Genomic DNA, 60,948 nt, shown 5'->3' with positions numbered 1-60,948 from the left:
GTTCATTTATTGTATTTTGTGTATGAATTAATAATTAAATGTATTATTAATTATTTCTCATTTAGAAGATGAACATTTTGATTTCCTTACCTATCAAATTATTCATTAGTTATAATTAACACAATTAGTTGATAAGGTAAATAAATTATTCATTAGTTGCATTTTAGAAGTTGAAAAGACTTCGATTTTCCTTAAACTATTTGTTGTATGATAACTTTCAGCTTTCTTAAGTTATTATTAGTTACTCATAAATTACAAATAGCCTAATTAATTCATAAAATCATCTAATTTATTCTTCAATTAGCAAAATTAAAATAAAGGAGGAAAATGACAACATTCTCATCTACCTAATTACATAGACTACTTCTAAACAAAGGTAAAAAATGGAGAAAAAATTTCTACTCATCCAAGCATTTATATATACTATATATATATAACAAAATATTAAATAAAAATTTGGAGAGAAATTAAAAAAGAATTTTTTTAAAAGGTTTAGCACCATTTTTATTTGTTGCTAAAACTATTTAACTCTTAGTGACATTATTTGCTGTGTTATTAATTCTTTTAGTGACGCATATTAAAAATATGTTGTTAATAATAATATTTTGTGATTTTTTTTAAGTTGTTAAAAAAAGATCATTTAGTGACAAAACTTACTTTTCCCACTAAAACTTGAATAATAAATTTCTTGTAGTGTTAATTGGTTAGACTTAATTGATCATGTATTTATTTCACCAACGTTATTTCATTATGTATTTATTTCACCCTTCACAACGTGTATTATTTCACAACTATTTCATTACATGTATTTCTCATATTTCTTTATTTTCTTCTTCTTATTTTTTTTCATTAAACACCGTGATCAAAATATGAAAGTTTGATATTTTAATATTTTTGAGGTAAATAAAATCATCATTTGAATAAAAAAAATCATCTTTTGAAAAAAAAAAACGAATAATAAACTCTATTTTTCTAATGGCTCATATTCCATCATTTCATGCTTAGCGTTTTTCTTAGACGTGAATTGAGAACCATAAGACATTTAAAAAAATCAAATAAAAAACTTTGCTTCATGAACCGTTATAATTATTTAGTTTTAAAGATAAATTTTGGTAACCATTTTTATTGGTGTTGGATGATGCTAACATCTTCCATACATACAAGTGACTTCTGAAACTAAAACCTAAATTTAGGGATACTAACATCTTCCATACATACAAGTGACTTCTAAATTTAGGGATACTAACATCTTCCATACATATACAAGTGACTTCTGAAACTAAAACCTAAATTTAGGGATACTTTTTTTTTTTTTTTTAATGTTTAGGTGACCAATCACACCAACCATAAATATGGTTGGTGGTGACTTCAAACCTATTTATAAAAAAAGATTAAATAAATGAGGACGTTGGCCGCTCCGTATCCCAATCATGTCAAGACAACTTGGTGACTGGAGATTTGAAAAATGTGTAAGAGAGTCGACCAATTACATTTTTAACTTTTATTCTTATTCTATTATAATCTGTTGACTCACTTAATTATTTGCTTTTGACTTGATTTATATGGAATATTTGTACTATGTTATTAGTACATTTTGTTTAATATGTCATCATGCATTTTACACAGCTCAATTGTTTCCTTCTTCTGATCAATTGTTGCTACTAAAAATCTTCTCAATTGAGTTCACCTTGTCTTGAATGTGAGAATTCAATGCCTAGTTGTAGTTTCATGGCTCTTGAAAGTGTGATTGGTCCTAGAGGTAACACAAGGACATTCTTGTTCATATATATGTTTAGGTCATAATAGATAAGTGCCTTGGATCAAATGGTTTATTGGTTTTGTAGGATAATGAAACTAAATGTCAAAAAAATAAAATACTTTACTTATTAGATAAATAAAAGGTTTGTACGCAGAAAAATTACAAACTACAAGGACCACGAGATTACGAGATTATTTAGTGCATCAACCCCAATAGTATTTACATCCTCCAAAATTTAGCATCAACAAACATAAAATTAAAATTAATTTACATCGCCAGATATGTTAAAACAACCAAGAAGTATGAACTTAACCCATTGTGTCACAATACATGATATTTATTCTTTAGCCAATTATAAAGTAAGAAGTGTGTGTTCCCATGGATGTTGGCATTCCAACTTTATACCAAACTGTTTTATTTTGCCCGTAATAATTTCAAGCTGAATTACACATAAACTTGTGCAGAAAGACGTGGAGTTAAAACAATTTGAAGTGGGGTTGTTTTCATACTGGTTAATCCAACCTTCTCTTCCATATTGATTAGCTCCTCAGATGGCCTACGAATTTCAAACCCATGAAGTAGGTTTGCAAGCGTTAGATGCATTACTTGGCTGGCAAATGAAACTCCCGGGCACATCCTTCGACCACTCCCGAAAGGTATGAACTGCGGATGTTGTCCTCTGACATCGAAATCTTTATGCGTTGTAAGAAATCTCTCTGGTCGAAATTCATCGGGATCTTCCCATACAAGTGGATCTTTTTGAAGCTTTTTGAGATTCACTATTAGACGTGTCTTTGCAGGAATGTGATAACCAACAAGATTACAATCTTCCATGGCCTCATGCAGGGCTGCAAGTGGTGCAGCAGGGTATAAACGCATTGTCTCCTTTACAATAGCTTGAAGATACAACAAATTTTTCACATCCGACTCCAATACCAACCTCTCTCTACCTACTTGTTCGTCTAATTCAAGTTGGGCCTTCTTTAATGTATCTTCATTATTATTAAGGAGCAAACAAAGAGCCCATGTCAAAGTTACTTGTGTGCTCTCTGCTCCACCCAATATTAGAGTCTACACAATAAGTTCATAAGTATTAGTTGAAATAGTTAAAATAGTGCGTTTGGATTATCAGTTTGAAAAAGTTTTCTTCAAAATACACTTTATAAGAAACAATAACGACAACCATTTTGAAATACAACACTCACATAATTTGGATTGCATTTTTTAAAAACGTGTTCTTGTTTGTTTGATTTTGCCTCTAAAAATATTAAATACTACGAACAACTAAGGGTAGGTTCTGAGTGATGGTTGAATCATCCTAAGGCAACATATAGTATAACTAAAACTTTAAGAGATCAACAATCATTTCTTATTTGTTTGATTTTTTTTTTAAATCTTGGGATTGTCTTTGGAGTTTAAAGAATATCAATCATTCCACTAGGAAATCGTGAACCTGCTCTATGAATTCATTCTTTTGATCTGAGTGAAAATGGTGGATCTAGCTCAGAATTTTGACACATATTTTTGTCAATATTTGTCACTTTGTCCTATTTGTGTCATTTATTTATATTATCACCTTATCTTAAGAATAAATTTGCCATTGACATGTTTTTGTCATTTTTCTAAATAACTATTTTATTTGTAGAACTAATCTTTGTGAGTGGAATGATTGATATTCATTAAACTACAAAAACAAATCCAAGATTTGAAAAGTTTACCTTTTTTATTACTCAAAATTTGATTTGTTTTTCAAAAACAGGTAAATAATATTTATTTTTATAAATAAAAACAAAAAATAAAAGTTAAATAAGAATTCTTACCAAACATGTAGCTTTTGTGATGGTACCAACATCATAGCCGATAAGTTCTTCAACATTTTGAACCGTGGACAGCATCACATCCATAAAGTCCTCTTCCTTGTGGACTACATCATCACAATTGTTACAATTTCTCTTCTGTTGATGTTCTATTAGCCATTTATGAAGCGTCTTGTCTAGAATTTTGGCCGTCTTTTTCATTGCCTTTTCATATCCTCCCAAATCCAACCAACTCACAAATGGAAACGAATCTGACGGAACAAAAGCCATAAACAGTTGAAGAAAATCCCTCAAGGCCTGTCGGAACTGCTCGCCTTCGTCACTGCCCTCGTTGCTACTCCCTTCAACAGTTGTTGAAAATCGCTTTCCAAGCACCATCCTAAATATGGTGTTCAAAGTTAATTCTCCAAACCAATCCTTCATCTCCACCAACACTTTCTCGCTTCCATTGGTCACCCATAACTCATACAGTTTCTTTATGGAAACTTGAACCTCTGACTTGTAAATGTGTTGGAAAAGATCAAGGCGTTGGTTAGAGAGAATTTCATGATTGGCTATTTTTCGGATATGACGCCACAATGGGCCGTATTGGGTGAAAGCAAACATGGTATTATTATAGCCCATATGCTTTGCGGCTACAAGCTTGGGGCGAGAGGCAAATACTCTATCGTTTGTAGTAAAACACTCTTTCGCTATTTCCCAGTTGCTTACGACCACTGCTCTATGGCTTCCCATTTTCAGAGTAAAAATTGGTCCGAAAGCATCCGCCATTTTCCCTAAGGTTTTGTATGCTGGTTCAGAGCCACCTAAGAGATGAAGATGACCGATCACTGGCCAGGCGCCACTGGCTACCGGTGGCTGCAGTTTCTTATTCCGTTGTTGAGATCTGAATAATAATCTTCTAGATAAAACCCAGAAGAGGGAAAAGAGAAATAAGAGAAGAGGGATTACTATGGCGACTGCAGTTTTGGAGTATGATTCCATTTAATTTTGATCTGTTTTCCTTCTCCGGAAGCCTGAAATATTTCAGATTATTTGCTTAAAATTCAACTCCAATGGCAGATATATATATATAAAAGGTTCATTAAATCTATAAAATGGGATCTGATCCTTTATTTTTAATTCTCACGATCCGATCTTTTCATTAAAATAATCAAATTGTAATTTTTTAAAGATTACTTTATAATTGAAGGAAGTAAGAATGTACGTTTATTGGTTATTTGAAAGAATTCATTTTTATCTTTTCGATTGAAGCTTGAATTACTGGAGGACCAAAATTTCTTGATTGTGGGTTAACCTCAATGATTGCTAGCTGAGTTGGGAAATGCAATTAATTATATTTGTGCTGAATTTGTCAATATATATAGACCAAAAGGCTTACAATATTTGTTGGTTGATTGAGTTGACTAGGTCTGATAACATAACGTTTATTTGAATGATGAGACAGAAAATGAAGTAAAAGAGACCATCAAAACGTTTTAGATGCCATTTGGATCAAAAAGAGCACTCAACAGAAACTGTGAAGCGAAAATACGAGGATATGCCCTTGCCAGGCATTGCAGCACTGCACTGCGTAAAAGTGGTGTAACACACGTAGTGCCTCTGCATTTTTCTATAAATACAACTTTGTTTTTAGGTTTGGAGGAAATGGAGAATAGAGAGGAAGCAATCCAACTCATTTTTCTTCCTTCTTTTTCACCGTTTAGCTTGGGATTCTATTATCTTCTTTCTTTTTCGATCACCTCTTAGCTTAGGATTTTTTATTTCTAAAGAATTACCTAAAATGAATTATATCTGCGTTTTTTATTTAATATATGTCTGCTCTTTAAATCTTGATGAATTTATAGATGTATGTTTATGTAGGAATTGACTCTTCTTTTTATATTGGATAGACATTTTCGAAAGGACAAAAGCATGCAGTGTAATTAAGGTTTAGGTTTTGATTAATAATTAAGGTATTGCTTTGTTTAATTTAAAAGTTCAACTTCTTGTAGTCGGAGATAGGATCATTTTATGTAGGATCACAAATGGCAAATCCCCTAGATCAACAACTAAGATAGATTTTCTGTTTTCTTTTATGTTACACTGTACTGAGAATGATAAATACCGAAAATCTACCAATGTCATGCCCACAACAGGTTACACATCTGGATAAAGTCTCTCCTAAAGTTTAATTATTACAATAAACTATAAAATAAATCCATTGTCAGACTTCAGAAAAGCAAAATATATTTATAAAAATGTAGCGTGCAAAATACCTGCTTGATAAACATTATTATATATCTCAATCGAAGTCTGTTTTGAATTTTTTGATAAAATTTAAATGCATTTCCAGAGAAACATTTACAAAAATATCTTTCCATTTTGATACTTTATAAAATTTAAATGCATTTCCAGAAAAAGACCCACACAACATCTTATCAACGAACCATTGCTAAAATGGTTTACCATCAATTCTAAATCCTCCAGATCTACATATTTGAAGTAAAAGAAAAATAATTAAGTTCACTACTAGATTAATAGCAAAATCATTTATAATCTTGTGCTGATAGGCGTGGAGTTAAAACAACTTGTAGTGGAACTTTTCTAACACTAATAAGTTCAAAGTACTCCTCCATGTTGATTAGTTCCTTTGATGGCCTCCCAATTTCAAACCCATTAATCAAATTCGCAAGCGTTAGAGGCATAATTTCGAGAGCGAGCGACAGTCCAGGACACGCCCTTCTACCACTTCCAAATGGAATCAGTTGAGGATTATTTAGTCCTTTAAAGTCCAAGTCTTTTGTACCTGTTAGAAATCTTTCAGGTTTAAATTCATTAGGATCCTTCCAAACTAGTGGATCTCTTTGTAGCTTTTGAAGATTTACTATTAGGCGTGTCCCTGCAGAGATACTGTAGCCCAGAATGTTGCAATCTTCTGTAGATTCATGAGGGACTGACAATGGTCCTGCAGGATATAAACGCAACGTTTCCTTCACAATGGCTTGGAGATATATTAGATCATTTAAATCTGTTGCTTTTACTTTTCTTTGTCTCCCAACTTTTTCTTCTAATTCAAGTTGGACCTTCTTAAGTGCTTCTTCATTGTTAACAAGTAAGGAAAGAGCCCATATCATTGTTGCTGCTGTTGTATCCGATCCAGCCAATATCATGCTCTACTAAGTTTCAACCCAATTTATAGAGTTATTGATTCATAATCAAGTTAATTCATAAATCCTATATATATATATAATTAATAGCCGTTTCCAAAATTTCATTGAGTTTGTTGAAGTGAGAATATAAGCTCATTTTTAACCAACATGGTATAGAGTCTATCAAACCTAAATAAGTATTAAATCCAAAATTTAGACATAGTGTTAAACCCATGAATGCACAATATTGAGGGGATCATATATTAAACTGATCCCTCGAGATGACAATACCTCACAATCCTTATAAGACATGGGAACCACTCTTGCGAAATCAATTCATAATTTTACATATTCCACGTGTAAATAAATAATGAAAAAGGTTACTAAAATTATTTATAAATATAACAAAATATATCATAGTTTATTATGAACAATAAATTATTAGATATCTATCAATATCTATTATATCAATACTCTATACGTGATAAATGATAGTATCAATATTTATTAATGATATTTTGTTATATTGGTAAATATTTTGATTTATTTTCCTATATTTGAAAATAACGTTATGTTACATAAAAATATATTAAAAATATCTTTTTTCTTAAATAAAAAAAATAAATTGAGACAACTTGTTCTTGATATTTAAATAGAATATAATAATACGTAAATATTTTTTTAAAAAGAAATATATTATAATAGTAATAATAATAATAATATCAATATGATATATATTTGAAGAAATAATAGGGAAGGGGTGGTGTGGTTTGATTAATACATACCAAAGAATTAGCTTTTACGACCGAGTCTCCATCATAGTCGGAAAGTTCTTCATCCACTTCAACAGCTGAAAGCAGAATGTCCATGAAATCTTGTTGATGGTCACCTGAATTATTCTTCTTCTCTTTGATCCATTTATCCAACACCTCATCCAACGCCTCACTCGTCTTCTTCATAGCCTTTTCATATCCTCCCAAATCCAACCAACTCAAAAATGGAAACGAATCCGCCGGAACAAAATCCGCAAAGAATTTAACAAAATCCCGAAACACCTTTCGGTAATCTTGGTTTCCACTGCCTTCCATATCCGTTGAGAATCGCTTTCCAACCACCATCCTAAACATGGTGTTGAGAGTTATGTCTTGAAACCACGTATTCATTTCCACCAATAATAACGCTTGCTCGCTTCTTTCTGTCAAGAGCAAATAAAGCCTCACATTAGTTACGAGAAGTGTATGATAAATGAATATACAATATGAATACACCTTTTAGAAGGTTTAAAAAAATAGTCTTGACAGGTACGTTTATGTCAAAAAACAGACAGTATGATAATAGTATTGTAGAGATTTGTGGAGGTTTTATTGTCCTTATCATTTTTCTTACTTGTGTGATTCGCCCATAAATCATATAATTTTCCAACTGAACTCTGAATCTCCGATTCTAAGATGAGTTGAAGCTGCTGCTTCATGTAGTGGCTGGCGAGGAGACCATGCACAGCTATTTTGCGCATGTGGCGCCAGTATGGACCATACTCGCTGAACGCAAACATGGAATTATTATAGCCTAGAAGCTTTGAGGCAGTTAGTTTGGGGCGAGATGCAAATATTCTGTCATTTGTAGTAAAGCACTCTTTTGCTATTTCCCAATTGCTTACAACCACTGCTCTATGCATTCCCAATTTCAACGTAAAAATTGGTCCATGAGCATCTGCCATAGCCGCTAAGACTTTGTGTTGTGGTTCCGACCCACCTAGTAGATGAAGATGACCGATCACCGGCCAGGCACCACCGGCTTCAGGTGGTTGCAGTTTCTTCCCATGTTGGGAACTGGATAATATTCTGAAGAGAACAAAGGAAAACAGTATAAAGAGAAATACAGCCATCATTATTCCAACTCCAGTATGGGGAGAGGATACTAAAGCAAACAGCGGTTCCATTAGTGAGAGTTTTTTTTGTGGTGTCTACAGTGAGAATTAATATTCATACATATATATATATATCTCAATTTATATCACTACTGAAAATTAATTTTATCATATTTCGGATCACTTTTTATTCACTCAAAATCGGTTTAGGGTTTGATGCAACACTTTTAAATACAATCTTTATATAATTAAAATTAACTTTGAAAGCGAAAACCATAGGTCTTGTTAATTTTCAATATAAAAAAGTGATGTTAACCTTTTCATAATTACTAAAAACAAAATGATATTCAATGGTTTGGTTAGCCTCTCATATAAAATGTCTTGTTTGGGCTGTTTATAAACTGTTATACTAAAATTTAACCATGTTGTAAAAATTGGTCTATCACCGATAAATCATATGAGTTTATTAGTGATACAAGTCTATCAACGATAGTTTTGCTATATTTGCAATTTTTTAAATGTTGTTATATCCTTAATTATTATTCATGAAATGGTCATCCATTACAATTACCAAAAAAAAAATTATGATAATAAGATCTATGTTACTACATTTTCTAAATTATAAAAGTAGTAGATTTAAAAGCTGATAACTCTATGATTACTGTCTGATAGCCCTATGATTACGGTCTAATATCACTACTTTTGCGAATATGCAAAAAATAGGTGTTATGAGCTGTTTTTTCTTAATATTTTTGTCGCAATTTTCCATATAATAATTAAAACTATATTTCATAACCAGAATTTTCAAAGATACAAATTTGATTTTGAATTTTACTCTACTACTTGTCGGATATGTATTGACAATTCACTCCAAGTTGAGTTTTTTGGCCTAACTTTTTGATAAAGAACCAAAAAGTTTTTTTTGTCTTCTAATACTGATTAAATTTAACACAATTTTATCTATTGGAGAGTACATTTCAATCACATATAAAATATAACAATCAAAATATCACATATCCACACAAATATGATCCAAGTTTCGGCTGATTTCTATGTAATATGAAGACAAATATGATTACATCTAAACATTAATTTGCTTGAGAAAAATATAAAGAGTAAGACATAAAAAGAAAAAAAGTGAAAATAAACGCAAAACATAGAGGTTTGTGTAGGGAAAAGAAAACTAGGAAGAAGGATAACAATTGGGCATCTAGCAGTAGCAGTAGCAGTAGAGGTTTAAACCAAAACTAAATTTTTTTTTTAGTACAACCAGTGAAAATGAAGATAATATGGTATGAAAATGAATATAATAAATGTTTTGAGATAATATGAAAGTAATAAATTTTTTTGAGAGAATTTTAAGGTTGATTTAAACTTATTTTATAATGAATTTGTGGTAAATTAATTCAAACAAAGTTAATGAGTAAAAGCCTATTTAATTGAAATCAGTTGGTTAGCAGTTCTTAGAAAACATACCCACTTGGTAACGAATTGAGTTTTAAGTTCTTTCAAACTTAAATACGTTATTGAATTTATTAAGGAGTTTTGGAAACGAAAATATAATTTTTGCAAAAGTGCTTCTGTTTATGGACTAGAAATGCACGTTTACTCCCGCGTTCCGAGCTCGTCTTATAGTCTCGAATTTGATCATTAAACTTTGCAAAGTCGAATTTAATGACCATTTTGTTTTTAACAATTAAGTATATAGGTATCAGTTTTTTGGTTAAATTTTAATAGTATAGGGTTACATCTTGGGAGAAGTATAGCCCATCTATCCGTATGAGTTTCTTGGTTTTACCATATTAAATTTTGATAGTATGATGGTTTTATCTCAAAATCAATTGGAGAAGAGTAGTCCATCTATTTTATATGGAGTCTTCTCAGAAATTTTTAACGTGGAACTCTCAACTTCTCCAACACTTTTCACTTCTAACTTTCTATTTTTCTTTGATATTGTATACCTAAATCAGTGGACCTATTCTGTTGGCGACTTTTCATGATGTCATTGCTCAACACTTTTAATTTAGAGCTATTCTAAAATTTACATGTAATAGATTGATTTGTGGTCAATGGATTCCAATCAATTTGTTGCAGACGAGGATGATGGCACCTTTAGCTGTTGTGTTTCAGGTATGCTTATTTTTCCTTATGGTTCTTGATTTATTATTGTTAAGTGATTTGGTTGTTGAAATTTCCGGTACATAAAATTTGAATTTTATATAGTTCAAGAGAAAAGGATTTGAATTTTTATACAAGTTAAAGAATATTCAGATTACAAGTTGGATATGATCTAATAAAATATTGACCTTGAGAATAGCCTCAGTGGTGAAAGCCACTTTGGATTTCCCATCTAAGAATGCAATTTTTAATGATCTACTTTTCTTGGCTAAATAAAGCAAATCTTTAATCAAAATTGGTAGTTGGGTTAATTAACAGAACATAGGAGGGCACAAGTAAAACTAGAAGAATCTAGTGTGACTAGCTAATACTTCATTTTGTATTTTCTTGTGAGTTACTCTGACTTAAAAATTAATTTTTGGGACATCTCTCACTTTTTGTATGAACTTTACTTTGTAGGATCGAATGTGTCTAACCCTACGTTATAAACTTTAATCATTCAGTAGGATTATGTTACCCATTTGTAACTTTTTTCTTTGATGAGTTCTCACATGTTCTAAAAAGAATAATGTATGCCCTTTCTTCCAGGTGCACTGTTACTTGAAGAAATTGTTGGTAATTGTGGTCTAGGCGGAATCAATGCCATCAAAGTCGCTTCACTGAGTCAAAAAGAGAAAAGGCTTCTAGTTCTTCCGTATGGTGGGTAATTGTTCTTTCAAATAGTTTATATGTGTTTTTGTGTAATTACATGCTGCTTGTATTGTTTAGATGGCAGCAAAAGCTTTGAAAGGTTTTGTTGGGGAATAATTCACTCACATCAAATGGTTTTGTGATTCTCTTATACTTCTTTGGTTTTGTGCTAGTGCCACTTGTGGTAATACGATATGACAGATTGGACATGGGAAGATTAATGTGTACTTGTATGAAGAGAAGGCATTTGATGATATTGTTATACCTTCCAGATACAGAAAATGGATAATTTATTAACGGTCCGTGTAGCCATCTACTTTTATTTCGGTAAAAAATATTAGTAATATCATAATATCTTATAATATCTCATTTTTATCATTTTAAAAAATAAAAAACAAATCCATTTAAAGAAATTAATTTATTTTAAATAAAATGATCTAATATCACTTTTCACTTATTTATATCATTTTAGAAAAAAAAATCAATTTTAAATAAAAAAAAAAATCTGATAGAATAGGATGTTTTATTATTATCAAAACCACATGTCTATATATACAATAGTGAAGTTACATTTATAGTTTCTTTTCCGTCACTTGGCCAAATCAATGGGAACCTAGAGCAGGCAACCGTGGAGTTAAAACAACCTCGAGTGGAGATTTCTTAGTACTGGTCAGTCCAACACTCTCTTCCATATCAAGTAAATCCTTTGATGGTCTATCAATTTCAAATCCATGAAGTAGATTTGCAAGCGTAAGATGAATAATTTGGAAGGCAAAAGATGTACCAGGACACATCCTTCGACCATTTCCAAATGGAATCAATTGAGGATTTTGACCTCTAACATCGAAGTCTTTATGAGTTGTTAGAAATCTTTCTGGCCGAAATTCATTAGGTTCCTCCCAAACAAGAGGATCTCTTTGGAGCTTTTGAATATTTACTATTAGGCGTGTTCTTGAGGGGATATGGTAGCCAAAAATAGAACAATCTTCAGTAGATTCATGAGGGATTGAGATTGGTAAAGCAGGATAAAGACGTAAAGATTCCTTCACAATAGCTTGGAGATATATTAAATTTTTGACATCGGATTCTGTCACCTGTTTTTGTCTCCCAACTTGTTCTTCCAACTCAATCTGAGCTTTTTTAAGTGTTTCTTGATTGTTTAGAAGTAAAGAAAGAGTCCATGTCATTGTTGTTGTAGTAGTATCAGATCCAGCCAATATCATAGCCTACATAAGTTTTAATTTCAAGCAAATTTAGGATTACAAATTGACATTCAAATCATTTTTTTTTAAAAAAAAGAATTAGTTTAAACGATTTGTCAAATTGAAATTCAAAATTTCTATGACTACAATTCCTACCATCATCCTCACACAGTTATCATTTTTAATTTTTTTAAAAAGCTAAGTAACCTATAGTAAGTTTTCCAATTTCAAGTACATAATGAAATATGGTTAATATATGTATCAAATGAAGTCCATTTAAAACATGTATCATCTATGACCATACCATTTAAAACATGTAATTGTATCTGTAGTCGTAGTTGAAAAAAAGATGATTGGATATTTGAACAAGTAAACATGTACTTACCAAACAATTAGCCTTTATGACTGAATCGCCAACATAGCCAGAAAGTTGTTCATCATCATCTTTAATGATAGAAAGCATCACATCCATGAAGTCCTCTGCACCATTATCATTGTTTTCAATTTTCCTTTGACGATGTTCTTCAAGCCATTTATCAAACACCTCGTCTAAGACTTTTGATGTCGTTTTCATAGCCTTTTCATATCCTCCCAAATCCAACCAACTCAAAAACGGTAACGAATCAGATGGTACAAACACTCCAAATAACTCCATTAAATTCCTGAACGTCTTTCGATGATCTTGATCTCCTTTTAAATCGTCGGTGAATCGCTTTCCGAAGATGATTTTGAACATGATATTGAGTGTTATGTCTTCGAACCACGCCTTCATCTCCACCAACGGTTTCTCTTTGGTACATAACTGGTATAGCTTGTTGATGGAACTCTGGATTTCAGATATTCTGATGGGTTGAAATTGTTGGAGACGATGAGTGGAGAGGAGTTCAAGAGAGACTACTTTGCGCATGTGACGCCAGAAAGGGCCGTATTGCGCAAGGCCAAACATTGAATTATTATAGCCTAGTAGCTTTGCGGAAGTAAGTTTAGGGCGTGATGCAAATATTATGTCGTTTGTAGTTAAACACTCTTGTGCAATTTCCCAATTGCTCACGACTATTGCTCTATGGATACCCAATTTCAATGTGAAAATTGGTCCATTGGAATCTGCCATTTTGCCCAAGGTTTTGTGGCCTGGTTCAGACGAGCTTAGGAGATGAAGGTGGCCGATCACCGGCCAGGCGCCGCGGGCTACTGGGAGTGGCTGGAGGTTGTTTTTACGACGTTGAGACGTGAATAATGATGTAAGATTTAAAAGCCAGAAGAGAGTATAGAGAAAGAATATGAGAATAAATAGAGACATAGAGATCATTATTTTGGGAGAGGAGAATGAAGCTGAGAATTGTAATTCCATTTAGATTAGTGGGGTGGTAGGGTTTATTGTGTTGTGGCGTTTAAAAGTGTGGGATAATTCACATTGGTTTGCTTAAAGAAATAGAGTGTTCCAGAAATTTGCAGAGTTTCTGGGCAACATTAGAGGTGGTGAGGAAATGATAATAACAGAAAATGAAAGGGGACAGAGGGAATACCGTTGCTAAAGATGAATTGAAACTTAGAGATTATAATTCTGGGTATTATTTTCTTGACGATTTTACTTGCCTGATCTCAAGAGAATAAGACTAGGGTATAAATACAGAGATCGGAAGAAAGAGAGATTCGTATAAAACACTCCTAACCCAACCGATCCTTCTGATATTTTCATTTGCCCTTTGCTGATTGTTCTTGAAAATTACACTTACGCTGTGCTCACTGTTGCTTGGACTTTTCCTTGTGTTCAGTCTATTCACCACTGTCCTTGACAAGATGTGGCATAGGTTTGGTGTGATTTTCATATTGTTAAAATTATTCTTATTATAGCTTTAAGATTTAACTTTTATATTTTTAAATATAATGTTTTCATATTATTAAAATTTGTTTTTGAACAATTTAAATCATTCATACTCACTACAACAAAACTAGGTTTTAATGTCGGTTTAAAACAAATAATTATAGAGATATGATGTCGATTGGCAACTAACATCAATAAACTTGTTATTACAGCTGTCACGTCCCACTCCAAAAGTTCCTTTATGCAACCAAGTGAAGACGTGACTGCCTAGATATTCTACTTGAGTCTCTCGCGAGATAATCGACAGGATGCCTAGTAATTGAGCAGAATTAAATGCAACCAACAAGCTTAAACATGGAATTGAACTCAAATGAAACAAGAGAACTTCGTTGATAATTCAAACCTTGAATTAATTAATTCAAGATTTCTCTCAAAAAAACCATATACATTAGATGAAAGGTTAGACAAAAACGTCTAGTGAGTGTAATCTTTTATCAATACCTTTGACAAATCAAAGTTACCTTAACGCATTATGATCATTTCGTCAAATCAGGCAGTAAACAATATATAATTTAATCAATAAAGTATTGAATTTAAATGAAAACCATCTCAATTTTATAAAAAACTTTTCGCAAATGAAATCGTCTTTTTTCAATCCTTTAATCATATTTCATACAGCAAGTATGCATTTTGCATATATCATGAGCATCTCACAAAACCAATTTTCATGTTATATTACATCTTTGTACCCCCTTTTCTATGCTCAAGATACCACACTCTTTCGCCAAGTTGCGGTTATGCAGAGCAAACTCAACGCATTTATTAGCAAGTTACATCAGTTCTACTATGAAGAGATTAAAGCTTTTGGCAGTGGAAAATTTTCCAGAGAACTTTTCAATTTAATTGCAAACTTAAAATACCGTACATTGGCAAACAATTACATAAACAAATTTTCTTATAATTTAAACTAAGGTTAAGCATGCTTAAAAAAATTATAGATTAGCTAGAGAATTATAGAATAGAGTAACTCTCGTTGAAGTCTCTAAATCTACAAATCACCAAATTGAGAACACCATCGGTCAAAAACCTTCCTATTGTAAGACCTGAACCTAAATTAAAAGTTATAAGATAAAATTTTGACTTAGTATGTAACTTGGCGTTTTGGACAAGAAGATATTTTAGTTTTAGTACGTGACAAGGAGCTTATGGTAAGGCAGTCCACAAGAAGGCTTTGTGGTAAGACCTCTAAGTCTAAACACTCACAAGAGAAAAAGTCTTTGTGAGAAAAATTGGTATAGTTCGCGAGAAAGAAGTTATGCGATAAGACCTTGGGAAGCTGTTAAGTGGTTGAAGTTATTTGTAGAATGGTATTAGGCGAGAAGAAATGTTTAGCGAGAAGATGTCAAATCTAGTTTTACAAGGGTTAACATGTAAGATTAAGACTTTAAGCATGACTATTAAAAAGGATTTATCAAATAGCATTGCGAAAATGATTTCATAAAAGCTCACTAAGTCATTTAGACTCATATTTTGTTCAAAATCTATCTTCTAGAATCAGATGTTTATGCCAAGTATGTTGAAGGATTTGCGGGGAGATGAGAAAGCTACTAGACTTTTAAGAGTTTATTTAATGTAACTTTAAATCAAAGTGTTGTAACTTATGTTCATCTAAACGTCTGTTATTAATAAAGTGTAAATTTTTGCTAAATTGATCGCATTAAGGATGTCTTTGAATGTGTTTGGCGTTCGATACAACTTCTGTTGCATTATGTTTTCTATTGGTAGTTTAAAAGGAATTGAGGTTAAATTAGTCGATAAGAAATTTTAAGGTTGTAACTAAAGCACATCTTATTCCCATTAATTCTGCGTTTAGGTCGTATTGCGGTTTAGGATGTGACAAATTGGTATCAGAGGAATATGTTTTTATGCAAAACATAAGTAAATTCGAGTTAAGTTGAGCTAAAAGTTGAGTATTTGTTGGAAGAACTGAAACAACAATGAACTCAGAGGCTAATTCCGTAAACCCCGATGCGAGAAGAGAGCAAGAAGAAGTTATGTACAATAGAGTTGTGAAAAGGTTGATTGACGTTTTAACTCAACAACCTGAGGAGAAATTTGGATTTAAAAGACTGAAAGCATTGGGAGCCACTACTGAGTTTAGTGGAACCAATAGACCCAAAGAAGTTGAAAAATGGTTAAAAACATTGGAAAAATGCTTCCGCGTTATGCAGTGTCCAGGAAAAAGAAAATTTGAGTTAGCAATATTTTTATTACAAGGAGAAGCTAAAGATTGGTGGAATCTAGAGGAAGGAAGGCGATTAAGGGTGACTTGGGAGGAATTCAAAGAAATATTTTACAATAAATATTTCTCGTCGACCTATATAGAAGAATAAAGAGATGAGTTGGTACATCTAAAATAGGAAAAACTCTCGATTGCGGAATATGAAAAAGAAATAAAAGAAATTAGCAAAGTATGCTTTGATGTTAGTCCTAGATGAGACAGATAGGTGTAGGCGTTTTTTCAAAGGTTTGCGGTAAGAGATTAGAACCCCTATTGTTCTGATTTTGATAAGAAGCGACTACGCAGCTACTAGACGCAACCCTACAAATAGAAATGAGTTTGGGCTTAAAAAGATCAAGTTTTGACTTAACCGAAGGAGAAAAAGAAACTCTAGGCAAGAAAGCTAAAACCTACCTTAAGTGAAATGGTTAAGTGTAATGATCGCAGAAAAAACCACATGGCGATTTGTAGGAGAAAAAATGTTACTTGTTATAAGAGTGGCAAGAAAGGACATTATAGAAGTGAATGCCAAAATAAGAAAATGTAATAGTTATAACTTTTATTTTCGGTACTATAAAACTGTAACTCCAAAAGTTAATTAATAAAAGTAGTATTTTTTTTCTTCAAAGCACTATCTTTTGTCTAAATTTCGAGGACGCAATTTCTTAAGAGGGAAGAACTGTAAGACCCGAACCTAAATTAAAAGTTAAAAGGCAAAATTTTGACTAAGTATGTAACTTGGCGTTACGGACAAGAAGGCATTTTAGTTTTAGTACGTGACAAAGAACTTACGGTAAGGTAGTCCGTAAGAAGGATTTGTGGTAAGACCTCTAAGTCTAAACGCTCACAAGAGAAAAAGTCTTTGAGAGAAAAGTTGGCAGTTCGCGAGAAGGAAGTTATGTGATAAGACCTTGGGAAGCTGTTAAATGGTTGAAGTTATTTACGGAATGGTATTAGGCAAGAAGAAAGGGTTTGGCGAAAAGATGTCAAATTTGATTTCACAAGGGTTAACGTGTAAGATTAAGGTTTTAAGCATGACTAAAATAAATAAAAAACTTACAAGTGTAAAGTTGAAGTAGGAGCTGATAATTGGATAAAGAACTAGGGATGGCTAATCCATATTAAAAAAGAGAGAATTTGGGTAACTAAGTAGGGATAATGAGAGTTTTATTGAAATGCTAAAGTGTTGCCTCTTGGTCTCCCCGAGAAGACTTTGCGAGAAGAGGAAATTTAAAAAGTGAGTGCTTTTCTTTCAAAGTTTTGTGAATGAAAAATGATTTATTTTAAGTATTTCAAAACATGTTTAAAGCCATGATTTATGAATGATTCATGTTAAACGTTTAAAGCTATTTATGAATTGTTTTCAAGCATGTTTAAGCTACTCAATCTTAATCCACATTTATTAATTTAATAATATATAGTATATATAAAAGCTCCGATATGGAGAAATTTTTTTAGTCCATTTTATCCTTTTAACTATAAGTATATTTTCAATATTTGCATGAACCGTGGGTGAATTTTAACTCTTCCTCTTCATTTTTCTAACCATTCAATATTTGATTCAAAAATATTTATTACCCTAATTAACTTCATGGATAGTGGAAGAATAATTTTTATAGGCATGATAATAAATTCAAAGAAGCCTTTTAAAATTCTCTAACCTATACTTTCTATACCAATTTATTCAATATAAATTTATGATATTTATTCCTTCCTTGAACAACAAATCATTGTTAAGTAGAGATAGAAGTGCAAGGAGACAAAAAATATGTGAAGATAAAGATCAATAGTGAATCTAGAAAATCGCATCATCAATTAGGAGGAGAGAAATACAAGAAGACAAGATTTATTTCTTCGGTGTTAGAGATCTGTACAAATATTTTTTCTTTTTTTTTCATTTCTTTGTAAATATTATCTACTTTTCTATTTGGTTGGAACTATTTTTCTTTTTGTTATATAAATGAGTAGAATAAAAAAATTTCTTTCATATTCTTTTCTATTATATCTTTCTTTTATTTTTCTAGCTAAAATGAGAAAATAAAATGATACAAGACCTTACTTTTCATTATGTCTTTTATCTTAAATTAGTATATCTCTTTCTTATGCTTTTATAGATCAACACTCTAAAATTTCAAAAAAAAATTCTTTGAGAGTGTGTTTTTCAATTTTTTATAATTAGATACAAAAGCACAAAACCAAAAGAATTAGAAAACTAAAATATGGTGAAACTAAATTCAAATCAATGATTTTAGTTACACATTTTCAAATTTATAGCTTAGAAATATTATATGACCTTTATATTATTGTATCAATTATGAACGGCTTATGAATATTTGTTACAAACACTCAAATTCTTGAATAGTAAAAAAAGATAAATGAACTATTCAATCTCATAAAAACTTAACATTTTATATATACAGAAATTTTCCACATCAATTATCCAATAGTAATTGCTATCATGTTTCAATATATTACTTAAATCTATTTTTCTTCTTTCTTCTTTATACCTTACCCTTCTTTCAATAATCTTTCATAACATAATATAATTTAAAAATATTTTATAATTTAAAGATATAATATAATTTTTTTAAAAATAAATTATTTTGTTATCTAACTCAACTTGAAATAAGGTGACTAACTTAAAAAATATTAAAAATGAAATATTAGTTCCAAACATGAGTAAAAAAATAATAAGATATAACTCTACATTAGATAAATATGAAAATATAATTCTTAGTCAATGCTGCTATAACCTATATTATTAAGTTTATATTTTAAAAAATAACATGACATCCACATGAGGTATGTGAAAAAAACTAGTCTTATTAAATGGAGAGATCACATTTATTAAACTTGATCCGACGTCGTATTGATGTGTTATTAAAACTTTTTAATATCAGTTTCAGTTTGATGTCAGTTTTAAAGCTGACATTATAGATGTCCAACAATCTAATTTGAAAATTGATATTGTAAACCATTTCAATGTTTCTAGGTCGGTTTGTCACAAATTTTATTCAATAATTATCAAATTGTCCAATCCAATTTTAATAATGATCAAACACTTAAAAATCAACATCAAATAATGTATCAGTATATATTGCTTACGCATGTGCAAATCAAATAATATCTTTTTTTTTTCCAAAAAACAATAATATTTCTTCTATTGTATACAACACAATTCTCAACAAACACAAAAATTATTTCATTCACAACAAAGAAAGTGCCAAGATCGTTTAAGTAAGTAACCTGTTAACAAATTACATTGATCAATATATACCAAAAACTTTCAAAATCTAACAAACGAAGGAGTTGTTGTCTATTATGAAGGATCATGGAGTTATCCCAAAAATATTTGCACTTAAATATATAAAATAGATAATTAAAAATAAATGAATCATACCAAAAGAAAAATTAAACAAAGTATAAAACTTATACTTAATTTAAACAAACTACAAAAGCTGAAGACTTAGAATCATATAAGTTAGACAACCTAACACGTATTAAATTTCTAAATTAAAACAATCTAGCTTGAAGAATTATGAAAGGAATATTTCATGTACAAAACAATATCTAAAATTAAGTACCAATAATTCATCAAACGTCGAAAATTGATTAGTTGTTCAAAACATCACACAGAATTACCTCAGCCTAACTACAGAATTACCTCAACCTAAACAGTTAAGAACACTGCATGAAATTACATACTACAATAAACTCACAAAGAACTTCATAAGCACACATCACGTGTCTTATGAGTAGGATTTGCAATTACAGCAACATCACTACATCGACCACCAACAAGAGAACTACAGTGGCTGACATCCAATCTCCTACACTAGCCTTGTAAAGAACTTTAGATAGAGTAAGTTCACTTAAAGAATCAATACCAAAATCTACCTTCACTTTCTGATAAGCTACAAACTCTGTAAAAATAATTTTCTTGAGTTTCTTGTGGCTGACATATAAAAATAATGAAATAATTCAATCTCAAGCCACTCAAAATTATGTGCAAAAAGTAGCAAGGAATTAACATGATTCTCAAGCCAACAAGTTAAATTAAAATCAATCTATTAGTAGCATATATGAAAACAAATGTTAAAAATAAAAAAACAAGTAGACAAGCTAAAACCTAAATTTAAAACAATGGGGGTAGGAATAAACCGGAATGCAAGAAAATGAGAGTACAAATCCATCTCCAATAACAGCTCGGACCTTCAAGGGTTTGGAAGTCATTCTTCTTCTAATATCCTTTATTAATAATGCATCTTTTACATCCTCAGACATTGCAGGAACTATTTTAGCTTTGGATTTGGAAAAACCATATGTATCATTGAACAAACTCCATGCAATAAGGCCACAAGGCAATTGGGGCCCTTTTCCCTATGGTTGCTTCTAATGCAAATGTTTTTGTATGTGCCTCAGCCGCCTTGCTTCGTAATTGTTTATCACTTCTGCTTTTTACATAACTGATAATGTTTCATATGTCAAAAGAAATAGAAAAATATGTTAAAATGGAAAAGCAAGAATGAAAAAGATTGTTATAGACACCAGTATCAGTTAACGTGTGACACAATTTCCATAATTCAAATCCCATTAACATGAATAAAAAAAAGAATAATAAAAAGAACTCTCCAAATGATTTAAGAAGACGCACAATATCTTTTAGTGCCCATATTTTTATTGCTTACTTTCATAGTAAAAACTCAACTAATAAACATAAAGAAAACTACTTTTTTAGACCCTAATGTTTAGATAAACCATATGTTTGGTCCTTGAGGTATTAAGACCTTACACTTCCATTTCTATAGTTATCAAATACTCCATTTTACTATTCAACGTAGGATGAAAATGGCATGGCATATTTTAAAATAAAAACAGCTGACATTGCAAAGCTTTTGAATAAAATAATAACAAACTCTTTCTCTCTCACCTCCACCTCCTCCTCCTTCCCTTCTCCATCCTTAACATCACCACTACTACCACACCATCCACCTATCACCTTTGCCCACAGCCCCCTCTTTTCCTCCTCTTCTTTTTCTCGTTGAATCGTAGAACCTCTCTGGCATTTTGAGGCCCCTCTATCAAAGTAAGTCAACCAATTTAGTCCCATCAATGATGAAAAGTTTATCAAAAGCAGTCTCTAATTCTATTCTAGAGCTTTGTTGCAACCTTTTCCAATTAGATCTATAATTTAACCTTTTCTTAAACTATCAAAATATCAGGTGGGAACACATTCAAGAAAACCCAATAATTGATAGTGGCCCATATGTATCTATTTCAAGAAAAAAGAAAGTGGCAATTATTTTGATATCTGTTTAGACAGTGACGGTTTTGTTCGAATCAAATAATGTTAGTATGTTATTTTCTCGATTAAATAAATGATGCAAAAAATTTGGTGTGATTATTTTGTTTTGTAATGGCACAAAACCCTATATTTGGAGTTATTAGATGTTGAGTTTTTGTTTGGTTCCAAGGACTTCTTACACTACTCTACAACTAAAACCATCCAGACTTATTGTATTAACTATTGACATCAGTAAATCAAATTATATATTGACCAATTAAATCTATTATTTTGAAAGAATTATTGAATACACCGTTTTAGTTTTTGATAAGGTTTAAAGCTATATAAATTGAACCAATATCGACCAACTCTAGACTTTAACTATCTAAGCATTTAAACTCTACGAAACAATAATCAAAATTGTGTGTTTGTTAGCGTTAGTTCTTTTTATAGTTCAAAGTTACTGTGACATAAATTGATTAAAAATGAACACTGAAAGAAAACTAAACTTGATATAATTTAAAATAAGGGTGAATTATTACCCCACCCCACCATTTTCTTTTTATTACATCAAATTAAACTTAAAAAAAAGGACAAGAAAAAATATTAACCATAAAGATGTGAAGGTAGGCGTGGAGTTAAAACAACTTCGAGTGGGGTTTTTTTAAGGCTTGTCAATCCAATACTCTCTTCCATGTCAAGTAGTTCTTCTGATGGTCTATCAATTTCAAACCCATGAAGAAAGTTTGAGAGTGTAAGATAGATTATTTGAAGTGCAAATGAGATTGCAGGGCACATCCTTCGACCATTTCCAAACGGTATGAATTGGGGATTTTGTCCTCTAACATCAAAATTCTTTTGACTTGTTAAAAATCTTTCTGGTCGAAATTCAAATGGATCCTCCCAAACAAGTGGATCTCTTTGAAGTTTTTGAACATTAACTATGAGGCGTGTTCCTTTAGGTATGTGATAGCCAGCAACTGTGCAATCTTCTATAGATTCATGAGGGACTAACAGTGGTGCAGCAGGATACAATCGTAGAGTTTCCTTAACAATAGCTTGGAGATATGGTAGATTTTTCAAATCCGTCTCTTTCACTTGTCTTTCTCTCCCAACTTGTTCATCTAATTCAACTTGAGCCTTCTTGAGTGCTTCTTTATTGTTGAGAAGTAAACAAAGAGCCCATGTCATTGTAACTGTTGTTGTGTCAAATCCACCTAATATCATATTCTGCGTTAAAATGAATCATACCAAATTTATTAATATCATAACTAAATATGTCATTTTACAAATGAAATGTATACTTTTTTGAAAAACCAAATAATCTAGATCTCAACATTCAACATTGCAAACTAATACTCATAAATCTACGTTGAATTTCTTCATACTTTAAGCCCCTTTTGTTACAAAATCATAGATATAAAATTAACGTTAAAATTTCTAAGCTACTGTAATCACAAAAACTTCCTAAGTTTTAATTTTAAAAGTCTAAATCGAAAATAGTTGAAAATATTTACCTAATATAACTGAAAATAAAAAAATTAGCTATATTTTACAAATATTTCTGTTTATTTTACTATATTTACAAATGTTTTTAATTAAATCCATAATAACAATTTTCAAGCTAATTAAATCTAAAATGTGAAATATAGCACGATAATATAATTGTGTTGGTGGTAATGGTATAAAGTTGATAGAATTAAGACTATTGTTAATAGACTTCCATTATTAGCAAATAGCAATTATAATCTATAAGACAGACTTGCATACCCTAATATATTTTGCTTACCAAGCATGTAGCTTTAATAACAGTATCAACATGGCAATTGAAATGTTGTCCATCGTCTTCAACTGTAGAAATCATAACATCCATGAAGTCCTTTTCCGCCGCCGGTAGTTCACCAAAATTATTTATCCTCTCCCGATGCTCTTTGAGGAATTTATCAAACACCTCATCCATTATTTTGGCTGTCTTCTTCATGACTTTCTTATGTCCTCCCAAGTCTAACCAACTCAGAAATGGAAACGAATCCGATAGAATAAATATACCAAACAATCCAAAGAACTCTATCAACACCTTTTGAAACTTTTCATTACCATACTCCATAGAGGAAAATTTCTTCCCAATCACCATCTTGAACATTGTATTCAGCGTTACGTCTGCCAATCTCTTTTTCATTTCCACCACCACTTTTTCACCTTTGTTATTGAGCCTCCATAACTCATAAAGTTCCTCCATCCATGTCTCGACCTCAAATGCTCTTATGTATTGGAGCTGGTCCACACGGTGGTTCGTCAGGAGTTCGAGTGTGGCTATTTTTCGTACATAGCGCCAGTGTGGACTGTACGGGCTGAATCCCATCATGGCATAGTCATAGGCAAGGATTTTTGAGGCTACAAGCTTTGGACGAGACGCGAAGATTCTGTCGTTTGTCGTAAAGATCTCTTTTGCTAGATCCCAATTGCTTACAATCAACGCCCTTTTCATACCGAACCTAAATGTGAACATTGGTCCATATGCATCCGCCATTTTGGCTAATGTTATGTGAGTTGGCTCACTTGCATTTAGTAAATGGAGGTGGCCAATCACTGGCCAAGCGCCACCAGCCTTCGGTGGGAGCCTCTTCCGTTGAGCGACTGATCTCCGGGAACAAGTGAAGAGAAGATAGAAAAAGATGAGAAGAGGAAAGATTATTCCGAAGAGGGTGTTGAGATATTCCATCTCACGTGCTGCTCGTTCAAGAGTTTTTGAAGTGTTCAGCGCTATAAGAAGGCTCTTTGAACCCAAGACACAATTAAGTCGAAGATATTTTTGTTGGAAATACTGTCAAAAGTCTCATATGAATTGAGTAAATAAGAGAATCATGACAGTGCATATAACAAATTGGTATGGAACCATATCCTTAAAATCTTAAATGCTTGTGTCAAACGAGAGTCTCTACTCAAATGAGCGATGCGTTCATAGAGTATAATTTGGATGCATGTCGTAGTGGATAATTTCATTGGGAAGATATCATAAGGTCTACCGGTAATGGATTTAAAAATTTATTATTTCTATGGTGGAACGAAAATAATATATATATTAGATGTGGATGGGTAGGATTGCGATGTAGGGGTGGAGTACTTCAAATATTTTTTGGGTGAGAGGCTTGAGGGTTAAAATTTGCAATCATGGTGTTTGTCCGATACTTAGATGAGTGACACATTTTGTAAAGTTCTCATTTTGTTTATTTTCTTCTTCTTTGCTTTAGAATGGTGTAAGAATCCCACCGTCAACTTTGATATTCACATCTACCTTATCCTAACAATATTTAAATAATTTTAGTCTTATAATTGAATAAAAAAAGTTAATGTTTACGAAAAAAACAAGAATGGTTCGATTACAAATTTAAAACTTAACGAATAATTTTCTATTGCAAATTTATTATTATTAGGATTTTTAGGTTAAGCTTCCACTTTTTTTTTATTATTATTATTTTGTTTTGTTTAATATATTTTTTAATAACATATTTGGTTAATATATGTGTTTTTTGAAACAGAAAATCAGAAAAAGATATATAATTTTGGTTAAGAAATAATTAAATTAAATTAAAAAAGATGAATTAATAAGAAAAATTGAAAATTGAGATATTTAATATATATATATTAAATTTTTTTTATTCATTTAGTAATGTGCATTGATTTATTATTATTATTATTTTGAGTAACTTCAACTTCTTCTAATTATTATTATTACTATTTTCATTTGTTTACTATATTTTTTAATAACATATTTTGTTAATATTTAATTTTTTTAAAAAATATTGAAAATTGGAAAAAAGTGTATAATTTCAATTAAGTACTAATTAAATTAAATTAGAAAAAATGAATTTAATAAAAACAATTGATTGAGATATTTAAATATAAATAAAGAAAAAAATAAAAAAATAAATTAATTTAATAAAGAAATATATTTTTAAAATTTGAATGTTTAATATATATATATTATTATATGTGAGTACATATATAAATAATGAGAAAAAAATGAAATGTGTGGGACCCATATATATAAATAATTAGAAAATAAAAAAATGTGGGGTTAGTGTTGTATATATATAAAAATAAAAAAAAATAAAAGATGTGAGGTCCAATTCATGGAAGAGGTGTAAGAGTTACATGATTACACCTCAAATCACCTATTTCTAAAAATAGTTTTGCAACGACCTATTTTTGAAATATGTTTCAAATTTTACATTATTTTCAAAACAGATCTTTCATCTTCTAAAGAAGTTTGAAACTTCTAATATCAAACATACTCAGCAACTAATCGCATCATCAAAAGATAACTACACGCTTTTGGTTCTCCAAAATAACTTGATAAGCAGATCTTCAATGTCTTTTTTACCTTTATTTTCCAGGCTGATGATTGTTGCTTGAAAAAGTATTTTCTCTTCGCACGATATCAAAGCCAAAGGAGAGTAGATATTAAAGAACCAGTCCAACAACAAATCTTCACGAGCAAGGAGAGAATATTTTTTAAAATGGAAAGAAACAAAATCTTTATTCCAATAGAATACTCTTTAAAACTTTCTTTAAACACTCTGTTTTTCGTACGTCAACAAAAAAAAAAAAAAAACACAACTGAACAAACCAACATTTGCAAACCCTCACATCTTCTAACATAACCAAATTTAAACGATCGTGTATCAAATAATCTTGAAAAAAAAATCGTTTATATTTGTGTATGATCAAATCTAAACGATCGTGTAGGAAAAAAATAGCCAAATCAATCTTTCACCAAATATTTAACGCATGCTAGGTGCCAATTAATCAGACATTTTTTGTATTTTCCATTGAGTTTGTGAATTTTTTTCTCTTCGCACACTTCTTTAAACTATATACAGATCTATTATATATTTTAAAAGACTTCGTTATAAAACTTATATAGCACACTTCTTTAAACTATATAATCAAAATCGTTAATAACGTAAGCAACCTAAGTATGAAAACAAACATGGGTTCTGTGAGCTAGCAACAGTAGTACTGGAGCACAAGACCACGTCTTTGGTCACTGGAATAATCTCCACAAAAGTAGATTCAATAGCGTCCACTAGACTTTGTATGGTTGTATTTATTAGTCATAATTACACGACTTTATTCTGTGGTTTCCAAACCATTGACACAGTGGACACACGTTGGCCATATATAACTTGAACGTGACTATAAGCAATTAATTAAGATAGAGGAAACTGAACATTTCGTCGTGTCTCGGGAGTTCCATTATTTGTTTCCTTTCAAGTTCTTTTTTCCATGGTGATAAGGTTGAAACCTCCAACTCCATCCCCTCCCAAATAAATACAATAAATGGTAACCTAGATAAAAGGTGTCATTTTATAAACAAGATTGAATTGAAATTTGGTTGGATGAGAAAGTTTGTCCCTTTATTTCCAAGAATGTACAATTTAATACCTATACCTTTCTGAACTAAAATTTTGTCTCTAAAATTTTGATTAGGCCTATACAACCAACGATTATTAGTGGTTGTTGACTTTGTCTATGAGTATGAAGTTATATTAATGATATAAAAATATTTATTTATAGTCAAAAGTAAGATTGATTAGGCAGTGTTAACGTAACCTCCAGCTAGTGGTAGAGATTGGAGTAATAAAAAAATAATTATGGGTAGCAATTTTAAAAATATTAACTAGGGATCTCTTAAAAAATATAAAAAAACTTTAAATATTTACACGATATAGAACAATGTCAAAAACAGAAAAAGCTCACAAGCTTAGCTACAATGGAAAATATAAAAAATGTTTGTGATTAATTGACACCCAACACATAATATATTTGATATACAGTCGTTTAGATTTGACTATTCTTTACAATTTAATGTTTAAATTTGGGTAGCAAAATCTAAATGATTTTTTTTAATTATTTTTTGGTACGCGATGGTTTAGATTTGATCGTATAAGTTTGACTACCCAAATATAAACCATTTTTTTCAAAGTTTGTTAGTACACGATCGTTTATATTTGGGTATCCAAATCTAAATGATTTTTTCAACATTTTTTTTAATATACGATTGTTTAAATTTGGTACATGATCGATTATATTTAGTACACGATTGTTTAGATTTATATTTGACTATCCAAATCTAAATTATTTTTTAATTTTGTACACAATTGATTTCGCTTTTTTTGGTACACCATTGTTTAGGTTTGACTATTCAATATCTCAACCATATTTTTTTACGATATTTTATATTTGGCACACGAACTTAAACAACCAAATAATAGTTTGAAAAAATTTAAAAAATATATATTTTTTATATTTTGTATACGATCTTGAACTAAATAACAATTTTAAAAAATAAAGAAAAATGGTAGAAGAGAGAAAAACGGATGGAAAGAAAAAGAAATCATCAAAGAGGAGAAAAAGAAATACGATGAAAAGGAAAGACAAACGTGTAATATTTAAAAAAAAATGCTTAGATTTATGGGTTTTTATCTTTTTGTTGGACGAACTATAAATGTTTTTCTGGTTTGTTATATTTATGAAAAATAACATATTAATTAACTATATTGCAACATTTAAAAAAAAATTAAATTGTATATATTTCAAAGTCTGTCTATCATTCGGCCTTAACGTTTATTAATAATAAACCAATATTTGTAAAAGAATCTATCAGTGTGATAGACTCCTATCATTAATAGATTTTGACAAATTTTGTTATATTTGTAACTTTTTTTAAATGGTGCTATACACTTAATTATTTTGAATCTAATTGTTATATTTGTAATTATCCCTCAGTATTATTCATATTTATAATTAAATTAAAAAATTGTTTAAAATTGAGCAAAACGGTTGAAAAAGTTTACAAATATAGCAAAACTTTATAGTATATCAGTGATGGTTGATAGTAGTCTTTGTTCGTGTTTATCAACATCTATCATCGATATTTTGTTATATTTTTAAATATTTTTTTATTCATTTTCTATATTTAATAACATCCATTTATTTAAATTTCCTATGGATATGAATAATATGTATAATATAATTAAATATACTTTCATATTACAATAACAACTGTTATTTGACGAACAGCGAGAGAAAAACAATTAGAACAATTATTTAACAAAACATAGACCTCATAATAACTTGGCAAATAATTTTCCCATCCATCTTTCATACTTGATTCCAAACTTTCGATAATTGATTCAACATATCATTCATAAAGTTGAGGTTGGAGGCGTGGGCTTATAATAACTCGGAGTGGCTCCTTTTTAATGCTAACCATACCAGCACTTTCTTCCATATCAATTAGGTCTTGAGATGGCCTTTCAATTTCAAATCCGTGAAGCAAATTTGCAAGTGCTAAATGCATAATCTGAAGTGCAAATGAACTTGCTGGACACATCCTACGTCCAGTTCCAAATGGTATGAGCATGGGGCATTTTCCTCTAACGTCAAAATCTTTGTGACTTGTTAGAAATCTTTCTGGTCGAAATTCACAGGGATCTTCCCACACACATGGGTCTCTTTGAAGCTTTTGAATATTCACCATTAAACGTGTTCCTGCTGGAATATGATAGCCTGCAATTTTACAATCGTCTGTGGATTCATGAGGAACTCCAAGTGGTCCTGGTGGATATAAACGTAATGCTTCTTTCACTATTGCTTCGAGATACTTAAGCTTTTCTATATCTGATTCTTTAACTTGTTTGTGTCTCCCAATTTGCTCATCTAATTCAAGTTGAGCTCTTTTGAGTGCTTCTGGATTGTTGAGTAATAAAGAAAGTGTCCAAATCATTGTTACTGTTGTAGTATCAAAACCAGCCAATATAAGAGCCTACAAAAGGTTCAACAAATTTTAATTACTAAAAAGGAATTTGGATATCTTGGAGATGTAAGATTTAAAATGAGCATACAGAGACCTTGTAAATTTTATAGAGTATCGATCTTTGCTAACTAACTCTTGGGATAGTTTCAATTATATTCTCATATTTCGAGAGGCTGGATTTTTAACTCTCTAACTTTCAAATTGTTTTGTAGCATAACAGTTTGTGAGAATTTTGTTTATTAAAAATGATTAATATATAGATGTTGGCAGTGCCAAAAGGCCATAAACTCAATAAACATCCACGTCAATTTGAACTACAGAGTATTATCTATCATTTAACCATATTTATGCATAAACTTGGATAAATAATCTAAAATAAATTTTGAGAAAAATAAAATTTTCAAACACCATTTTTCTTGTCATCTTTTACATAAACTAATTACAGTTATTTAGACTAAAAAACTATTGAAATAATATTATAACTTCCAAACTAGTGAAAAATAAATATTAATGTTTATTATTTATAAAATCTAAAATTTTAATATATTTTATTTTCATTCGTAATGACATAAAAAATTGACTTCGTTTAGACTTAACTTTCAAATATGAAAATTAATAATTAAATTAAAAGGACTTAGACATCAACTCCTTACTGATCTTGGGATTTCAACTTCCTATTTCATTCCTTATCCCAAACACCCTTCAATTATTTATAATTCCAGAAAAGTTGTTTATAAATATATAAATATTGAAGTTAATCTAAACCGTTATCTATCATGGGAGACACAAGTTGTCAAAACTTAATCTTTAAAAAACCATACATACCAAACATGAAGACTTGATAACTGTATCTGCATCGTAGTTTGAAAATTGTTCTGCATCTTTAACATTAGAAAGAAGTACATCCATGAAGTCATTCTCACTCTCCTCAAATTTTCTCCTTAGTCGATGTTCTTGAAGCCATTTATCAAACACCTCGTCAAGAATTTTAGCTGTCTTCTTCATGGCTTTCTCATGTCCACCCAAATCAAACCACTTTAGAAATGGAAAACTATCTGAAGGCACAAACACTCCAAACCATTCAAAAAAATCCCTCAATGCCATACGATATACATCATTTCCATTAGCACTTCCATCCATTGCCATTGAGAATCTCTTTCCAACCACCATCCTAAAGATTGTGTTTAGAGTTATATCCCCAAACCACGTATTCATTTCCACCAACGATTTCTTGTTTCTGATACATAACTCATACAGCTTCTTAATTGAAGTTTGGACTTCAAATTCTCTGATATGTTGGAGCTGGTGGAGGCGGCGGTTGGTCAAGAGTTCAAGCGTGGCGAGTTTGCGGATATGACGCCAGTACGAACCATATGGGCTCAATCCAAACATGGTGTAGTTATATCCCAGCAACTTGGAGGCCACGAGCTTTGGACGAGAGGCAAAGATTCTGTCGTTTGTAGTGAAACACTCTTTCGCTATTTCCCAACTGCTCACGACCAAGGCTTTGTTCATACCCAATTTCAAAGTAAATATTGGTCCGTAAGTGTCTGCGAACTTTGCTAAGGTTATGTGCGCTGGTTCTGTTGCATTTAACAAATGGAGGTGACCAATCACTGGCCAACGACCAGGGAGTTCGGGTGGGAGTTTGTTTCGACGAGCACCGGCCACTCTTGTAGATATGTCGAAGAGGGCATAGAGAAAGAGGAGAAGGGAGAAGATTCCGGTAACGACGGTGGCTGATAAAGAGAGTTGAGAAAGATCCATGTGTGTGAAATGAATGTTATGGAGATTGGGTAATAAGTTGTGGTTATGTAGGAGATTAAAAGGATGTGGTGGAACTGAACTAAACGCAAAAGATAAATAGGAAAATTATGTGGTGTTTATAAAAATAGAATAAAAAATTGTTACATATAAGACTTAAATGTCTTTACTCCATTACAAATCACACCTTCTAAAATACACTATAATTAAGACTCACATCCGAAAAAAAAAAAAACATAAAATCAAAACATTTTTATTTTTTCCCAAAAACAAAACCCAACACTTCAAACAAATGCTAAAAACTCTAAATTCTTTCTCAAAGCATTGAGAATCAAATGTCAACCTCCCATGTACCCATAAATATACATCCTTTGAGTAGAAATGGTTGAAAACCAATGGCAACGACGTATACTACAAACCATCCAAAAATGTCCACAAAACTCCACCTCTCTAGCTAGAACTCCGCCTCTCTGTCATTCGTTGTTTTCTGTAAAATTACCCTATAAAAACCTTCTCTTCTCTTCTCTCTACAATCTAATGGAAACATTTTTCATCATTTTCTGCAAAATCATGTTTGAAAATTACCTTCTCTTCTCTTCTCTTCTCTTTTGTCTATAATCTAATGAAAGCGGTTTTTTGCCCTTTTCTGCAAAATCACAGTTTGAAAATCTTCTCTTTTCTTATATCTACAATCTTAAATTATTATAATCTAATGAAAGCGGTGTTAGAGATCTGTACAAGTATCATGATCGTTTAGAAGAATAATTGCACGTGTTCATGTGGACGATTAATTATGTGTTGACTGAGACATTTTTAGTATTTTTTATTATGGGCTTGTGGCCTTTTTCCGTTTTCAAAATTGTTATATAGAGTGTAAATATTTTATCGGTTTGTTATACATTTTAAAAATACATTGTGTTTCATTATAAGTACATTTAAAATTTAAAATACAGTGTACTTGAAAATCATAACATACCATATAAATATGATTTTCAAAACATTTAAATGGAATGAAAAAATTCTTTTCATATTTTAGATATAAATGGAACTAAATCTAGTATAATAACGAGATATTTACTGTTTTATAAAGTTTATTAATGAAATATTTTATATTTCTGAAAAACAATTAAATAAAAGTTTATTAATGAAAAAGAATAAGACATTTCTAAAAATTTATTAAACCTATATGTTTTCGAAATCTTAGAAAAATAGATATTATAGATGATTAAATATATATTTTTAAAATTTAGAAAATAAATAGACAAACATTTATCAAAGATGAAGGTTGAATTAGGATATAAATTTAGTAAATAAATCTACAAACATTTATTAGATAGAAAGCTTTCGTTAGGATAACTAATTGAAAATATTATGGATAGAGATTCATATAGAAAAAAGATTTGGTTAAATATTTTATAGCAAATAAATTCATATCAAGAATAATGGTTAAAAATAGGAATAAAAAAGGTGGGCGTCAAACAATTTGCTATAAAACTTATTAATTCAGTTTTTTTCTATAATTCCTACCAGCTTCTCAAATTTTGTCATTCCATCCAATTTTTATTTTTTTCTTTTTCAAATTTTAAGAAATGTTTTTTAAAAAATTGGATAAAACTTGAGAAATCAATTGAGCAAAATTTGAGAAATCATAGAAGTAATTTCTTGGTTCAATTTACAACTTTGATGATTTTGTTTAAGTACTTTCTTTATTTATATTATTTAATTTAATTTAATTTAATTTAAAACATCTCATAACGTGAAATAACAAAAATACCCTGCAGTAATCGACCACACGTGTGCGAAAAGCTTCTAATTATTATCAAATCTATTAATTAATTAACAATTAATCAATTAGTTAATAATTAATTAAATCATATTTAATTAATATTTCATTCAAATATTATTTAAATGAATATCTAGGGAATATCTTATTACTAAATATTACCAAATTCCAAAGCAAGTATGAGGCATCCCACTCGATATCAGAGAGTATAGATATAAGGCATTCTATTCCATAACACACATAAAAAATATAACATATTATCCTATACCACACAACAAGGATAAAACATCTCATCTTATAGGGTACAAAGTATCATCATTTCTCAATTACAAATTTATATCAAATCTTATGCATTTCTCAATTACAGCTCATCTTATCACATCATTTAAGTTCATATACAAGTCTAATTCATTTATAAATCATATGCATTTTAAGAATTGGAAAGTATAAGAGACATCATATCTTTCATAATTTCATTAGAAAGACAATACACATTTAAACACATTTAGAAATCCTTTTTATTTTGGAAAGCATTTTCTAGAAAAACTATTCACAATTACAAAGACACTCAACTAGCTTTTTAGTCTCGAGCTCTCTTGTAACTTCCTTGCAACTCTTGCCAGATTCAACCTCGTTTTAGATCTCTAAAACTTTGAAATTTCTCTCAATTCTTTCTCAAGTGAGCTTAAGGTAAAAACAACTTCAAATGATCAGATTTTCATCTATTTATAAGCCTTTCAGATGAAGTTTTTCATGTCTGAATGATTACTTCTACCGATAGTGAGAATTGGTCCAACTACAGAACTCCATGTGTCTCTGCCATTTTCTCATTCTGAATTTTGATTGGTTGACAAAGTCGAATCAATTGTCAACTTGCATACACAAGGATGACATCACACTTCCGGGTGCGAAAGAAGCTCAAAACGCATAAGAGTTCGTCCCGTAGCCTTCTCACCAAATAACAATTTTTGACACATAATTAGTTATTTGTTGCGATCATTCTTATCATGAAAGGGAGAACGCAATTAAAGCCTCACATATTTTCGAACACAAAGAGTGTTTTAAGTACAACAGACTTTCATCCGGTGCATCAAGTGTATCACTTGTGTGTTAGACTTTTTTTTTGTCATATTTGCAAAAATGAAAAAAAAAAAGTGTTCGATAAGTTGGCAAATCCATAAAATTAAATTACCACGTACTACAATTTTTCAAATAGTAATCGTATATGCATACGTATACACATATAATAATTGGATTGTACTAATTTTTCTCGGTGAGGTTGAAGGTTTGAAATAAATCTCAATAGGAATTCCTCAAAAAAACCTCATATATCTGTTTTGAATTCACAAGTGATTTCTCATGCTATTTTTGCAAACTCCATTGTTTTATTGGTGAGAGCGACGCGCGCTATAGTATCCTGTTAAATTTTTCTACCATTCTCTGTTGATTCAATTCGTTTTATATATAAAACTTATAATTCATAAACTTGAGGTGGAAGGCGTGGCGTTAAAACAACTTCAAGTGGATTCTTTCTAATACTTGTCATTCCAGCACTCTCCTCCATGTCCAGAAGCTCTTTAGTTGGCCTACTAATTTCAAACCCATGAAGCAAATTGGCAAGTGCTAAATGCATCACTTGTAGAGCAAACGAGATTCCAGGGCACATTCTTCGACCACTTCCAAATGGTATTAACTGGGGACTCTGTCCTCTAACATCAAAATCTTTTTCACTTGTTAAAAATCTTTCTGGATGAAACTCACAAGGATCCTCCCATATTTGTGGGTCTCTTTGAAGCTTTTGAACATTCACTATCAATCGTGTTCCTAACGGAATATGGTAACCAGCAACCACACAATCCTCAATTGATTCATGAGGGATTAGAATTGGCGCTGCAGGATATAAACGTAATGTTTCTTTCACAACAGCTTGAAGATACAGTAAGTTCTTTACATCGGATTCTTTCACTTGTCTTTGTCTCCCAACATGTTCGTCCAATTCAAGTTGAGCTCTCTTAAGTACTTCTTGATTATTAAGAAGTAAAGAAAGAGCCCATATCATTGTTACTGTTGTAGTGTCAGATCCAGCCAATATAAGAGCCTAACAAGAACATAAACCTAGTTAAGTAAAAGCAAATGTAGGTAAATAGATCATCAAAGTAAATATGCATGTAATATATATACCAAACATGTAGCTTTGGTGACAATATGAGCATCATATTTAGAAAGTTGTCCGTCATCTCTAACATTAGAAAGCATCACATCCATGAAGTCATGTTCTTCCATCTTCACTGCACCCAAATTATTTTTCTTTTGTTGATGCTCTTGAATCCATTTATCAAACACCTCATCGAGAACTTGGGCAGTCTTCTTCATGGCTTTCTCATGTCCACCCAAATCCAACCACTTTAGAAATGGAAACGAATCTGAAGGAACAAATACTCCAAACCATTCGAAAAAATCCCTCAACGCCTTCCGATACTCTTCATTTTCATTAGTATTACTCACATCCACGGCCGTTGAGAATTGCTTTCCAACCACTATCCTAGAAATGGTGTTTAGAGTTATATCTCCAAACCATGTCTTCATCTCCACCAATGCATTCTTCTCATTATTCTTCTTGTTTTTTAGACATAACTCATATAAATTCTTAATCGAAGTTTGGACCTCGGATACCCTTATGTGTTGGAGCTTCTGGAGGCGATGGCTCGTCAATAGTTCAAGCATGGTTAACTTGCGAACATGGCGCCAGTGTGGACCATATGGGCTCAACCCCAACATGGCATAGTCATACCCCAACAACTTTGAGGCCACGAGCTTTGGACGAGAGGCAAAGATTTTATCGTTTGTAGTAAAACACTCTCTCGCTATTTCCCAATTGCTCACAATCAAGTTTGTGTACAAACCCAATCTCAACGTAAATATTGGCCCATATGCATCAGCCATTTTGGCAAACGTTATGTGAGCTGGTTCATTTTTATCTAAAAGATGAAGATGGCCAATCAGCGGCAATGCGCCACCGACTTCCGGTGGCAGTCGCTTCCGATGATGAGCTCTGGCTCTTCCTCTATATATCTTGAATAGAGCATAGAGAAAGATGATGAGGGCGAAGATTCTAGCAACCACGTCCGGGGAAGAAAAGTGAAGGAGTTCCATATTGCGTATGACAATCATGTTGCCAAATTTGGAATATTTGAGGACTTAAAGGATAGAGTTTTAATAGGAAAGGTGAAGGAGTTCCATATTGCGTATGAAAATGTTGCCAAATTTGGAATACTTGAGGACTTAAAGGATAGAGTTTTAATAGGAAAGGTATTAACACACAAACCGGAAGGAGACAGGAAATTTCACATACAAAAGAACAATTTTGTTAGGTATTGAACGATCTCTTTTTTCAAATTAGGTGCAATAAATTCAACGATATGGACATTCTTTCCTTAGCATATAATTTGTATCTTTTGGTGCACAATACAAAATTTGTTACGCGATTGAAACAATGGACAAACAGAAATAAATAAAACAAGAAGAAACATGGCACACATTTACAATATTTTTGTATACCATTAATTACTTGTGGAGGATCCACTTGAAACATCAAAAGACTTCACAATATCTTTATCCATAAATTGGGTTACTTCTCTCATTGTTACTATCCATTGTTATCGTACAGATAAGTGAGCTCTTCGCAATTCTTTAATAATTTGAATTTTACACCCACATGCATCATATATTGGATGAGATGATCAGTATTCTTTAGCTGCTATGTGGTCATCCCTCAACTTGTCTTCGTTTTTATTAATGATTAGAGTGCTAATATATTGTACTAAACGGACAAACTTTCATTCAATTCATTTTTGTAGGATCCTCTAGCATATTAATGAAGTATATTTCCTCTTTATATTTGTTTGAGAAGGATATTTCCTTTTTATATTAGAAAATCTTTATTGTAATTGTCTGAAAATGTGAACCCGAATTATTTTATTCATTTTTTAAATACATATCAAGGATTTAAGTTTAATTTTTATTTAGTTTCGAGTTTGAAAATGTTTACACTTTTTAATTTGACGTTGTTATAAATTTTAGTCTTTACATTTTAATATGGATGACAAAAAAGGAAGAATTAAATGTAGTTGTTTGAAATTACATGATAGATATTAACCTTCATATAAATATACAAAATTGGAGTCTTACAAAGAAGTTTAGTGACATTTTACGACTATGTGTATTGTGTAATGTATTAGATTTTGTGAGGTAAGCGGTGATGGCAACCAAATGCCGCGTGGGGCTCGGGAAATGAGAATACATTTGTCTGTAGTTACCAAAAATTAAGAAAGAGAAACACAATTTATGTTTTGAATCTTGGGGATGAGATAGAGCTGTTGAATTCTACTTCTTGAGATGTGTGAACAATTACCACTTTCGGTGCTTCCTTTTCAACTCGACGCCATTAAACTATGATCATTTTGAGACTGAATTAATTCAACAAGAAAAAATAGTTAGAATTATATTAACAAATTTCTAGAACTTTAATAAAAAAATTAAGAGAAAATAACATTATTGTTACATGGTTAGGATGGAGGGTGAGCATGATAGACCAAAATATTAAAGAGGGACTAGTTGGTATAATTTTTCAAAATTATATCTAAATCAATAACATTTTTTAAAGAAGTATGAAAAGCTTAAACAAATCCAAATCGATCAATCGATAGTCGATTTGCACTCATTCATGGTCGAGGTGGATTTGAACATTTAATAGGTCCACCATAGTCGGTTAGGTGACAGTTTCGTCAAAAAAGTCGACTTCGTTCCATAGATACACACTCCCTAACAAAAACCTTTAATATTGTCGTATTTCTGTATTTAATTTCCATCTTTCTCTCCCCTTCCTTCTTCATTATTTTGTTACTCCCCTTTTAGTTAACTATTTGACACTTAGTTCATCTATAATAAAATAATATTGATATGAACATAATAAATAAGGCACCAAATGACTTTAGGACTTAAATGCTTTAACAAAATTATACATGAGTAGTGAAGTGTGTTTAATAGTCAAATATATTTTGTTTAGCCTATTTATGGTTTTGATATGTTTTAAAATGAGATTTTCATTTTAGAATTTGTGCAATTACATGGAATTTAATTTTATAATTTAACTTAAAATTTTGATTTGTATTTTTGTTGTTGTGAAAATTTGTATAAGCTAAAAATTGAAAAATTAAGAGTATATATATGAAGAAAAAAAATGAGGATATCAACCTATTTTTTTGAATAAAGAAAAGATTAAAATATAAAATATCAACAAAAATTAGAAAGTTGCTATATTTACAAATTTGAAAAGTTTAGTGCTAATATTACTAAATGATATTTGGAACTTTTTTCTCAAATAAGGTAAATGGAGAAAGTAATAACAAAAATAAGGTTGAGTTATACTATTCACACAAAATATGATAGTTTTGGATCTCACGTCTTATTTTTTTATTATTTATATATATATATTAGATGTGGGCCATACAATTTTTTTATTTTATTTACTATTTACATTAATCGTGGGTCCCATATCTTGTTTCTTCTTTTTCATAAATATGTGTGGGCTCCATACTTTCTTCCTTTCTTAATTACATATATATATATATTAAATATTTCAATTCTAAAAAAGAATTATTAAAATTAATATCAACTTTTCAATTTTAATTTTTTTCTTTATTTATATATATATATTTAATATTAAATATTGAATTTTGCTTATTAAATTCACTTTCTTTTATATTTTGTGTCAACTTGTTTTTATTAGATTCACTTTTCTTATTTTGAGTAGCTTTTAAAAAATGTAAAGATCATAATATGTGAGCAATTTATTCAACTATGTATATATATTTATTTATATTACCTAAAAATAATAATTTGCTAATTTTGAAATAAAACTAATTTCCTTAAAAAAAACTTTTATATAAACAAATTAATCATTTTGCTATATATCAAAATATCCAAAAAAAATGATCACAATATTAAGATTAAATTAATAAGATACTAATGACACAAAATAGTTTGCTAATTTGATTAGTGTAGGTTTTTTTAATTTAATTTGAAATTGAACCATAATTTTCTTTTAAATTGTTTCAAGTTTCTTGTTTTTTCTTTCTTTTTTTTTTTTGTCATGAACATTAAAAAAAATTTATTTAATTGCCCACATAACCAACCTGCATTTATAGCTTCATTTGTGGTTGGATAAGCTTGAATGTCCCTCCATTATTATTATTACTATTTTAATTTGTTTAATAACATATTCTATTAATAAATATGTTTTTTTCTTAAGAATTGAAAATTAGAAAAAAAATTATGTATAATTTTGATTAATAAATAATCAAATTAAATTAGGAAAAATAAATTTAATATGAAAATTTGAATATTGAATGTTGTGATATTTAATATATATAACATATAAATAAAGAAAAAAATTAATTAATTAAATTTAGAAAGTTGATATTAATTTTAATATAATTTTAGAATTTAAATATTTAATAAATTTATATAAATAAATAAAAAGATAAAAATGGAAAGTTGATATTAATTTTAAGAAAGGAAGATATTTTTAGATTGAAATATTTAATATATATATATATATATATATATATATAATTAAGAAAGGAAGAAAGTATGAGCCCATATATATATGAAAATTAAAAAAAAAAGGAATAAGATAAGGTACCCACAAATAATATAAATAAAGAATAAAATACGAAAACGTAGACTCGTGTAATATATATATAAATAATGAAAAAAATAAGGTGTGTGGTCCAAAACTACCATATTTTTGTTAATAGTTTGGTCACAACTTTATTTTTGTCATTACTTTCTTCATTTACATTATTTGAAAAAAAAGTTATGATATTTGTATTGAGCCACCCAATACAATTTTCCAAAAAAAAAACACTTAAATAAAATTGAATTTAAGTGATTTAATGGCTAGCCTAGATTTCTAAGTCGTTATTTCTTGAATTATCATCTGATCATGGATTCATTAAATTAATTCTATTTTATCTGAGCTTAGCCAACTCATTCGGAAAAGCTAAGTGAGAGTCCTAATCAATCAACTACTAATCATTTTAATTAGATGAAAGCATTAAGAATGTGGAAGTTGATCAGTGAATTTCATAGCCTAAATCCGTACCTAACGAGTTACCAAATTCACACCAAGAAACTAGACGTAGTGGCACGTCCGAGTTCATTGAACTCAAGGAGAACATTGATTCTTAAACAAAATCATTTTCAACCCAAGGTAAGTGAGGGGTTGAGTTAGAATTTGATTGCAAGAAAGTTGGATAGCATGAGACCAAAGAAAGAATCTAAAGAATCAATAATAAAAATAAAGAAAAAATGTCTATTTATTAAAATTTAAACTAACACCATGTCTCCATAAGTAAATTTTACCTAACCAATTTAATTATTTAAGAGAACTAAATTGTATCAGGGTTTTAATTATTCTAATCCAATATGATTAAGCATGTATAATTGAATTTCCGAATAGCATTAAGATCAAGAGATTCTTAAATGGAATGCCTAATTTCCATCAGTATAATTAACATTCAATGGATTCAATTCTAGACTGATCAGAACAATGCTCATCAAAATAGATTAACAAGCTAATCTAACCTATTTTTTCTAACTAAATTTAATCAAATTGACCCAAGTAAAAAATTCAATGCAAAGCATATAAGTTATACATTCTCCAAGCATCAGGACATATAACATATATCATAAATTCAAAGCGACAAGAAGAGATTTCTAAACACCTAAGCTAAGACAAGTATCTTAGCCTCTCATCCACTTGATGGATGACGAGGTCAGAAAATAGGTGCAAGTCGGCTAGAATTCGTAATAGCTAGGTCAAATCTAGTGGCATAACAACACTTAAATAATATTCTCATGACACTGCAACGTTAAGGGGGTCATCAACGTAGGGTGAAAACTTTGGACTGTCATGGCGTTCTAGGATTGACACGGTGGGCTTTTCGCGAGTAAGACCTATTCTATCTTACAAAGTCGTGGTGTTGCAAAATAGAAGCCAAAGACTTCTTTTCCATGCCAAGATGCCTTGATTGATGTCTTAGAACATCATAATTGCTCGAATATGGTGCTAGAATTAGGCACTAAAATGACTATAGCACCATATTCTACCTTCATATTTTTAAACATTCACAAAATAGCCAATCAAGAACGTAAAATTACAGAAGGAGTTTGAACTAAGCGAAAATAGATAGCATATTTCAAATGCTATCAATTACCATAAGATGAAGGTTAATTAACTAGGAACAATCTAAATTAACATTTATAATGGTTCTCCCCTCGGTTGATTAGAAAATACTAGCCAACCTAAGCTTTTGTCACTTGGGTCTTCAAATCACTATTATACATCACTTTACATGATTTGATACCTAGCTAATAACCATACATCTACCAACATTATATATAATTAGGAACATTATGTTAAACACATATAAAGAACCCAAAGACACAATTGGTAGAATACTATCAATCTGTAGAATGATTCATTAACATATTTAAATCTAAAAAGTTAAAATATCATAAAAATCTTCAACTCCTAAGCTAATAATGAGTACCTTTGCTCCTCATTGACATACCGATTGAGGAGTAATACATCAAATGCTCAAATATAGAAGAAAAGGAGGGAGGAAGCAAGGGAAGTCCGCTGGTATAAAAAAATTAACCAAAATTGACATTTGACAAATTTATATTTTCAATCTCAGTTTGGATGAGATGCCAAATATTTTAATTAATTTCATAAATTTAATTATTTATATTTTTCATGGTTAATTTAGTAAATAGTACGACAATTTGTGATTAGTCTAAAAATTTCCTTCCTTATTTTGATAACCTATAACCTCATAATCAACCAATAAAAACAATTCTACTCATCTCCCATCTAACCAAATTCAAATGGTTTGCTTAGTTAAAATGAAAATCAACTGACGTTGTGAGGGAGTTTTGGGCTCCATTTTCCCAAAAGCTTTTATTCATTTCATTTAATATTCTCTACATGACTTCCTGTCCCCACCGTTGAGATTGCTTTAAGTTTATTTTTTTGGAAAAATATTGTATCCACATGTCTTCCTGTCACCACCATTGAGTGTGGTTTAAGATAATTTTTATTTTGATTTTTTCTTTTTCAGGACCAGCATGCATGTTGGAGATGAATTATTGGAATGTAATGTTTGTCCAATTAAAACAACCACCATTTTTATTTGAAATGTAGTCCTTCAAATTTCAAATATATTTAATATCTATGTACGATCCTACCATCTCTTTAAAAAACTCCATTCAACTTAATTTTGTATTCGTAGTAGAGCCATGCAGCCTCTTAGATAAACACACCCATTTACCGTGCTGAAAGTTCTCCAAAGTTCCTCACCCTAACATTTAAAAAGATTCTGCACAAATGGAACAGCCGTCTCACGCCGTCGCCGGAGTAATCTTTGCCCTTGCCTTCATTATCTACCTCCTTTTCATCATGTCTAGGAGATCAGTAGCTCATCCGAAGAGACTCCCACCAGAACCCGATGGCGCTTGGCCAGTGATCGGCCACCTCCATCTCCTAAATGCGAGTGAGCCAATCCACATAACATTGGCCAAAATGGCGGATGTGTATGGACCAATATTCACTTTCAGATTCGGTACGAAAAGAGCGTTGATTGTGAGCAATTGGGAAATAGCAAAAGAATGTTTTACTACAAACGATAGAATCTTTGCGTCTCGTCCAAAGCAACTTGCATCAAAGCTTCTTGCCTATGACTATGCTATGATGGCGTTCAGCCCTTACAATCCACACTGGCGCTATGTACGCAAACTAGCCATGCTCGGACTCTTCACAAACCAACGCATCGAGCAGCTTGAACACGTTAGAGTAGTCGAAGTTCATAGTTGGATGAAGGAACTTTATGACTTATATTGGCTCAAAAATAACAATAACAAAAGTGAGAAAGTTGTGGTGGAAATGAAGAAATGGTTTGTAGACATAACCCTCAACACCATGTTCAAGATGGTGATCGGAAAGCGATTTTCGACCGCCTTCGACGACCATGTAAGCCGTGAAAAGTGTCGAAAGGCTTTGGGGGGTTTCTTTGAATTCTTTATGAAATTCATTCCTTCGGAATCGTTTTTGTTTTTGAGTTGGTTGGATTTAGGAGGACATGAAAAAGCCATGAAGAAGAGTGCACAAATATTAGATGAGGTGTTTCACAAATTCCTCCAACAACATCGAGAGAGGAGAGATTATTACAGCAATGGACAGATGGAAGAAAAAGACTTCATGGATGTAATGATTTCTAGTGTTGAAGATGATGATGGAGAACAGCTCAACTACGATGCTGATACAATTATCAAAGCTACATGCTTGGTAAAGTATTATATTATTTTAATGCTCTAACTATCATAATATATTTTTAAATAAAAGAAAACATAAAACAAAAAATTGCATTAGAATTTGATGAAATTGAAAGTTGTGTTAAAACTGATACCATTTAAATTGTTTGGGTAGAAAATTAATCATTTTCCATTAGAAAAATAGTATGAAGCTTCCAGTGATTTTAAATGGAAAGAATTTAGTAGGGTTTATATGATAGGGTAGGTAGATTTCATTATCAAAGTAGAATAAAATATTTCAGAAGTTAGACTTTCTTGCCAACTTTTTTGTCTACTCTTTAAGAATTTTATTAAACAATAAAAGAAATTCGAGTAAAACAACTTTTTCGTCGACTTGTCAATTTTTACTTTTATAATTTTGACTATAGAATCCAGTGTTTGGTTAGGTAGCTGCAGATAAAATAATGGTAAAAGATGTTGTAGGAAACCAACATAGTTTTCAAAAATCTAAAATTAAAGTTCTAGTCATTTATCTTTGTTATTTCAACTACTGTGGGCATCTGATTTTTTCCTTTTTAAATTTTTTCAATATTTTTTCAACTTGTTATATATTTTTTTAAAAAAATGTAAATGATCATTTTTATTTTTTTTCTTGTTGTTAGAAATTAATTCTATTTCTTCGTATTCGTGCCATGATTAGTATCTTTCTTTAGTATAATAGTTAAATTTTTCACTACATTCCAAAATATAAAGAACTTTTTTAGAGCCCTAGCTATACTATTTTTTTAGTTTTCAAAACTTTTCTTGACTTTTTAAACAATTGGTGAAATTTAAATATTAAATGAAAAAATTTGGAGGTGGAAGTTGTGTGTATAGCCTTAATTTTAAAATACAAAAAAAAAAAAAAAAAAATACCAAACTAAACATAAACGAACAAACGATTCCCTATGTTGGAAAATTTAAAAAATGAAGGGCTTAAAATTGAATTTAACCCAAAATAAATTTAAGACTTTTTTCTTTTGAGTGGACAAGAAAGTAAAATTTGAACTTTGTTCAACAAAAAGTAACAAAAAAATGGGTTAAAAAGGAAAATTTTCAAATGGAGCAAGTGAGAATCAAAATATTTACAAAAGATATCATCCCATATTATCTGTCAATGATTTTGATAGACATTGATAAAAATCTTGATAAACATGGTATAGATGGTTATGATTTCTTATTGGTAGAATGAGAAATCTACATATTTTTTGTAAATATTTTATATGGTTGTGTTATTTACAATCATTTTCCTAAAATTAATGCAGAATGTGATATTAGGTGGATTTGATACTACAGCAGTTACAATGTCATGGGCTCTTTCGTTACTTCTCAACAATGAAAATGCACTAAAGAAGGCTCAACATGAATTAGACGAACAAGTTGGGAGAGAAAGACAAGTGAAAGAGACAGATTTAAAGAATCTACCTTATCTCCAAGCTATTGTGAAGGAAACTCTAAGATTACACCCACCTGGGCCACTCTTAGTCCCTCGTGAATCAATAGAAGATTGTACAATTGGTAGCTACCACATTCCGAAAGGAACCCGCCTCATTGTCAATGCTCAAAAACTCCAAAAAGACCCACATGTTTGGGATGATCCATGTGAATTTCGACCAGAAAGATTTATAACAAACCAAAAGAATTTTGATGTTAGAGGACAAAATCCTCAATTGATACCATTTGGAAACGGTCGAAGGATATGCCCTGCCATCTCGTTCGCCCTTCAAATGATACATCTTACGCTAGCCAACTTGCTACATGGGTTCAAAATTGGTAGACCATCACAAGAACTTGTCGACATGGAAGAGAGTTGTGGATTGGCTAGTGGTAGAAAAGCTCCACTCAAAGTTGTTTTAACTCCACAACTACCCGCTTATGCTTATGAGTAATAATTTTGCCATCAAATTGTAGAACAGGTGTGTGACTCTTTCAAGAGTACAAATGCGCTACTGATTTCATGAATTACATGATCATCAATTTTGTATTATTTTTTTTTCAATGTATCGTGGATAGCGATGAACTACATGATCATTTACCATAGGGTTCTTCAAAATCATAGTTTATCGTGAACTACATGATCGTGTATCATAAACTACACATGGTCATGTATCATAATCTACGTGATCGTTTACTAGCTAGGGCTTTTCAAAACTATCATTTATCATCAACTACTTGATCATATATCTTGAACTACACCATCGTGTATTATAAACTAAACATGATCGTGTATCATCATCTACACGATTGTTTACTACGGCTTTTTTAAAGTCATCGTTTATCATGAACTAACAATCGAGTATCCATGAACTACCTAATGTCAGTTTTAAAATGCAGATATTTAATGTCGGTTTTAAAACTGACGTCAAAGAGGATGGATTAATGTTGGTTTTAGACTGACATTAAAGTTATCACTACTACAAAATTTGCTTTACTTGACACTAGCAACTTTTACATACAGAAAAAACACCGAGTATAGTTTCAAAAATTCAAATAGTGAAGTTTTTATGAAATTTTTGGGCTATTTTACCTTAGCTTTTAGTTGACATTTTATTCACGTCAAGTATAATGAACATTTACTTTACGAGAAAAAAAATGTCAAGCACAGTTTTAAAAAAGAAAAAATTTCACATCATTTTTAAAACTATTTTATGATAGCTTAACTGGACGTTTTTTTATAGTGGAGATTTTATTTATGGTTTTTTGTCCAAGTATAGTGGAGGTTTTACTTGAAGTTTTTTTCGCTTAACGTGTGATTAAAATTTTTATTTGCCATTTCTTAGAATCGAACCGCTAAGGGAGTACTTTATTATTTGTTGTGATTAGATAGATTTCACTTCTTGAAAGAGGAATTATGAATTTAGAGAATGCATAATCTCAAATTTTCTATTGTGTTCTTTCTTATTGTTTGCTTGCATATGTCTTTTTGTTTTAATTTTCAGTACTTACTCATGTTTATATCTTCTGTCGTCTTCATTGTCCAAGGCATTGATGTGAAACCAGGCAAACCGTACCCTTACCATTCCGATAATGTGATGGGATAGCTTCGGATAACTCAGGTTTGTTGGTCGCTGGCATCTCTCTGGAGATGAAAAATCATTAGGATTGATAATGATTGATGTTTTCGTTTTCAACATATCATATTTGTGTAGTGGGCATATCACGATGACATTTTACTATTTTATTAATTGAAATTTATTGTTTCATTATTCAAGTTGATGGGTTTTTTTATTTGAGCCCAATGTTGTGATTTTGGGGTATTCTAGCTCCAGTTTGCATTTTTCTAAATCTGATTATATTACGATGCATGGTGTTATACGGTGAGCCAGTGAGTTAGATTGGATTTTAATTTGTGTTTCTTTTAGTATGATTACAATGGAATTTTCTTACTTTGTTACTTTTTTGATAAGTCGGGCAACTTTGGGACTTGGCTCATCGAAAGAAAGAAGCATCGTTTAGTGTTTTATGTCGAATTAATTGAACTCAAGGCATCACTTACGATAGGTATTCTTGTTTTTGTTTGTCTAATTAGTCTATTTATTGGATCGATCATGACCACACAAGAATCGCAGGACATATCAAGGCCTTTCAAGTTTTAGGATGGTGCATCTATCTTTTTTTTTTTTTAATTAAAAAAGGTTGCTTTAGTCGAGAAAAAATGAAAGCATAAAAAAAGACCCCGTGAAACCCCTCTAAAGAAAGATTTTCTAACTATGTAACTACTAATTACAAGATAATTACAAAAATGTCTTCAAAACTGCAGCCCAAGTCGGATCTTTATTATCTAGAAATAATCTTTGTTCAAGTTTAGATACAGGAATCAATGCCCAAACCACAAGTTGCTAGAGATGTGAACATAGATAAATGGAGTAAAAAAAAAACTTCTCTTTATGGCCGTCCTTTTACTTCAAAATTACTTAAGTTGTTCGTCCATACGGATTCTGATTTTGTAGCGATGTCGCCATAATGTCACTCACAGAATTAAATGTCTGATTGTATCTTAGATTGTTTGATCATAATTCATAACTGTAAAGAAATTAAAGATTCTTTGGAAGATCATTATAAGATCTTAGTTTATCTTAATACTTACATGGCAGACAATGCTTTACTCAAACTTGAAGATGGTAACTCCCTAACAGGTTTAGATACCAAAGAAAACAATAAATTTTACATTTTGTGACAGTTTTTTTTTTTCGTCTTCCATTTTGTGATATATACAAGTGTCATAGTAGACAGTTTTTCTTGTAGTCTGTTTGTATTATCTGATACAAATTAAATAAAAATAATAACTAAGTAATGATTCCAAAGCCAGGTCACTTCTTCTTTTTTCTAATTTTAAATTTAAAAGTTTGAAACCTAGTAAACTAACAAGTATTCCTTTCTGTCAACATATATCTTTTATAATGTTTATAAAATACACAGTCATCGATACCCACCAGCAATTTATTTTGAAAACATAAATTATAACCGACTAAATTTTAAAATGAGTTTGAACCCACTCCCACCCACACCATTATTGCAGTAAAATAATAAATACACATGGGTCTACTCGTACCTTGCTATACATTTAAGACAAAAACAAACTAGTACTACAATATATAACGAAAAATTGGTAATTAAAGGGTCATCAGACAGACAGTATTATCAGATAGTAATCATAGAGTTTTATGAGGATTCACATCTTAAATTGCTACTTTGCAAATTTAGAAAATGGTGTAACATGCGTTCTATTATCATAATTATTTTTATTATTCTTACAAAGAGTGGTATATAACTTTCTAAAAATGATTGGAACACAAAACTATTTATAAATTTAAGGAGAAAGACGTGGAGTTACGACAACTTCAAGTGGAACTTTCTTGGTAATATTCAACCCAACACTCTCTTCCATATTAATTGGCTCTTGAGTAGGTAGCCCAATTTGAAACTCATGAAGTAGTCTTGCAAGTGTCAAATGCATAACTTGAATAGCAAATGAAATTCCAGGACAAATTCTTCTACCACTGCCAAATGGTATAAATTCTGGAGTTTGTCCATTCACATCATAATTCTTTTCACTTGTCAAGAACCTCTCTGGACGAAATTCTGTTGGACTCTCCCAAACATTTGGATCTCTTTGGAGTTTATAAAGATTAACCCATAATCTTGTGCCTGCTGGAACATGATAACCTGCCACTGTACAATCTTCAATAGATTCATGAGGAACTGAAAGCTGTGCTGCAGGATATAGACGCAACGCTTCCTTCACAACTGCTTGGAGATATATCAAATCGTTTATGTCTGACTCATTAACTTGTCTTTCTCTTCCAACTCGTTCATCTAATTCAAGTTGGACTTTCTTGAGTGCTTCTTCATGTTTTAGAAGTAATGAAAGAGCCCATACCATTTGTGCTGTGGTGGTGTGAAATCCACCCAATATCATGGCCTACACATAATTTTTAGCTCATTCAAATCAGTGACATAAAATAAAATAACTTATTTTGCTCATCACCATTTCCTTTCTGTTTTTTTTTTCTTTAAATTAAGCCTATTTATTTACTCTGATTTCCATAAATAACCAAAAATAACGAAAGCTATTTTTTTAGTTTTTAAAATTTGGAAAACTATTGATGAAATACAGATAACGAATAAAAATTTATAAACTTAATTTTGAAAAGGAAATAGTTATGAAGCTGGGTTTAGTGTTTAGAATGCCATATTACAAGTATTGGAGATATCTCACAGTTCTCATCAAAATTGTTAACTACTACCTGGTTTTCAAATAGCATATTTATTTGATATAACATTAGGTACCCATGAAAACTGAATGTTATCACAAACTACCCCACAATCCACCACAGCAGGAAAATTTTAAAACATACCAAACATGTAGATTTGATGATTGTATCGACATCGTAGCCGGAAAAATCCTCGTCCTTGGTTATAGACAACATGATGTCCATGAGATCTTGATCTTCAATCACCAGTCCATCGGAATTTCTCTTCTCCCGATGCTCTCTAAGCCATTTATCATGCATCTCGTCCATAATCTTCGCCGTCTTCTTCATGGATTTCTTGTATCCTCCAAAGTCAAACCATCTTAAAAACGGAAACAAATCTGAGGGAACAAAAGCGATAAACAAATTAAAAAAATCTTTCAATGCATTCTGATACTCTTCCCCATGACACCCTTCAAAGGTAGTGGAGAATCTCTTTCCAATGACCATCTTAAATATGGTGTTTAGAGTTATATCTCCAAACCACTTCTCCATCTCCACTACCGCTTTCTTGTTTGATCTGCATAGCTCATGTAGTTCCTCGATGGAATTTTGAACCTCTAACCTCGGTATGTGTTGCAGCCTGTTCATACGGTGGTTAGCAAGAAGTTCGAGCATGACTATTTTACGAATATGCCTCCAATGAGAACCATATGGGCTAGTCCCAAACATGGCATAGTTATAGCCAAGAAGCTGAGCGGCAGCAAATTTCGGGCGAGATGCAAAAATTTTGTCATTGGTAGTAAAGCACTCTTTTGCTACTTCCCATCCGCTAACAATCAAGGTTTTTTTGGTACCGAACCTTAGCATAAAGATTGGTCCATAATTGTCAGCAAATTTCCCCAAGGTATTGTGAAGGAGTTCTTTTCCAGTGAGTAGAGGGAGGTGGCCGATGACCGGCCAAGCACCGTCGGGTTGGGGCGGTAGTCTGTTACGACGACCGTGGATAAATGAAGCGAAGAGAGCATAAAGAAAGAAGAGAAGGGTGAAGAGTATGGCAGGTAGAGCAAAGTTGGATGAGGATATGAGGAGAAGAGGAAGATCCATATTTTTGTTTGGGGAATTATGGGTTGTATTTTGAGGTGAACACTATGATTCTCTTATAGATGAGATTGAAGTTTAATAATAATAATTTAAATGAAGAAATCTTTGTGTACCTTCAAAATTTGGGGGTCATTGTTAAAAAGAATATCGGATGAATATATCCTGTGAAAATATGTGGTGGAAACACTCCTATCCTTTTAGGTTTAAATAATCGGCCTTACCTAAAAAATACAGTCCTCAAGAAAAAAACTACTGGTGGGAAAGGAGTTCACAACTATAATTACCATTAAACTACCTATAAATATTAAACATTAAATCATTTCGTTTATACATATTCTAGATAGACAATAAAATTGAGGATGACTCAGCCCCTGGACCTATACTAAATCCACCGGTGGTTGTCGGTGAGCATGTAGAAAAGATGTTGCCGACAATTAGACAAGGAAATTAAAAAACAAAATCGGGAAGATGAGGAAAGATGAAGGGAGATGAAGCCTGAAATAAGAAAAGGATAAAAGGTATAAAAGAAAAAAATGACAAAGAAATGTGAAAAGAAAGCATATTAAATACACATTTAATAAGAAACTAAATAAACTTAAATAAGAAATTGGGTATTTTCAAAAATAGCAAAATAAATTAAAATATTTAAAAGATATAACAAAATTTAGGATTCTATCGATAATAGTTTTTTATTACTATACATATCAATACTATTAGTGATAAAATTTGCTATAGATTATAAATATTTTGTAAAATTTGCTATTTTGAAAATATCCCTAGAAAAAATAGGGACATTTCTAAATATAGTAAAATAAACTATAACAAAATTTTAGATTATATTTATGATAGAAGCTAATAAATTTATATCTTTTTTTTTTTTTTTGAGAATTTTCATCAAACACATGGTGGGTAAATTCAAACTTAGTAAGGCCATAGGAACTTCCCAATAGCAAATGCCATTTTCCCTCAAGGGTACCATCAAAATAGAGTCCATATTGTTTCAGAAGCAAATCCAACGTACCTTCCTCCATTTCCTCATAATCCCTCTTCGTGTACCTAGGATAATGAAGCGTCATTTGAACACCCACTTTCAAAATTCAAACCTCCACCATAAAAAAAAAAAATTCTTCGCTCGCTCCTTCCAAAGAGAAAATCAATACGAAAGCAAAGTCATTTTGTGAGGATTTGGAGTGAAGAGATGGGCATGAGTGGGCGGTGGCGGTGACAACACCGGAAGATGGTCGGATGGAGATGGCCTTGTTCGCATGAGGGTTTGGGAAAATGTTAAAGAACTTTAGATTTTGGGAAAGCTTTAATGAACTTTAATTTTCATTTTAAATTAATTTTATTTTAATAAATTAAATAAATTATTTATGTAACTTCTATAACATCAAATAACTCTCACAGAAAGTGTTATCCAAAAAATTTCATCTTTTCCCGTCAAAAACTCGGATTTTTACTTTTTGTGACAATTTTTTTTCCTGTCTTCTATTTTTTGATGTACACAACTGTCATAGTATGTAGTTTTTTGTTGTAGTGTTTATTTGTTTAACATTTGCCTTGGTTGACGTTACATGACATGACATCATTTAGCTCCAAATCGATGTCAACTCCAAATTCTACCTTTAATTTGATAAACACCTATAAAATAGCTAACAAGAATGTAATATGATGGAACGAGCTCAAATTAAGTGGAATAAGAGGGTGTATTTTACCCATTATCACTATAGCAAGCGGTTCCAGTGTCTCTAGCATGTGAGGGCTCCAAAATTATGATGGTCGTCATATTTTCATCAAGAAAATTAGTCTAGAGTTTAGAATGGAGGAAATTATGGAGAAACATAGTCGTGTATTTAAGTGCTTTGCCAATCCACCTAAATTGGAGCTTTTTTCAACTTTTTGCTTAAAGACCTGTGAAATAAATTTCATTAAAAAGTTGCATAATTTTTACGTATTTCGAGAATCGCGGTATTTATCAAGACAATATGTGTAGCATTCCAAAACAGCTTCTTATAAAAAAATTACATTTAACAAGTATTCCTTATAAACATGAAAGTGGAAAATATGAGTTTGAAGAGGGAAGATAAAGGTTTAGATTTGAACTTCACTCTGCATAATTTCTTGTTTCAAGGGTTTAATAAGACAAAAAGAGAAGATTTACGGTAGTATTTTATTCGAACTTTATAAGCAGGCTTAAGTCCATCCCTCAACCTTGAAATAAAAAAACACATTCAATCAAATATAAAAATAAAGAAAAATACTTTCCTTTTCTGTAAACTAAAGCAAACAACAAAATGCTTCATACCCAAAATACTCTTATTATTAATAATTATATTACAATGACTACTGATAAGAATTAAAAGCATTTCCTTTCTTGTGCATACATCACAAATATAAATATAAAAACAAGCCTCTGAATAAAAACTTTTTTTCCTGTCTAAGTGGATTCAACCTCCAACCTTTAAGTTAAGATGGAGGACATGCCAAAACCACGAAGAGCTTATCTTTGCAGCTTGAAATAAAAACATGGTCTTAATTAAACACCTAAAAACAACTTGCGTAGAAATTAAGCAAACTACACTGTTATTGGGGTGTGGAGATGCAAAGGTAACCGAGGGGTAACCAAAACATTAAGAGGAACCACTTTCTCATTGGCCATCCCAAAATCCTCCCTCATATCAATTTCTTCGCCCAATGGATTTTTAATGTGGAAAGAATGCAAGAACCCAGCCAAAGCAAAATGCACCATTTGAAGTCCAAATGAAACTCCAGGACACCCTCTCCTTCCACTCCCAAACGGAATCAACTCAAAATTATTCCCTTTCAAATCCACGTCCTTATGTGTTGTCAAAAATCGCTCGGGCTTGAACTCGAAAGGGTCGGGCCAAACCCGAGGGTCAGTTTGGATCTTCCAAATGTTGGGGATCAATTGAGTGCCCTTGGAGACAAAATAGCCAGCCACAAAACAGTCCTTGTAGAATTCACGAGGGCCCAGTAAAGGCCCTGCTGGGTACAATCTCAGTGTTTCTTTCACAATGGCTTGTAAATAAACAAGATTGTTTATGTCTGACTCGTTCAGCTTCCTGTCTCTTCCTACAACTTGGTCAAGCTCTTGATAAGCCTTTTCTAAGGCACATGGGTTCTTTAGTAATAAAGATATGGCCCATGTTAGAGTCACTGTGCTGCTTTCAGTTCCTCCAGCAATCATGTTCTGCATTTAGAACGTGTATAGTAAAATGCAACTAAAAATATGTTAAGAATATCATTTTAGTGTCCAACATTTAAAGTTGGTTTGTTTTAGTTTTTATGTTTTTAATTGTTCAATTTTAGTCTTCCTACCTTCCATAAATCATAAACTTAATTACCTTCCATAAATCATAAACTTAATTTTCAAAAGTTAAATTTTTACCAAAATTTAGTAAATAATAATAATAATTTTCATTAAGAAAACATGATACTAAATAAAGTTTTTCAAAAATATTAAAAATAAATTGACATACCATGACTAACAATGTATTTGATTTAATTTTAAAATAAATCATTTTGAAAAACTTTAAAATGTTTTAGTTTGACACTTCCAAAATTCATTTTAAATAGTTTTTATTAAAACAGGTCCAATACAAATAAATTTTTTTAAAGAAACATTATTTTAATCAATTGTGGCCCCAAATATAAGATTAATTTGATTATAGTTAAAGATAAACCAAATAATTAAAAGTATAAATATTAAAATTCATCAAAAAAGTTAAAGATAAACCAAATAATTAAAAGTATAAATATTAAAATTCATCAAAAAAGTTAAAGATAAACCAAATAATTAAAAGTACAAATATTAAAATTCATCAAAAAGTTAAAGATAGGGAGAGACAAAAATAGTATTTTAAAATAAGTAAAAAGAGAGAATCTAATCTTTTATAAACTGATATTGGAGATTTGGTGGACTAGCTAAAAATAAATATAAATGTAGACTAGAATGTGTTATAGATTTCTTAAAAAGAAAATGTTCAAAACTTGTTTTTTTTTTCTTTTTTTGTGAAAAAAAAGAAAATAATGAAGAGCACGTTCTGATTTCTTTTCACGTTTTATGAAAGTAAAGATTAAAGACTTTAGTTAAAACAATTTCATTTTGGTTTCTAAAATTTTTTATTTTTTATTTTTATTTTCAATTTTCTTAAAAACAATCAAATCTAAATAATTATCGATTAACAATTAGATATTAAAAATTAAATATTTTAAAAGTTGAATAGCTAAAACAAAAAGTAATAAAAGAAGGAAGTACCAAAGTTGTGGCTTTGACAATTGTATTTTGATTATGGTGAGTTGGAAGTTGATTAGCTCGACCTAACGAAATCAATGAATCCATAAAATCGCCATCTCTTCTATCCAAATCATCAGTGGATCTATGGTGCATGTGTTCTTCAAACCAACGCTGAAGAATGGCATCCATTTGTTCTGCTATTTTCTCCATAGCCTTAACTCGGCCATCAAATCCAAGGTTTGCAACCCAAGGAATATAGTCTCTCAATAACCCTTCACCCATCAAATGGAAAGACTCCCTAATTCCCATTTGCAATGTTCTTGCATCATTTTCATTTCCCTCGGAAGCATTTGGACCCACACATCTTTTCCCCATGATGATTTTGAGAAGCATATTCAGTGTTGCATCCCCAAACCAATGTTTAATTTCAACTGAAATTTCCTCCAATTTCTTCCTTTCTCCACCCCATCTTGTGTATAACTCTCTCAATGATGTGCTCATCTCACCTAACATCACGCTCTTAACCTGTGTGCCTTGACAAATATACATTAGGTTAAATTACTCAATTGTACAATCAATGTAGAGTTAATTATTTTAAAAAATTTCAAAAGTAAAAAAATACAAAGTATCGTACTTAAATATTTTTTTTCTTCTTCTTTTACAATCTTCTATTAAAAATTTGTCTTTTATAAAGGTATCTTTTATGAAATCATGTTAATTTAATTAATGATTTTTATTAATTTAATATAAAATAATTATTTTCAAATGAGATGAATAGAAAAAATTGAAACTATTTACAAAATAAATAAAAAAGACTTAAATAAGTCCTAAAGGATTAGATATAGTTTTAACTTCGGATGAGGATTGTTTTCAAATATAATAAAATGAATCAAAATATATATAAATACATGAAAATATTATTTTCTATCATGTTTTGTAGATATATATATTATTAGTATATATCTCAACTATATTTTTATTAAAAAAATGTAAAAAATAGAACATTTGACAAAATATTTATACTTCACACAAAAAAGTGAACTAAAATGTAATAAATGTTGACTCAAATATAACCCTTAGTTTTCAAATAATTAATTATATAGAAATATTTTTAAAATTTTACGAATATAACAAAAGATGGAGAAATTCTTAATCTAAAAGAAAAAATGGAGTGAACTAAAAAAAAGAAAAAGGTAAAATTGGAATGAGTTGACCACCTGATCGACTCGTGGATTAGAGAGGAGCTCCAAGTGGGTAATTTTACGCATATCACGCCAGTAAGAACTGTAAGAAGCCAACCCAAACATGGCGAAATTATAAGAGAAATTCTTAGACACTGAGAGCTCCGGGCGAGAGGCGGCGGCCGCGTCATTAGTACACATACTTTCTTTAGCCATTTCCCAATTACTAACAACCAAAGCCGGGCGCGAGCCGAGGTTCAACCTAAAGATGGGGCCATATTTATCAGCCATGGATCCAAGAACATGGTGTGGAAGCTTCCCGCGCTTGTTCAGCAGATGGAGGTGGCCAATTATCGGTAACGCTCCCCCCGGCGAAGGGGCCTTCTTTCCCTCACTAACTCCCTTAGTTTTCTTATTTTTCTGCCACTTTCTCCACAAATAATAAGAAGAAAAAATGAAGAGAAAAATAATGATGGGTGATGGGAAGTCCATCATTTTTACTATGGAAATTAATTTGTTGGTGATGAGGATTTGGTTGTAAGTGAACAAGTTATTGAGATTCTTTTTTTATAGGGCTCGATATGAACAGTGACAAGTAAATGTGTACCACAAAAAATCAAGATATATATTATTATAATTTGGAGAGGCTTTGCTGTCATATAACATTTAAACAACGAGGTCGAAAAATTCGTACATGTGGAAGAAAATCAGCTCGGAAGTTAGGTGTATGAGTGTGTTTCACAATTGATTCCATGATTGTGTTCTTTGATAATTTTTACCCTAAATTTTGCTGCTACGTCCTTTCTCTCCAACATATTTTGGGTCACTTACACAACTCTACGCAACTTTAGTCAATTGAAGTCCACACTGTTTTATGATCTTCTAGAAGAGATTTAAAGAGGGAGAATTTTACAAAATAATAATTGTACAACCTATAATAAATTTATCACATATAGTCATAAAGTGATAAATTGATAGAATTCAAAATTTTGTTATAAGTTGTAAATATTTTAATTTGTTTTATTATTTTAAACAACGTTCCTTTAAAAAAATTGTTCTTTTAAGTCATATATCCCACGAACAATGTTCTATTTAAATAACGTGGTTAGTTCTAAAAATATTTAAGTAAAATATTGTTGTTTTGGAAGAACGAGCGTTGAGAACCCACATCCTTCTTTAAAAAGAGTTCGGTCATGTCTTCAACCCACGATCTAGTGACCTAGCTTACCCACCAATCAACAGCAACTGTCTGTCTGCTGTGCGCACCAGCCTACCAATCAATGGCGTTAATCCTTCTTTTTATTGTTCACAGAAACCATTTCCACAAATCTTCACTTTATTATTCGTTCTTTTGTGTTGTTCGTTCTTAATCTATTATTTTCTCCTTTCCTATTAAAAAAAATTTAGATGAAATCGTTTTGTGTAATTTTGTACTGAATTATAATCCGTGAAAATTATGTGGTTTGTGTTTATTCTATTGAATTTATATGTTTTTTTGGTAGAGATTTTATCTATATATTCTAATACGTTAGTTTACTCTTAGTTTTTGTCACTGATTGGAAGATAAAGAACCAAAACAAAGGCAAATTGTCATACCAAAAGAGAGGTTAATTGTACTGAACTAAATCGTTTTGTTTTTCTAATAAGTTATAATAAAGTTCTCATATATATATATATATGTAATTTTCGTGGTTTGGATTAATATCCAAAAGAAAGAATCATTCTCAATTTAAAGAAAAAGTATAATCGTTCTAAATTTGTAAGTTTCTTTTTATTTAATATTGATATGTGTTTTGAGCTCATTCACTTCCCCCTTAAGTTGATCGCATTTGTGTTGTCACATTTGACTTCTAAATCACATAATTGTTTCTAACTCCACAACTGCATCTCTTGAAGATTACTTTGGCACTTAATTACGTCTTCAAATCCTTTTTCTATTGATTTACACATAATGATCAAGAAAATTAAAGACATAATCCTCGTCAACTCCTTCCTGATCTTCCCTCACCGCCTCCTTCAGCTTATCTATTCACGTGGAGGCTTCTGTAGTTGGTTTTGGAGATGAGGGGAGTCTTGTCTCGCCATCAAACTCAAGGGAACGTTTTCTTCTCCCTTTGGAGTTGGTCATTAACAGCCTTCTCTAGGTTTTCTTTTCTTGGTGACACAATAGAAATTGGTGCCACCTCCTCATAATCCTTAAACACGTCATTTGTGAACACAACTGGGTCAGAGATGGAGCCTTTAAAAGTTTTCTTGTTTGAACCTTCTGTACTGGTTGGGTTGATTTGGTTGGTTTGGTCTGCAACAAGGGTTTGAGGAATTTTCTCTTACCACATGATGAAGATTTTTACTGGGTCATATGCAAGTGATATTGTACTATCATGGCGCGTTGGCATGGGCTTTTTCTTGACGAACACCAACCAAATGCTTGCCACAGTGTTCAAGTTGTCTTGCACTGAGTTATGTTTAGACAGAATGTGAAATTGAAAAAATATGATTACAAATTGAAAATATATTAAAATAAAAAAGTAAAAAATAATATGGATGAAATTAAACACATATTTTTATTCTATTGTTAATTTGAAAGGTAGAGGTTTGGTTTTATTGGGGTGGTCCTTCAAAAAATATAAGAAAGTAACAAAATATTTACACCGTGTAAAATAATTTTGAAAACGGAAAAAGTCCTCAGGTCCACAATGAAAAATACCAAAAATGCCCCGCGATTAGATTTGGCACACGATCTTTTAGATTTGATCTTTTAAATTTGGGTTGTCAAATCTCAACAATTTTTTTAAAGATTCTTTGGTACTGGTACGTGATCGTTTAGATTTGGAACACGGTCGTTTAGATTTGAAACACAACCATTTAGATTTTATCGTTTAAATTTAGGTATAGCCAAATCTCAACCATTTTTTGCAAGAATCTTTAGTACATGATAATTTAGATTTGTCACACAATCGTTTAGATTTCTTCATTTAAATTTGGGTAGCCAAATCTCAACTATTTTTTCAAGATTATTTGGTACATTATTGTTTAGATTTGACATACGAATGTTTAGATTTAACCACATCTCAATGATGTTTTTCAAAATTCTTTGGTATACGATAGTTTAGATTTGACACATGATCTTTTAGATTTGATCTTTTAAATTTGGGTAGCCAAATCTCAATGTTTTTTTCAAGATTCTTTGGCACACGATCATTTAGATTTTTCATTTAAATTTGATTGTTTAAATTTGAGTAGCCAAATCTCAATGATATTTTTTCAAAATTTTTTGGTACACGATCGTTTGGATGTGATATACAGTCATTTATATTTGGTAAACGATCGTTTGGATTTTAGAAACGAACATTTAGATTTGACTATCTTTGGTACATGATCGTTTACATTTGGCAATCTAATATTCGAACGATTTTTTTCACGATCTTTTATATTTGGCACACAATCTTAAACAACCAAAGTTTTAAAAAAAATTGAAAGAAAAAAAAAAGGATAATGGAAAGGGAAAAAAACAACTAAATAACAGTTTGAAAAAAAATTGCAGGCGAGAAAAAGATGATGTAAAGAAAAGAAAAATTGCAGAAGAAAAAATATGAAAAGGAAGAGCAAACAGAAATATTTTAAAAAAAATGCAAAAGAAGAGTAGACGATGGAAAGAAAAAAAGTCGTAAAAGAGAAAAAGAAAAAAATCGCAGTAGGGAAGAGAAGAAAGACAATGATAAGGAAGACAAACCTAGAATTTAAACAAAATTGTTAGTTTCATAAGCTTTTTCATTTTGTTACACGAACTGTTAATATTTTGCCGGTTTGTTCTATTTGCGAAAATTTTCCTTTATTCTCCTACCTCTCCATATATCATCAAACAAAACCCACACAACATTATAATGTTAATGTTAACATAGGGATAATTGGAAAGGATATTACTTGCAAAGAGATAGCCATTAAATGTATAATCAACATTAAAAAAATATATAATAAATCTACAAATGATAAACTTGTCTATAGATTTTTATGGGTAACAGGCTCTAGCTACCACTAATAAATCCTTACTAGGTGCATGTTCTATCACTTTTACAACTTATAGTGGATTGTTTTCAATCGTTTGAATGGGTGACTTGATGTCATGACCATAAATTTATGCATATATGGTGAACTACATACGAGTATTGTGAGAATGGAAAGAATTATTGTTAGAGATTTTTGTGGATAGTTTGAAAATACAAAGTTTTTCAATAGCATAGAATAAGACAAACTAATCCCACTCTTAGAAAAGTCTAATTGACAAGAAAAATAAACTCAATATAAACCATAATTCATAGCCACATGACACTACCTATTTTTATGGAAGATATATATATCTATAGCTGATCTTTTAATTATTTTAAAAATCTTCTATTTATTATTGGTGTGTGTGAATCCCTATACCTAATTTACTTCACACTTGAGTATTACTTTAACCATGTATGATTTAAAAGTTAAAACTACTACCATAGAAAAGTTAATTTAAAAAACTTTTCTATTGTAATTTTTCAAAATAATGAATGTCTAAATTTAGTCTCCATATTTTTAATGGAGATACGACCAAAAAAAAATAAGCCAAAATGAAATGAACTTCGTCTCAAATTATAAATTCAAATGCAATTAGTGTTAAAAAATGAAATGAAATAATCATGGCCTGTTTCGATCAGGAAAAAACTAATATGAAGGAAATATCTCATTTCTCATACACCATCACAATTGCAAGCTCCATAAGTGCAGACTGGTCTATATGTATTTAATTCATCAATGAGAGTCTTTAATTTAGTAAAATATATACCAATGGAATCTTGGTTTTGTGCTAAAGTTGTAAGAGCTTGCTTCTATTGGAATATCCTTTTGTGCATTTTTCTTCTAAAATCTTTACTTGAGATGAACCGGCCAAATGGTTCTTGCAGAATATGAGAACAGAATGCTTGA

At 30.9% G+C, this 60,948-nt stretch overlaps 9 protein-coding genes across 10 annotated transcripts; 1 reads left to right on the top strand and 8 right to left on the bottom strand.

Moving 5' to 3' along the window:
- Window positions 1–1,918: 1,918 nt before the first annotated feature.
- Window positions 1,919–4,622, bottom strand: LOC101212495 (cytochrome P450 CYP82D47). Its single transcript, XM_004147772.3, has 2 exons — window positions 3,580–4,622; window positions 1,919–2,830 (listed from the first exon to the last, which is right to left on the bottom strand). Exons 1-2 carry the CDS (start codon window positions 4,558–4,560, stop codon window positions 2,204–2,206), a joined length of 1,608 nt encoding a protein of 535 aa, XP_004147820.1. The 5' UTR covers window positions 4,561–4,622; the 3' UTR covers window positions 1,919–2,203.
- A 1,243-nt stretch (window positions 4,623–5,865) lies between these two features.
- On the bottom strand, window positions 5,866–8,757 carry LOC101212735 (cytochrome P450 CYP82D47). 2 transcript variants are annotated; one of them, XM_004147773.3, is made up of 3 exons: window positions 8,094–8,734; window positions 7,493–7,902; window positions 5,866–6,731 (listed from the first exon to the last, which is right to left on the bottom strand). In XM_004147773.3, the coding sequence occupies exons 1-3, from the start codon at window positions 8,644–8,646 to the stop codon at window positions 6,105–6,107; spliced, it is 1,590 nt and encodes a 529-aa protein (XP_004147821.1). In that variant the 5' UTR covers window positions 8,647–8,734; the 3' UTR covers window positions 5,866–6,104. The 2 variants fall into 2 exon arrangements, with proteins under 2 accessions (XP_004147821.1, XP_031737821.1); XM_031881961.1 differs by having other exon boundaries at window positions 6,391–6,523; window positions 8,094–8,757.
- A 3,131-nt stretch (window positions 8,758–11,888) lies between these two features.
- LOC101207850 (cytochrome P450 CYP82D47) lies at window positions 11,889–14,242 on the bottom strand. Its single transcript, XM_004147753.3, has 2 exons — window positions 12,970–14,242; window positions 11,889–12,608 (listed from the first exon to the last, which is right to left on the bottom strand). Exons 1-2 carry the CDS (start codon window positions 13,933–13,935, stop codon window positions 11,985–11,987), a joined length of 1,590 nt encoding a protein of 529 aa, XP_004147801.1. The 5' UTR covers window positions 13,936–14,242; the 3' UTR covers window positions 11,889–11,984.
- Window positions 14,243–22,467: 8,225 nt separating this feature from the next.
- On the bottom strand, window positions 22,468–24,926 carry LOC101212976 (cytochrome P450 CYP82D47). The gene is made up of 2 exons (XM_011654095.2): window positions 23,764–24,926; window positions 22,468–23,204 (listed from the first exon to the last, which is right to left on the bottom strand). Exons 1-2 carry the CDS (start codon window positions 24,694–24,696, stop codon window positions 22,581–22,583), a joined length of 1,557 nt encoding a protein of 518 aa, XP_011652397.1. The 5' UTR covers window positions 24,697–24,926; the 3' UTR covers window positions 22,468–22,580.
- A 4,064-nt stretch (window positions 24,927–28,990) lies between these two features.
- LOC105434433 (cytochrome P450 CYP82D47) lies at window positions 28,991–31,844 on the bottom strand. Its single transcript, XM_011654094.2, has 2 exons — window positions 30,622–31,844; window positions 28,991–29,805 (listed from the first exon to the last, which is right to left on the bottom strand). The coding sequence occupies exons 1-2, from the start codon at window positions 31,561–31,563 to the stop codon at window positions 29,182–29,184; spliced, it is 1,566 nt and encodes a 521-aa protein (XP_011652396.1). The 5' UTR covers window positions 31,564–31,844; the 3' UTR covers window positions 28,991–29,181.
- A 2,643-nt stretch (window positions 31,845–34,487) lies between these two features.
- Window positions 34,488–36,620, bottom strand: LOC101208335 (cytochrome P450 CYP82D47). Its single transcript, XM_004147755.3, has 2 exons — window positions 35,525–36,620; window positions 34,488–35,441 (listed from the first exon to the last, which is right to left on the bottom strand). The coding sequence occupies exons 1-2, from the start codon at window positions 36,512–36,514 to the stop codon at window positions 34,815–34,817; spliced, it is 1,617 nt and encodes a 538-aa protein (XP_004147803.2). The 5' UTR covers window positions 36,515–36,620; the 3' UTR covers window positions 34,488–34,814.
- A 5,976-nt stretch (window positions 36,621–42,596) lies between these two features.
- On the top strand, window positions 42,597–45,890 carry LOC101208575 (cytochrome P450 CYP82D47). Its single transcript, XM_004147756.3, has 2 exons — window positions 42,597–43,751; window positions 45,022–45,890. Exons 1-2 carry the CDS (start codon window positions 42,795–42,797, stop codon window positions 45,643–45,645), a joined length of 1,581 nt encoding a protein of 526 aa, XP_004147804.1. The 5' UTR covers window positions 42,597–42,794; the 3' UTR covers window positions 45,646–45,890.
- Window positions 45,891–48,397: 2,507 nt separating this feature from the next.
- On the bottom strand, window positions 48,398–50,667 carry LOC101208091 (cytochrome P450 CYP82D47). The gene is made up of 2 exons (XM_004147754.3): window positions 49,615–50,667; window positions 48,398–49,178 (listed from the first exon to the last, which is right to left on the bottom strand). The coding sequence occupies exons 1-2, from the start codon at window positions 50,554–50,556 to the stop codon at window positions 48,567–48,569; spliced, it is 1,554 nt and encodes a 517-aa protein (XP_004147802.1). The 5' UTR covers window positions 50,557–50,667; the 3' UTR covers window positions 48,398–48,566.
- Window positions 50,668–52,848: 2,181 nt separating this feature from the next.
- Window positions 52,849–56,538, bottom strand: LOC101213214 (cytochrome P450 82A3). The gene is made up of 3 exons (XM_011654093.2): window positions 56,029–56,538; window positions 54,833–55,336; window positions 52,849–53,764 (listed from the first exon to the last, which is right to left on the bottom strand). Exons 1-3 carry the CDS (start codon window positions 56,485–56,487, stop codon window positions 53,129–53,131), a joined length of 1,599 nt encoding a protein of 532 aa, XP_011652395.1. The 5' UTR covers window positions 56,488–56,538; the 3' UTR covers window positions 52,849–53,128.
- Between the last annotated feature and the right edge of the window lie 4,410 nt (window positions 56,539–60,948).

The sequence above is a fragment of the Cucumis sativus genome, chromosome 3 (genome assembly GCF_000004075.3).
Source record: "Cucumis sativus cultivar 9930 chromosome 3, Cucumber_9930_V3, whole genome shotgun sequence".
NCBI lineage: Eukaryota > Viridiplantae > Streptophyta > Magnoliopsida > Cucurbitales > Cucurbitaceae > Cucumis > Cucumis sativus.
The sequence above is the reverse complement of the archived record's forward strand: the minus strand, read 5'-3'. Positions and strand labels throughout refer to the sequence as shown.

What these genes read in the sequence shown, in the direction of transcription:
- LOC101212495 (XM_004147772.3), bottom strand. Translation starts at nt 4,560, where the DNA reads ATGGAATCATACTCCAAAACTGCAGTCGCCATAGTAATCCCTCTTCTC. An exon ending in TCACAAAAGCTACATGTTTG is followed by an intron (nt 2,831 to 3,579) that starts GTAAGAATTCTT and finishes CTTATTGTGTAG; the next exon opens with ACTCTAATATTGGGTGGAGC.
- LOC101208575 (XM_004147756.3), top strand. Translation starts at nt 42,795, where the DNA reads ATGGAACAGCCGTCTCACGCCGTCGCCGGAGTAATCTTTGCCCTTGCC. An exon ending in TTATCAAAGCTACATGCTTG is followed by an intron (nt 43,752 to 45,021) that starts GTAAAGTATTAT and finishes AAATTAATGCAG; the next exon opens with AATGTGATATTAGGTGGATT.
- LOC101212976 (XM_011654095.2), bottom strand. Translation starts at nt 24,696, where the DNA reads ATGGAATATCTCAACACCCTCTTCGGAATAATCTTTCCTCTTCTCATC. An exon ending in TTATTAAAGCTACATGCTTG is followed by an intron (nt 23,205 to 23,763) that starts GTAAGCAAAATA and finishes ATTTTAACGCAG; the next exon opens with AATATGATATTAGGTGGATT.
- LOC101207850 (XM_004147753.3), bottom strand. Translation starts at nt 13,935, where the DNA reads ATGGAATTACAATTCTCAGCTTCATTCTCCTCTCCCAAAATAATGATC. An exon ending in TCATAAAGGCTAATTGTTTG is followed by an intron (nt 12,609 to 12,969) that starts GTAAGTACATGT and finishes AAACTTATGTAG; the next exon opens with GCTATGATATTGGCTGGATC.
- LOC101208335 (XM_004147755.3), bottom strand. Translation starts at nt 36,514, where the DNA reads ATGATTGTCATACGCAATATGGAACTCCTTCACTTTTCTTCCCCGGAC. An exon ending in TCACCAAAGCTACATGTTTG is followed by an intron (nt 35,442 to 35,524) that starts GTATATATATTA and finishes TGTTCTTGTTAG; the next exon opens with GCTCTTATATTGGCTGGATC.
- LOC105434433 (XM_011654094.2), bottom strand. Translation starts at nt 31,563, where the DNA reads ATGGATCTTTCTCAACTCTCTTTATCAGCCACCGTCGTTACCGGAATC. An exon ending in TTATCAAGTCTTCATGTTTG is followed by an intron (nt 29,806 to 30,621) that starts GTATGTATGGTT and finishes AACCTTTTGTAG; the next exon opens with GCTCTTATATTGGCTGGTTT.
- LOC101208091 (XM_004147754.3), bottom strand. Translation starts at nt 50,556, where the DNA reads ATGGATCTTCCTCTTCTCCTCATATCCTCATCCAACTTTGCTCTACCT. An exon ending in TCATCAAATCTACATGTTTG is followed by an intron (nt 49,179 to 49,614) that starts GTATGTTTTAAA and finishes AATTATGTGTAG; the next exon opens with GCCATGATATTGGGTGGATT.
- LOC101212735 (XM_004147773.3), bottom strand. Translation starts at nt 8,646, where the DNA reads ATGGAACCGCTGTTTGCTTTAGTATCCTCTCCCCATACTGGAGTTGGA. An exon ending in TTTATGGGCGAATCACACAA is followed by an intron (nt 7,903 to 8,093) that starts GTAAGAAAAATG and finishes TGCTCTTGACAG; the next exon opens with AAAGAAGCGAGCAAGCGTTA. An exon ending in TCGTAAAAGCTAATTCTTTG is followed by an intron (nt 6,732 to 7,492) that starts GTATGTATTAAT and finishes GAAACTTAGTAG; the next exon opens with AGCATGATATTGGCTGGATC.
- LOC101213214 (XM_011654093.2), bottom strand. Translation starts at nt 56,487, where the DNA reads ATGATGGACTTCCCATCACCCATCATTATTTTTCTCTTCATTTTTTCT. An exon ending in CTAATCCACGAGTCGATCAG is followed by an intron (nt 55,337 to 56,028) that starts GTGGTCAACTCA and finishes CAAGGCACACAG; the next exon opens with GTTAAGAGCGTGATGTTAGG. An exon ending in TTGTCAAAGCCACAACTTTG is followed by an intron (nt 53,765 to 54,832) that starts GTACTTCCTTCT and finishes TTCTAAATGCAG; the next exon opens with AACATGATTGCTGGAGGAAC.